Raw genomic sequence first — 71,414 nt, 5'->3', positions numbered from 1 at the left:
ACCCTATCAGGCAACGCATTCCAGGCATCCACCATTCTCTGAATAAAAAACATACCCCTCACGTCTGTTCTGAACCTATCCTCTCTCACCTTAAATGCATGCCCTCTGGTATCGGATCACTCAATAATGGGGAAAGAATATTGCTTGTCCACCCTACCTATGCCCCTCATAATTTTATACACTTCCAACAGATCACCCTTCAGCCTCCACCGCTCCAGAGAAAAGAGCCCAAGTTTGTCCAGCCTCTCCTGATAGCACTTGCCCTCTAATCCAGGCAACATCCCGGTAAAACTTGACCTGACCTAATCTGCTCAGCCTTTCCTTGTGTCACTCAGCAACAACCTAATGAACCTTGGCTGAACTGCACCACCCCAACTCTCTTTGAAGTATATCTCTCCTGAAACAAGCAGACCACACCTGCATACCTGCTCTCCAGGTGAGGCTTTACCCGCAGCATGTACAGACTCCCCGTCTTGCTGTAGAGACCAATATTGTGGACTTGAAACAAGGAAGGTGCGCGAAACTTGTGGTTGACACCTGGAATGTCCTGCCAGAGGAGGTGGTTAAAATCAGATACGATTACTATGTTGAAGAGGCATTCAGACAGTTAATTAAAGATACAGTCCTAATGCAGATGAATGGGATTGGTGTAGGTGGGCAAAAAGGTCAGCATGGACAAGATGGGCTAACAGACCTCTTTCTGTGACACTAGACCCTTGTACAACACTGGTTGGGCCACGTTCAAGTTTATTGTCACAGGTATACATGCACAGGTTATAAATGCCATGAACATTAGCTTTTTTTTCCAGCAGTAGTAAATTGGTTTATTATTGTTACATGTACAGTGAAAAACTTTGTTTTGCATGCCAGCCATACAGATCAGTTCATCACATTAGTGCATTGAGGTAGTACAAGGGCAAACCGCAACAGGCTGCAGAATAAAGTGTTACAGTTACAGAGAAAGTGCAGTGCAGGCAGACAATAAGGTGCAAGGCCATGACAAGATAGATTGAGAGGTCAAGAGTCCATCTTATCGTACTATGGGACCGTTCAATAGTCTTATAACAGCAGGATAGAAGCTGTCCTTGAGCCTGGTGGTACATGTTTTCAGGCTTTTGAATCTTCTGCCCGATGGGAGGGGGGAGAAGAGAGAATGTCCGGGGTGGGAGGCATCTTTGATTATGCTGGCTGCTTTACTGAGGCAGCGAGAAGTGTAGACAGAGTCCATGGAGGGGAGGCTGGTTTCCGTGATGTGCTGGGCAGTGTCCACAATCCAGTGCAATTTCTTGCGGTCACAAGCAGAGTAGTTGCCGTAGCAAGCCCTGATGTACTCAGATAGGATGCTTTCTATCAATAACAATTGGTGAGGGTCAAAAGGGGACGTTCTGAATTTCTTTAGCCTCTTGAGGAAATACAGTGCAGGATATGGCTGAAATACCAAGTTCGATTCTGGGCATCCTTCAAATATTGGTATTGGTATTGGTTTATTATTGTCACTTGTACTGAGGTACAGTGAAAAACTTGTCTTGCATACCGTCTGTACAGATCAATTCATTACACAGTGCACTGAGGTCATACAGAGTGCATTGAGGTAGTATAGGGTAAAAACAACAACAGAATAGAGAGTAAAGTGTCACAGCTACAGGGAAGTGCATTGCAGGCAGACAATAATTGTGAGTTCAAGAGTCCATCTCTTCGTATAAGGGAACCGTTCAATAGTCTTATCACTGTGGGATAGAAGCTGTCTTTGAGCCTGGTGGTATGTGCCATCAGGCTCCTACACCTTCTGCGTGATGGGAGAGGGGAGAAGAGGGAGTGACCTGGGTGGGTGGGGACAGAATAAACAGAAGTTTCTAAAATAAAAGATTATCTAATACAAGGATGAAATGCAGGAATAAGCATTCAGCTCAACCATTCTGTGCACTACGTGTCCCGTGTAAGAATCACTCCCAATCCTCGATATGATATCTCTTTCTCCTTGACAGCTCTTGCAACAGTGGCCTGTCCAAAAATCCTGTCAATTCCCCTAAATCTCTTCTCTAATTCTAGGTTCCAGACCTCCAGGTTTGGTGTCTTCACTCACTGTGGCCTGTCCTGACTTTGAATTTTAGTTAAATGGTGCTGCAAACTCAGCAGATATCAGTGGCCTGGAAGCTTCATCGATGGAGAGGTTAGGGAGGGGAATTCCAGAGCCCGGGACCAATGGTGCTGCAGTCAAAAATGATGGCAAGCTTGCAGTTGGGATTGTTTGTGGGGAGTGGAGGTTATGGGTCCCCCTCACCCTTGCATCAGCCTTGGTGTGACATCAATACAACAGTTAGTCATCTGCTTGGAGTGCACTCAGCAAAGTGAGTCAGCGAGGCATGTCAAAACATCCGCAACGCAATGTGTTTGGGGATCAGAGGAAGCACTTCAAATTGAAATGACTTTAATATAATGAAGGAAGCTGTCACTGACACCCCTGTGATCAGTGGCAGTAATGGGCAGATTTTGTGAGACCGTGAGTTCAGAACCCCTTTACATCAACCTTCACAGTGGAAGACACCCGGTTACATGCTAGATGTTCAGGAGAGTCAGGGGGCAGAGGTGACTGTAGTGGCCATTACTGAGCAGAAGGTGCTGGGGTAGCTGAAAAGTCTGAAGGTGTATAAATTACCTACACCAGATGGATCACACCCCCAGAGTCCTTAAAGAGGGAGCTGAAGAGATGGCAGAGGTATTGGTGGTGATCTTTCAAGAATCACTGGAGTCAGAGAGGGTCCCAGAGGACTGGAAAATGTAACATCCCTATTTAAGAAGGGAGGGAGGCAAAAGGCAGGAAATTATAGGCCGGTTAGCCTGACAGTGGTTTGTAAGATTTTAGTGTCCATTATGAAGGATGAAATTTCAGAGCAGTTGCAAGCATATGATGAAATAGATAAGATAAGATATCTTTATTAGTCACACGTACATTGAAACACACAGTGAAATGCATCTTTTGCGTAGTGTTCTGGGGGCAGCCCACAAGTGTCACCACGCTTCCGGCACCAACACAGCATGCCCACAACTTCCTAACCTGTCCATCTTTGGAATGTGGGAGGAAACCAGAGCACCCGGAGGAAATGCACGCAGACACGGGGAGTACGTACAAACTCCTTGCAGGCAGCTGCCGGAATTGAACCAGGGTCACTGCCACTGTAATAGCGTTGCGCTAACCGAGATCTTGCCTGACAAATCTGTTAGAATTCTTTGAGAAGGTAACAAGCAGGTTAGGCAAAGGAGAATCGGTGGATATTATTTACTTGGATTTTCAGAAGGCTTTTGACAAGGCGCTGCACATGAGGCTGCTAAACAAGATGGGAGCCCATGGTGTTAGAGGCAAGGTAGTTGCATGAATAGAAGATTGGCTGACTGGCAGATGTCAGAGAGTGGGGATAAAGGGGGCCTTTTCAGGACGGCTGCCAGTGACTAGTGGAGTCCCAGGTCAGTGTTGGGACCGCAACCTTTCACTTGATACATTAATGATCTGGATGAAGGAACTGATGGCTTTGTGGCCAGGTTTGCAGATGATAGAAAGATAGGCCGAGGGACAGGTAGTGTAGTGGAGGCATGGAGTGTGCAGAAGGACTTGGACAGGATGGGAGAGTGGGCAATGAAATGGCAGATGGAATACAGCGCAGGGAAGTGCGGGGCTGTGCGCTTTGGTAGGAAGAGTAAAGGTGTAGACTTTTTTGACGGCGAGATAATTCATGTCGAGGCTTTAGAGAGGGTGCAGAGGAGGTTTACTAGGATCCTGCCTGGATTAGAGGGCATATGCTATCAGGAGAGGCTGGACAAACTTGGGCTCTTTTCTCTGGAGCGGTAGAGGCTGAGGGGTGATCTGTTGGAAGTGTATAAAATTATGAGGTGCACAGACAGGGTGGACAAGCAATATCTTTTTCCCATTATTGAGTGATCCAATACCAGAGGGCATGCATTTAAGGTGAGATGGGGTAGGATCAGCAAAGACGTCAGGGGTACGTTTTTCACTGGATGCCTGGAATGCGTTGCCTGATAGGGTGGTGGAGGCAAGTTCATTGGGGGCTTGGATGGGCACATGAATGAGAGGAAAATGGAGGGATATGGGATTTCTGCAGGGAGAAGGGATTAGCTACGTCGGCACAACATTGTGGGCCGAAGGGCCTGTTCTGTGCTGTACTGTTCTATGTTCTATTTTCTTAAATCGGAGGTGCAAAGGGACTTGGGAGTCCTAGTTCAAGATTCTCTTAAGGTTAACTTGCAGGTTGAGTCAGTAAGGAAGGCAAATGCACTGTTAACGTTCATTTCAAGAGGACGAGAATCAAAAACCGTGGGTGTACTGCTGAGGCTTTATCACGTGTTGGTCAGATGGCATGTGGAATATTGTGAGCAATTTTGGGCTCTGTTTTTAAGGAAGGATGTGCTGGCCCTGGAGACGGTCCAGAGGAGGTTCACAAGAATGATCCCAGGAGCGAAAGGCTTAACATATGAGGAGTGTTTGACGTCTCTGGGCCTGTACCCGGTGGAATTCAGAAGGATGAGGGTGGGGGTGGGGATCACATTGAAACCATCCAGATCCTGAAAGGCCTGGATAGAGTGGACGTAGAGAGGATGTTTCCAGTAGTGGGAGAGTCCAGGATCCGAGGGCTCAGCCTCAGAATAGGATGTCCTTTTAGAACTGAGAGGAGGAGGACTTTCTTCAGACAGAGGGTGGTGAATCTGTGGAATTCATTGCCACAGAGTGTAGCGGAGGCCAAGTCATTGGGTGTACTTAAGGTAGAGATTCATGGGTGTTTGATTGGTAAGGGGGTTAACAGTTGTGGGGAGAAGGCAGGTGAATGGGGTTGAGAAATATGAAAAAAAGATAAGATTTCTTTATCAGCCACATGTAAATCAAAACAAACAGTTAAATGCATCTTTTGCGTACAGTGTTCTGGGGGGTGTCGCCACGCTTCCGGTGCCAACATAGCATGCCCACAACTTCCTAACCCGTACGTCTTTGGAATGTGGGAGGAAATTGGAGCACCCGGAGGAAACCCCCGCAGCTGATTGAATGGTGGAACAGATTCGATGGGCTGAATGGCCTAATTCTACTCCTCTTTCTCATGGTCTTGTATGTTGAAAGCTCTTCAGTTGCTGTCAGAATAAGAAATGAAGGAACGAAGGGCAATGGAACCAATGGAGAAAATCTCCTACCTCAACACCACTACCTGTTACTATAACCCTCTGAATTCTCTGAAAACTCCCAGAGACTTACAAATGCACATGTGTACACACAGATACAGGCACCTAAATGAGCCAATGCTGACAAGAGGACCATTTCCTAATTCTGCAGCCTCCTTACACAGGAAGAGGCGAGAGGCAGATGATGCAATAGGTGTTACTCACTGTGGGAAGGGTTGGGAAATGGTACCTAGAACCTGAAGATAAGCACAGGCTTGGTCTAGCTTGGGAGTGTGACTAGCCACTGGGTCCTCTAAGTGGAAGCTCAGTGATGTGGAAAGCTTCCTTGATTTCCACACCCATCCGGCAGCACACCTCCCTCTCAACCAGAAAGTCTAGAGTTCAAATCCCACCACAGAAACATATTCCATACTTCTCTACGATATCAGAGGCCGTTCAGCCCATCAAGTCTGTGCCAGCTCGTAGTTCTGTTCCCTGCGACTTATCCTCTCCACATTCTACCACTCACCTTAACACCGAGGGCCACCCACTGCGGCCAGGTAGACCGCCAACCTGTGGTGAGACTGGGCGCAGACGAGGCAACCACTTTGGCGGGAACCGGCGCGCCGTCCGCCGGGGCTACCTGGAGCCTCCGGTTGCCAGCCATTTTAATTCTCCTCCCCATTCCCACGCCGAGGCGATGTGTCCTCGGCCTCCTCCACCGCCGGGGTGAGGCCAGATGCAAACCAGGGGAACAGCCCCTCACATTCTCCCCGCAACCTGACAGCAGGAGCATTGAATTCTCCAACTTCAGGGAACCTGCTCCCCCTCTGTCCATTTTCTCTCTCCTCCTGATCCACCCCAGTCCCTCCTACCCCCACCCCAGCCCCCCCACCATCCTTTCCCCTCCCCCAGCCTCTCAATCTGCCCATCACCCACCCTCCCACTGGTTGCCCGCCCCTGACTGTTCCCCTCTGCCCTCCCTACCTCCCTACAGTTGATTCCATGTTCCACCTCCCCTCTCCTATCGGATACCATCACCTTTTGTCATCTGCACCTCTCGCCTCCCAGCCTCTGACACTATCCCCGCTCCCTCCTCCTCCACCTGCCCATCACCCCTCCGCAGCTGGATCCACCTATCACCTGCCAGCTCTTGCTCCGCCCCTTTCCTCCACCTCTCCACACCAGCTATCTCACTTTTTCCTCTCAATCCAGATTAAGGCATCCACCACTCTCTGACTCAAGCTCTTCTGTCTGCATATGATGCATATCCCTCCATTCTCTGCATATTCATGCCTCCTAAACACCTCTACTGCATCTGCTTCCACCCCCAACCCTGGCAGCCCGTTCCAGGCACCCACCACGCTCTGTGTAAAACAAAAACTCGCCCCCACAGATCTCCCTTAATCTTTGAGAAACAAAGGACTGCGGATGCTGGAATCCCCATGAAAAACACGATGATGCTGGAGGGACTCAGCAGGCCAGGCAGCATCCGTGGAGAAAGGCAGGCGGTCAACGTTTCGGGTCATGACCCTTCTTCAGGACTGAAGATAGGAAAAGGGGAAGCCCAGTATATAGGAGGGAAAAGCAGAGCAGTGATAGGTGGACAGAAGAGGGGAGGCGGGGTGGGCACAAGGTGGTGATAGGTAGATGCAGGTAAGAGATAGTGATAGGCAGGTGTGGGGGAGGAGGGGAGAGCAGATCCAAACAGCGGCAGAGCTGCAGCAATGACACGCATTCAGACACACATTCAGACACACGTTCAGACACACACACAGATATATACACACAGACACACACACGCATGGATATACACACACATACATACACATACACAAGTACATACACACACACACACACACACACGCACACACCCACACAAACACACATATACTCACATACACACACACACACACACACACCCACACAAACACACATATACTCACATACACACACACACACGTGTATACACACACATGCACACAGATACATGCACATAAATAGATACAGATGATAATCAATACACACTAACATACACAGAGATATGCAGACACACCATACACACACACACACACACACACACACATACACACACACACAGACACAGGCACACACACACACACAGGCACACACACAGAGAAACACATGCCCATGCAGATACATAAACCCACAGATACATACATACACTCTGACCCATCTACAAGGGGGACACATGCACAGAGTCACACGTCTCAACACACACTGACACATCATGCTGACTGATACACACAGACTTCCTCCTCATCTTCTCCAGCTGTCCCTGGGATGGAAGGTGACTTGTTTCCACTGTGGGTTCTGGGGTGGATGGTGAGTCTGATGTGGGACCTACAGACCATCCTGCAGGTGGTGGTTTGGGAAGGGGGTGGGCTATTTCCACTCCTTACCCAGGGCTCTGGATGTGTGGATTGAGCTTCTCATCATCCCAAATCTTCCTTCTCCACTTTCAGCTGACGTGGGTCAGAGATTCCCAGGAGATTCCCAGCTGCTCGTCCTCAAGGAGGCTTTGAACACATCCTTGAATTGTTATCTCCATGTTCCTGGTGAGCTCTTCCTGTCACAGGCTCAGAGTCTTTGTCAGGAGTCTGGTGTTCGTCATGGTAGGGCAGGGACTGCCCTACAGAGCTGATGGTCGGCGAGGAGGACTTTGCTGGTGTCACCTCTCCAGTGAGGTACCTGTTGTCGGTAGGACAAATCTCGGAAGGCTACAGGAGGACAGCGATCACTGCTGCCTGCTTGGCCAAGACCTTTGTGCTGGACTTGAGCTCTTCATCTTCCAAAATGCTTTTCCTCAGTTGACCAATGGCTGTGCTGGAGAACTGAAGCTCAATTTAATCATCAATGTCTGACTTCCCTGAGAACTGCTCTGGGATATGCCAAGTACATGCTCCAGTGTCTCACCTTGGACCTTATGGTCAGAGGGCAGTGTGGTGCAGTGGGGGCTGGTTAGTGGGAGACCTTACTTGGCAGGTGTTAAGTGGAGCATCCTCCTTTGTACTCTCCTCAAAGGACCGAACACTGACGGAAACATCATTTCATGCTGCAGTTCTACAAGATGTTGGTAAGGCCACATTTGAAATATTGTGTTCAGTTTTGGTTGACCTGCTATCGGGAAGATGCCATTAAGCTGGAAAAAAGTGCAGAAAAGATTTACGAGGATGTTGCTGGGACCTGAGGGACTGAACTACGGGGAGAGGTTGAGCAGGTTGGGACGTTATTTACGAGAGTGCAGGAGAATGAGGAGTAATCTTATGGAGGTGTATAAAATTATTGGTATTGGTATTGGTTTATTATTGTCACTTGTACCGAGGTACAGTGAAAAACTTGTCCTGCATACGGATTGTACAGGTCAATTCATTACACAGTGCAGTTACATTGGGTTAGTACAGAGTGCATTGATGTAGTACAGGTAAAAACAATAACAGTACAGAGGAAAGTGTCACAGCTACAGAGAAAGTGCAGTGCAATAAGGTGCAAGGTCACAACAAGGTAGATCATGAGGTCAGAGTCCACCTCATTGTATAAGGGAACCGTTCAATAGTCTTATCACAGTGGGGTAGAAGCTGTCCTTAAGTCTGGTGGTCCGTGCCCTCAGGCTCCTGTATCTTCTACCCGATGGAAGGGGAGAGAAGAGAGAATGACCCGGGTGGGTGGGGTCTTTGATTATGCTGGCTGCTTCACCAAGGCAGCGAGAGGTAGAGACAAGAGTCCAAGGGGCGGAGGCTGGTTTCCGTGAGGGGCATCGATAGGGTGAATGCGCACTGTCTTTTCTGTGGAGTTGGGGAATCAAGAACTGGAGGACAGAGTTTTAAGGTGAGAGTTAATAGGAACGTGAAGTGCCAGATTTTCACCCAGAGGGTGGTCCATATATGGAACGAGTTGCCAGAAGAAGTGGATGAAGCAGGTACATTAACAACATTCAAAAGGCACTTGGACAGGTACACAGATAGGAAAGGTTTAGAAGGATTTCAGCCAAATGTGGGCAAATTGGACTGGCTTTGATGGGTATATTGGTTGGCATGGATGAGTTGGGCCGAAAGGCCTGGTTCAGTGCTGGGTGACTCGTTGCATTTCATTGGGCTGGTGGTAAGGTGGGACTGAAACATTCCCCATGGGATGGAGTCCAAGACTCAACATCAAGGATGGAGTCACCACTGAGGAGGTTGTTGAAGGTGGTCCGTGCTGCCAATGGGGCTGGGGGCTGCTTGGACCATCCACCTCGTGCCGCTCTCCGCCCACCGTCCGTTCTGCAGGTCCCGCGGTTTCTGCTGGACCTCGGCCTCCAGGTGTCTGCAGAGCAGCTTCTCTTCCCTTCAGGAAGGTAGGAACGCCTCACGTCTGTGGTCGGTCACCTCCCCGATCTCCTAATCCTTCTCATTGTACCGGTCCTGGTGAGTTCTGCTGGAGAAGCCGTGCGTCTCTGCAGCGGCCACTTATGGTGGGCTTCAGGGCAGGCTTGGCGTGGTGGGCCATCCGTACTCCTGTTGGCTGGAAGGTGCCGGCATGTTCCCGGGGGCTGTCTGAGTACAGCGGCCTGTGTGGGTCCTTGAGAGGTTCAGCATCAATTTGTGTTCTTCTTTGCAGGGCACACACACACACACACACACACACACACACACACACACACACACACACACACACAGACGTATAGTTACACACACACACACACACACACACACACACACACACACAGACGTATAGTTACACACACACACACACACACACACACACACACACACACACACACACACACACACAGACGTATAGTTACACACACACACACACACACACACACAGACGTATAGTTACACACACACACACACACACACACACACAGACGTATAGTTACACACACACACACACACACACACACACAGACGTATAGTTACACACACACACACACACACACACACACACACACACACACAGACGTATAGTTACACACACACACACACACACACACACAGACGTATAGTTACACACACACACACACACACACACACACAGACGTATAGTTACACACACACACACACACACACACACACACACAGACGTATAGTTACACACACACACACACACACACACACACAGACGTATAGTTACACACACACACACACACACACACACAGACGTATAGTTACACACACACACACACACACACACACAGACGTATAGTTACACACACACACACACACACAGGTGTACAATTACACACACATAGATGTACAGTTACACACATACACACAGACACACGGACATACAGTTACATACACAGACACAGAGACACATACACAGATATACAGTTACACACAGACACACAGACACACACACAATGTACAGTTACACACACACACACAGACACACAAATACACAGACATAGTCATACACATACGTAGACACATACAATTACATACACATACAGACATACAGTTACACACATACGTAGACACGTCGACATACAGTTACATACACACACATAGATGCACAGACGCACACATGCAGAGACACACAGACATACACGATAACTGAAGTAGACAGAAACACAGAGACAAAAACACACACACATATCACAGATAGCAAGGCACACACAGAAACAGAAACACACACACCCAAAGGTCTAACTTTCAACTCCACATCAGCTTCCTCACACCCCGCCCCATCTCCCTCATCTCCCTCCAGTTTCCCCTCCCCTTCTCCCAGTGGGACCCCGCTCCACATTCCCCTCAGTCTCCGTGTCTGAGCTGCTCCTTTCTCGGATATATTTTACGTTTACCGCCCCAGTTTTTGTTTTACCCACCCTCTCCTCCAAATAAGGAGAAGTCCCTTCTCCCTCTCAGTCAAACCCCGGCAGCATCCTCCCGACCGGGGGAGTCCTCGTATGGTGCCTGTCAATCCCTCTGAGTGCTTTCCCCAACAAAGGGACCAGGTGCCCGACTCTCCAGGAGTGGCCCAACCGGGCGACCGAGGCGAAGCACCAGCGTCGTCAGGCCGACCTGCAAAGTGACTGTGCGTACACGGCGCAGCACCGCCACCCGGCGACCAGTGGCAGAACTGCGCCGCTGCAGTCGAGAAATTTGGCAACTTCGCTGAAATTTCAACTATTTAATGTTCGCACGCCAGAACAACGACCACATGGGCAGCACCCAGATTTCCTTTTAGCTCGCCTGGACATAGAAAGGAAGCCTTGCATTGATTCACTACTTTTCGTGATCTCAAAAGCTTGAAAAAGCTTTGTGGTTGCAATAGCAATTCTGCAACTAAGCAGTTATTTTTTTTAAACGTGGATGGGAGATAATGTGCAAATCAGATTGCCTGCAATTATGCAGGAAACGCAGCTCCGTGTGGGTGAAGATCAGAAATACTGCAGATGCTGCAAATCTGAAATTTAAAAAAAAACAGAAGATGCTGGGAAGACTCGGCTGGTCGGGCAGCGTGTGAAGGGAGAAAACATGTTAGTTTTAAGTTGCAGAAAGGTAGTAGAGGGTTGGATAGGACAGACGGAATAGCTGATAACGGCGAGACCAAACTGGTTAATGTGGCAATTGGAGGAGGGGCGTGGGGAAGGGGGTGGGGGAGGTGGAGGGGAGGGGTGGGAGAAAGGGTGGGGAGGAGTGGGGGTTGGGTGCGGGGAGGGTGTGGGGGTGAGGGTGGGGAGGGGAAGGGGTGAGGGGGAAAAGGGGGTGGGGAGGGGTGAGGGTGGGTGGGGAGGGGAAGGGGTGAGGGGGAAAAAGGGGGTGGGGAGGGGTGAGGGTGGGTGGAAGAGGGGTGGGGGGAGGTGGAGGTGGGTGGGGAGGGGGGAGGGGAAGGGCCATGCCCATGAACGATTATTTCCTTCCATTTCCCTCCGGTGAGATTCTTTTTACATTCAAGATCAGGTTGTGTCAGGCAAAGACATAATTCATTGTCCATCTCCACTGTTGTGTCCTTTCAGAGGGCGGTTCAGTGTCTGGAGTCCCCCACGGGGTTAGCAGTGCGGATTTCTTTACACGAGGGACTGTGAGCCACTATTTATTCCAGATTTATTTAACCAGTTTAGTTGAAAATCCCCAGCTGCCGCTGTGGGATTTCACATCGTCACTCTGGATTATTAGTGAACCATTATGCATTTAACATTCTGATGTTTAACATATGGATGAGGAAACAGGTGAATTCAGCTTTACAAATTAAGTCGCTCTGCCTTTCATCAGCTGGTTTCTACGCTCAACTGGTCTGATTTGGGAAACAGTTCCCCCGAGCGAATTCTTTCCAAAGCCTTGTAATAGAAAAGACCGTGCACTAATTTGTCAGTGGGCATGCTGTCTTTCTAATCCGCTGGTGTAATTAATAAAGAAATAATTAAGCAAAGGCTTTTAATGATTTATTTGAAGCTTGCCACATCTCGAGTTATTTTCAGAGGCCAGTAGTTCATTGAGCAAACGTGCCTGCTTTTAATTATCAGAATATTGAGTTTGATCACAAAGGGACAGATGAGTTTTATTAATGTAGATCTTGAGTGGCGAAATAAGGTAAAGATACATCCAAAGGCAAATACAAATATCACTCCGGTTAAATTGGTTCAGGCCGGTGGGGACTCCAGGCAATTGGAATCTCTGTCTGAGGGATCCTCAGCTGAAAGAGAAGCAGCTTCAATATATCACACATGTTGGAAACTGACCAAAAATATCGATTTATGAATTTAGCAGGATCATCACTATAATTTAGGGATTAACTATGGCCGCTCTCCCCGCCTGAATGCTCTGCACCGAAACACCCGTGATTCATTTTATCCGGCCTTTTTTTTGCTTTGAGGAATTTCACCTGACATTTTCCAGAAATACATCCCTTCCTAAATCAATGAATGACTGTAATTCTCAGTGTTAAGCTCTGCAGAATGGTGTAGCTGCCTCACAACCCTCAGTGAAAATAAAGAACCCGCAGACGCTAGAAATCTGAAATAAAAACTTAAACTGCTGAACAATAGGTGCGATGTCTGTCTTTGGATCTCTTGAGGCCAGACCGAAACTTGCGGAGCCGCATTCATTAAGTGTGCGTGACAATATCTGTATAAATTACTGTCTGCTCCTTTGTACTGTGGAGACCTCGGGTAACGACTCTCAACGAATGCTGAAGAGACCTCTCCCTAGTAGTATACTGCTAATAAACGCGTTTTATTGAATCAGCCTGTGTTACTTTGCAGCGGACAGGAGTGGGAACTTAAAATCGGGACGACAGGTCTACCTTCTGAGCTACACCTTCGCTGTAACTCTGTTAACCCTTGATCATAAGATGTATTTTACATGCAAGTTCAAGGATTCTTCCAACTCCAGATCTTCAAAAGCTGCTGTGTCAATTAGCTCAGGGACCCGAGGTTCAAGCAATGCTCTCGCCGAACGGGTGTACCCGAGGGAAGGGGGGGGGGGGGTATAGCATTAGAGAATGAGAGAATGTGGGTGGCAGGATACCAAGAACAAAGAAAGAACAATCTGCGTTTATATAGTGCAGTGCGTAACTTCAGGGCGTTTAAAAATGCAAGAGGACCATTTCGGAAGCGCCACCACAGGAGATGCGGCGACCTGTGTGTGTGTGTGTGCAGCAAGAGCGTCACAAGCCACAGTGATAAAACACGCGGATTTAGTGATGTTGACTGAGGGGGGAAAGGAAATCCCCTCAGCACCGAGCGATGCTTTGTATCCTTCCCCCTCCCTCCAAGGAGGCAGCGGGCTTCAGTTTAACATCTTATCCGAAAGGTGGCGCCTTTGATGGCGTGGTACACCCTCACTACCACGCTGGGAGCCTCAGCCTGGAGTTTTATGCCCAAGTTCGTGGGGTGGGTCTTGAACTCAGAACCTCCTGACTGACTGCTTTTAACTGGCCTCAGTGGATATTTTCTTTTTAAGCGGAAGGGAAAAGAGCAGAGTGTCAGGAGCCAACTCCACCAGCCTTCTTCAGAGGAGAACATTACTTTTTTTTGGTTTAGATCAGTCATGGTGGTGAGGACTTGGAAGTGGCAGAAGTTGTTCCCAGTTCAGCCAGACACCCACCTGACTATACTGTAGCTCCATCAGAGGGGAGGTTGAGACTGAGAGAGTGGGATGGTGGTTGAGGGTGGCTGTGATTGAGTTGAATGGATTCTCCAGCGAGGGGGCGTTGTCTCAGGATAAGGGTCAGGTCATTTGAGACTGAGGTACATCGAAAGGTTTCCTCGCAGCGGTGGTGAATCTTTGCAATCCTCTACCCCAGAGAGCTGGGGTGGGGGTGGGGAGGAGGCTAGTTCATTAGAATCATTTAAGTTGGGGGTAGATAAACTTTGGAAAGATCCGGGTGGAAAGGGGTTGAGGGACAGGGGAAGGGAGCACAGAGGAAGAGATGAGGCCCGGGAAGATCAGCCATGATCATATTGAATGGGGCAGATCTGTGAGGCTGAGTGGCCTATTTACGTCTGTTCTTGTGATGCAAGGGTGAATGTTGGAGGAGGGGGAAACCAAGATCTTCCGATATCTTTTCTTGCCAAGATCCAGGTACCACAGGTTGTAACACACATGGGTATAAAACGAGCCCTTCCACATCTGATAGGTACTGTACCCCGAGAACGATTCTTCCACTGGCCCCCGACCCTCCTGTCCTGAAGGAGTAACGTTTACCAACCTACCTTTGCTTCTACAGACCAGTCCTCGGTTTCCGCCATCCTTCTGTCGGCAGGCAATCCGGGCCCCGTACAAACATTACAATCAGATTAAAGGCGGCGCTGAAGCCTTCATCAGCCCCCGCCTTTTGTGCTTAAATGCCCCCGATTACGTCTCCTCTCCAGCACCTCACCCCATTCTCCCTCCCACATGGGCTCTCCGAATCCTTTGACGCGATGGATGGCAATCAAAGAACTCACGGCTTCTAGGAACACAACGGGCTCCACTTTCACAGATACAACCTCAACAAGTTGTCATTGGAAGGCTTGTCAGGTGGAGTCCCACCAGGTATCTGGACCATTGCATGCTCATGGCACGGAAACCGACACACCAGTCCACTACACTAATCCTACACCAATCCCATTTCCCCCACATTCTCGTCAACTCCTCCCAGATGCTACCGCTCACCAACATACGGGGCAATTGGCGGTGGCCAAACCCGCGTGTCTTTGAGGCGTTGGAGAAAACCGGAGCAAACCTATGCGGTCAGCGGGAGAGCGTGGATCGAACCCGGGTCTCTGAGGTCGTGAGGCAGCGGATCTACTGGCTGCACCACTGTGGACATTTTCGGGTTGCATTCCTGGGAAGACTTTCGTCTTCCATAACTGACCGAAGGCCGGGATCAATTTTAGCGTCTGCCACCAGTTTCAATGGGGAGAGTTCACATACCTTATCTGGAACCACTCCTCAATGGGAAAGGAGAGGGACTTGTGTCCCACCACGCACACGTAGGTGAGCGAGCGGTCCACATCCGACAAGGGGATGGTCATCTGACTGGCCGTGCTGTAAGTCCCGCTGGAGTCCGACACCACGGGGAAGTTGGTGACCCAGCCCATCTCCTGCACGCCCCTCTCCGTCCTCCAGGTCACGTAGATGTCGGCCGGGGAGAAGCCGGACACGTAGCAGACGAGTGTCACCGTCTGGTCTCGCACGGAGCGGTCCGCCTGCACTCTGAGCGTGGTGATTGTTGGCTGCCGCAGGTATTCTTCTGTTGGAGACGGAGATAAAACACTTAATCCATTGGGATCGGAGGTTCGATTCCACCAATTGGATGTCCCGACTAAAAGTAAATTGCGTCAGTTAAAGGTCGGCATGGACGTCTACCTCGTGAGAAGGGGTCTACCCCTTGCTGCCACGCACACTATTCTATCAAATTCACTAGAAGGCGGACTTGCGTTTTTTGTCCTGAACACCCGGGGAGAGTGCGCTGCCCTGGCAGCACCCGGGGAGAGAAACAGTTCTCATGGAAGGTCATCACCTGAACTCTGTTTCTGTCTCCGCATCCGCTGCCTGGCCTGCTGAGCGTTTTCAGCAGTTTCTGTTCCTATTGCAGATTTCCAGCACCTGCAACCGACGGCACGAACTGGCGCACAACAAGCTCCCACAAACGCAGCGTGAGAATCAGCAGATAACCATCAGGATGATATAATTTATCCTCACTACCGGATTGTCGCCTGCAGCGGGAGGACATCAGGCGTCCTTTCCCTGTCTGCTCTCTGTGTGACTCCAGACCAGCAACAGTGTGGCTGGTTCTGAGATGTTCTCTGAAACGGCTCAGCGAGCCAATTTGATTAGGTTTGGACAGTGAATGCCAGCCTTGTGAGCGATGCCCACATCCTGGAAAAGTGAATAAATGAAAAAAAAGCGAGGGGTCAAATCGGCGCTCAATTGAACATCTCATTCAAATGACAACACTTCTGGCAATGGAACTCTCCCTCTGCACTGCTCAAGTTGTGGACTAAACGTCTGTGTCCAGGTTTCTGGAGCAGGTCGGCACCACACTAACCCTGGCCACAAGTATCGTCCACCCCGTCACCTCATCAATACATGATCGGAGCAGGAATAGGCCACTCGGCCCCTCGAACTTGTTCCGCCGTCCAATCAGGTCATAGCCGAATCTGTGTCTGGAACCCATGTTCCTGACGCATCCCCAACGCCTCTGGTTGCGTTTCTGTCTGAACATCTATGGATCTTTCCCAACTCAAGAGTTTAAAATAGAATAAGAATCTAAACATCTGAGAAACAAGTTTCATGTTGTAAATTTGAATTTTACTCCGTAAATCTGAATTCAAAACCAAAAAAGCGGGAAACACTCAGCAGGCCAGGCAGCGTCTGTGGAGAATGGGGAAGGGTTGACGTTTCAGGTCGTGACCTCATCATTAACTTGTGTCGCCTCTCCCCACTGATCGACCCAAACCAGTGGCTCAAAGTTAAACTTCAAAATCTTGTCGTTTGGACAATGCATTCAAAATGATTAAATGTTGAGCCAATCTAGGATGTTTAGCTATGACAAAGAATGGTCAAGTTGGTTGCTTGATTTAGGTTGGTTATTCTTTCACGTTAGGAATAGGAGGACGGGAACCAGGAGAAACGCTGTCTTCCTACCTTCTGCCTCTGTCTTATTAATGCTTCGGACCAGCCCATCTGGCAGTGAGATGTGTTGAACCTCGCACGAGTAGACGGAGACTTGTTTCCACTTATGGGTAGATGTCACCAATTCGCTTCGGGAACTATAGGTACCGTTGTCGTTCAGGATCGGCACGGAGCTTTTGATGCCCGCGAGCACCGGATTGCCGTCGGCAAACCAGCTGAAGGAGATTTCAGCGGGGTAATAGCCAGCCGCCTGGCAGGTCACGGTGGCCTGCTCTTTCATGTCCATCTCCTCGAAGCTCGGTGGCAAAACATAAACCATGGGCGCCATCGGGTATTGTCCTGTAACAACCACACACACATGGACTTAAAGAATGCTACAACATATCTAAGCTGTCTTGTGCACGGTTGACAAGATCGCACTTTAGGTCAAACCAATTCGCGAGCTCTCTCATTCTATAGACCTTGTGGGTTTTTACTATGGGGAGCGGAGGAGTTTCGCCGGGATATGACCTGGATTGGAACATTTCAGTTGTAAGGGGAGACTGTATGCGCTTGGTTTGTTTTCCCTGAAGCGGAGGAGGTCGACGGACCTGATAGAGACACACAAAATGATGATGGGGAGAGAAAGGGGAGATGGAAAAATATTTTCTCCGCAGTGCAGACGTCTAAGACAAGCAGGCGTGAGTTTAAGGTGAGAGGTAGGCGGTTTAGAGCGGATCTGAGGGTGGCTGGAACGCGCTCCTTGAAGAGGTGGTGGAGGCAGATACTCCCGGGGCATCTAAGGAGCGTCTAGACAAGCGCTTGAATCGCTAAACTACAGAAGACAACGGATCTAATGCGGGTGATAGGTATAACGGAGGGCATGGTCATGATGGGCAGAAGGGTTGGGGATTCCATAACTAGAGGGCACAGATACAAGTTAAGAGGCGGGAGATTTAAAAAAGACCTGAGAGGGAACTTCTTTACACAGAGGGCGGGGAGTACCTGGAATGAGCTGCCAGAGGAAGTGGTCGAGGTGGGTACAATTGCAACATTTAGGAGGCATTTGGATAGTTACATGGAGGGGAGGGGATTGGAGGGCTATGGGCCGAACGCGGGCAACTGGGACTAGCAGAGAGGATGCTGTGGTCGGCATGGACCAGTTGGGCCGAAGAGCCAGTCTCCCTGCTGTATTACTCGATGACTCGATGACTCTTGAGGGAGACACAAGAAACTGCAGATACTGGAATCTGGAGCAACACACAAAATGCTGGAAGAACTCAAGAGGGTCGGGCAGCAACTATGAGGGAAATGGACAGTCGACGTTTGGAGTCGAGACCCTTCACTTGGATTGAAAGATGGGGGAGGTGGCCAGTTTCAAAAGGTGGAGGGAAGGGGTGGAGCAAGAGCTGGCGGGTGATAGGTGGATCCAAGTGAATGTGGTGATAGGCAGGCGGAGGAGGGAGAGTGGGAACAGAGTCGGCAGCTGGGAGGTGACAGGTGAATGTGACAAAGGGCTGAAGACGATGGAAACTGACGGGAGAGAAAGGAGTAAAGGGAGGGAGGTAGGGAGAGCCGTGGGGGAGGGGAACGTGGGAGGAGTGTGTGGGTGACGGGCACATGGAGACGGTGTGGGAGGGGTGGGAGAACGGGTGAAGGGGACCAGGTTTCTGTGCGATGTCTCCATGTATCTCTTTTCTTTACCACGTTTTCAGCAGTGAATTCCTAACCCCGACCACTTGTGGTGCCCCCCCCCCCGCCTTCTCAAGTCCTTCAGATAGTTCCACCAACCCACGCCATTGCTCAATGACCTCTCTGCTGTTCACTCTACCCAGGCCTCCCATACTTAACACACTTAATTCCACGAAAGGCAATCCCAGAGAGAATGGAAGGACGTGGACCATGTGCAGGCAGAAAGGACTAGGTATCATTAGCTTAATTAGTTCGGCACAATGTTGTGGGCCGAAGGGCCTGTTCCCGTGCTGTTCTGTTCTATGTTCTACGTTCAACCGGAACAGACTCTCCTCGTGACTATAACTCTCCATGTCTGGCTCCATCCCAATAGATCAAAATGGGACATTTTCCGGGTTAAATTTGTGCTTGTGGTGCAGTGCCCGGAATAAAAGACAGCACCAAGGGCGCCAGTTCCCAAACACACCTGTTCTGCATCCCACTGAAGACCATGTCCGGCCCCAGAAGGAAGCCGAGAGCTGCACTCACCGGCATTACTGACGTGTTTGGAGACGGGCGAAGGGAGAGTTTCATGAGTCACGTGGCATGTGTAAACGGAGCCCTTGATCCACTGGGAAGCGGTGGTCATCAGCTTGCTAATCTTGGTGTAGGTGGCGTTGGGTCCCAACAGGGAAGCTGAATGCGAGACCCCCGCGTCCACCTCCTCTCCGTCCACTGACCAGGAAATGGAGATCGCCTCGGGGTAAAAGTCCTCGGCTACGCAGAGCAAAGCAATGTCCTGCTGCTGGAGAACGTCCTCTGGGCTCGGATGGTGGAAGTGCACCTGAGGCGGGGACTGGGGAGGGGCTGGAACGAAAGAGCTATGTTAACCGGTCCGGTGGTCCTCAGCCCGCGGTGGCCGCACATCTGAAATTAAGCAGATCATGTCGTGTCCTTGGAGGGATACACAGGGTCAATGTTTCTAGCCGATGACCTTCCATCAGAAGGTTTGAATTGCAACTTGTTTTAAGATGCAGAGGAAGAGAGGAGGGAGGTTAACACACCGGAAGGACGGAGACGCCAGAGACTGCAGATGCTGGAACGTGGGGCAACGGACAACCTGCTGGAGGAACTCAGCGGGTCGAGCAGCATCTGTGGGGGGTGGGAGGTGGGGGAAAGGAACTGTCGATGAAAGGAATTGTCCGAGACACTCAGGAACGTCGACAACTCATTTCCTCTCACAGATGCTGCTCGACCCGCTAAGTTCCTGCAGCAGATTGGTATAGGTATTGGTTTATCATTGTCACTGGTACCGAGGCACAGTGAAAACCTTGTCTTGCATACTGATCGTACAGGTCAATTCATTACACAGTGCAGTTACATTGAGTCAGTACAGAGTGCATTGAGGTAGTACAGGTAAAAACAATAACAGTACAGAGTAAAGTGTCACAGATACAGAGAAAATGCAGTGCAATAAGGTGCTGTAGGAGGTAAAGCCCGTCAGAGCATCGACCTGGAACGCTAACTCTGTTTCTCTCTCCATAGACGCCGCCTGACCAGCTGAGTATTCTCTGTTATCGTCTAAGGTCTGCAAAACCTTTAGATTGGATCATAATGTGCTTTTATAAACACAATTTATTTTCCTTCAGGTAACTTCACCTTTCCCTGTGTTATCCTATTACCAAACTTTCCACCCCCAGTCTCCGCTGTTCTCTTTTTCCCATCTTACAAAGGTGTATAACATTTGTTTCGGGAAGATATTTTGCTAAATAGTGAAAGTGAATTAAAAATTCATTGATACCCAGTGAATTCAAGCATAACATTATCAGGCTCTTTTACAGTGAAACCGGTTTCTAAGAACCGGAAATAACCCCCAGTATATTGGTTCTGGCAGAGTCATAGAGTAATACAGCACGGAAATAGGCCCTTCGGCCCAACTCGTCCATGCCAACCAAGGTGTCCACCTAAGTTAGTTCCATTTGCCCAGGTTTGGCCCATATCATCCTAAACCTTTCCTATCCATATAATTATCCAAACATCTTTTAACTGTTATTGTACCTGCCACAACCACTTCCTCTGGCAGGTCGTTCCATGTACACACCACCCTATGTGTGAAGAAGTTGCCCCTCAGGTCGCTTTTAAATCTTTCTCCTCTCACCTTAAACCTATGACCTCTAGTTTTTTGTTCCCTTTTCCTGAGTGCATTCATCCTATCTATGCCCCTCATGGTTTTATACACCTCCATAAAGTCACCAGCCCGCCCAACCTCTCCCTATAACTCAAGTCCTGGCAGCATCCTCGTAAATCTTCTTTGCGCTCTTTCCAGCTTACTGGCCTTTCCAATAGGGGGACCAAAACTGGATACAAGGTTGGAAAAGAGGCAGAGGATCAAATCAGTAGCAGGATCTCCATTTCGGTTGCTTTCTGAAAAAATGATTGTCATTTCGTTTCATTGCTACCTCAACATCAGTATAACGTTAGGTCCTAAGCAATGCCCAATAGGATGAAGGATCCTCCCTATCCAAAACCCACCAAGCGTCTTCAAGGCATGGATGGACAGAGTCATAGATATTAAAGGATGCAAAAGACATGTCATCAGTGCAAAAAAGTGGTGCTGAGGTGATGGATGATATTGAATGTCAACGCAGACATGAGGCGCCGAATGGCCTGATCCTGCTTCTGGTTCGTCTGTTCTACGTTCATATTCAGTCTATAAGCGTCAGGTGTGAGATTGCAGGTGTCTATTGAAGGTTAATCAAGAGAACTCCCCCCTCGTCTCCCAACACGGTTTTCGCTCCCACCCAACGGACGCCACGTCTGATAGTGCAGCACTCCCTCGACACGGCACCGTGGCCCCATCCGAGGGTAAGTGTCGACAAACAGAAACAGCGAGGGCACCTACCGGCGTCTACAGTGAGCGTAACTCCGCATCCGCTCCAGTCGGTGCTGTAGGGAAAGTAGGTGTTGGAGCTGCCACAGTAATACCTGGCGGAATCCACCCGCTGTAGGTCCTTTATGGTGAGGGAGAACTTCTTGCTGGTCCAGTCCTTGGAACCAATGAACCTGTCGGTCCCGGGCACCAAGTAGAGCGCCGCAGTGGATCCCGGAGTCCAGTACAAGATCCATGAGATCATCTGGTCGGTGGGCTTTGCGGATCCCCAGATGAAAAAATGGTCATCCAGATTCCTGGAAGTGAAGCAGTCCAGCGTCACGGTTTCATTTTCGCGACGGCTCATGGATATTGGGGATATGTAGAGAGTGTCGTCAGCCAGAACGAGGCCTGCAGTTAAATGCAGAGGCACAAACATTTAGGGAGAAGCAGAGCGGGCTCAGGATTGTTGGCAGAAAGAGGAAAAGAATGTTATTTATTTTCCTTTTACGCATCTGGTTGTGATCTGGATGGCCGATTGAGCGGTAATTATCAAAGGGAAATGGATAATTATTGAAGTGAGATGGAATCTATAGTTAACGGGAAGAGAGTAATGGGGTTGATTTCAAAGAGCCAACAAGAGCAGGAGGGGCCGAGTGGCCTCCTTCTGCGCTGAAAGACAACTGCTAGGGGGTGAATGCACCGCCCTTGGTGTCAGTCCCGCGTATTCGGGTTGTGATAACTTCCTCTAGAATATACTGGCTGCCCACCGCCCCTAATCCAGATTCATTCCCACGGGGGTAAATTATATTAGAGGGCTCCCGAAATGCGGAACCATCCACGCGGTCGGATATTCAGTAACAGAGTCGGGTGGAGACGGCAGACATTAGGCCCCGAAGCTCTGACTACCACGACGGACATACCTGGGCGAATAACGGTCAATATCAAGAGCCACCACATCTTCTGAGCGCCGCCACTGGCTGGAGGAGGTGAGGGCGTCCGGGATCCCGGGGTGAGCACGGACAGTGCACTGAACCGGATCGGTTTCAATTCTCAGAGCCAAGGTTTAGATCCAAGAGGAAGGCGGATGATTGAATCCCGACCTTCTCACAGTGGAAATGTGGCTTTCCTGGCTAAGGTCCAATGTACGAACTAATGGTTCACTTATAAAGTATAACATGACCCCGATGTTGCTTTGCGCTGCATATCTCTCAAAGCTGGCCCATTCATTAACTCACGGAAGACATTGTCCCGTGTCCATGTTAATCTTGTAAAGGAATGCCACCCTTTATTCACTTGTCACGATGATGCACTTACACCTGACCCGGGGTCGTGGTCTCAGAGCAGGGGTGGGAGGTGGTATTAACTCTGAGCCAGAAATTTGTTGGTTCAGGCGGCAAGCGAGAGCACAGGGTGCACTGGTAGCATGGCGGAGCAGCAGCTGCTACCTCACAGCTCCAGAGACCCGGGACCGATCCTGACCATGGGCGCTGTCGGCCTGGTTTGCACATTCCCCCCACTTCTCCTGTTTCCTCCCACGTCCCAACGATGTGCGTGTAGGTTGTCTGGCAACTGTAAATTAAATTACCCCTTAATGTAAATCAGTGCAAAAGAATGTAAGGGAATTTCAGGGGTGCGCACAAGCTCCTGTATGTCTAAGGGAGAGAGTTAGTGAGTGAGAGAGAGAGAGAGAAGGGGGTGAGGGAGGGAGCGAGAGGGAGTGTGTCTGTGAGAGAGAGAGGGAGAGGAAGAAGAGACAGTGTGGAGGTGTGTGAAAGAGGGAGGGGATGTGTGTGTACGAGAGAGAGAAAGAGAGAGAGGTAGAGAGCGAGCGTGTGTATGTCTGTGTGTGTGTGTGTGTTTGCGTGGATGAGAGAGAGAGGAGGGGAAGAATGTGTGTGTGAGAGAGGGACAGGGAGAGAGAGAGTGTGTGTGTGGATAAAAGAGAGAGAGGGAAGACAGAGAGAGAGAGAGTGTGTGTGTGTGTGTGTTGAGAGAGAGAGAGTATAAATTGTAGGGCTGCGGGGAATCAAGACGGGGAATGGGATTTCTTTGTTCGGAGCGAGCATGTACCTAATGGCCCGAGCGGCCTCTTTATGTATCGTAATGGTTAAGTAAAATTCTAGGCTGATACTCCAACAGGTCTCTGCTGAGATTCAATTTATCCGTCCACAAAACGTGGGACATCACTGGGAATGTCACCATATGTCCCTCATCCCTAATTGTCCCCCGAAACTTACCGGGCCGTTTCAGGGGGCGGTTACCACACTGGCGGGGGTCACACGCTGGCCAGACCGGGAGAGGATGGCGGATTTCCTCTCTGGAGGGCATGAGTGAATCAGATGGATGTTACGTCAACGTCAGTCGAAATCTACTTAATGACTAGAATTTAAATTCCCCGCCTCTGAAACTCACACCTCTGGATAAATATTTCACCAGCTACGTTGAATGAAACATTCAGTTGAGGTCCTGTCTGTTAAATCGAGGACGTTGTACAAGATCCCAGTCTCTCCGATGTTCTGGCCAGTATTTATCCTTCAACCAACAGGTTAATTGGGAATTATCACATATCCTGGCTGAGTAACATTGTGCAAGGGGCAATAACCTTGGCCCCATCACTGGTTGTGGAATCTTGCTGCGCGCCTGTTGATCGCCGCGTTCCCAACATTCCAAGACCGGCTGGTCTTCAAAATACGCAAGGGCCAGAGATGAGTTGAAGATGCAGTGTAGGAAACCAAAGCATCCTCTTGCAGTGTGATATCTTGCGTTCAGGACGGAGACGGAACAGAATTCCTCTGCACAGAGGAATGCCGACATTTGGAATGTTCTTCCTTCATGGAAGCTCAATAATATTCAAGAGTGAGTACCTGTGCCTTCATCCAAATTCACGGCCACGGCGACTTTGAGTGGCCTTGCCCATTAAGCTTATTATTAAACTTGATCTCCGACAGAATCACTGCCCTGGTTTGCAAACTACATTCTAGGTAAGCCCTGGGCTCGGTGAGCTGGGAACCTCCAGCTAACAGGGCGGAAGTGAGGTTTACATTGTTCAAAGACTCAAAGAAATTGACTTGAATTCATGTACTCAGGGTAAGGTGTGTTGCCAGTCAAGTAGATGGTCACTCCAACTTTCGCAAGCGAAGGTGTGAAAAAAAATGTATCTACTTCTTCGGGGGAAAAAACCCAAAAAATATACCGAAGCAAACAGATCAATACCAATTCTGGCTGAAGGTTGAACATCCAATGAACGATTAGCAAAGTTTGTTCGCTTCTGAACTTGGAGAGATAGCGCCTGCCCTTCAGGTGCGCGGAAGGTGACACGTCGTGCAAGCTCAGAGTTCCTTTTGTTTCGCTGAGCTCTATTTCCCTGACTAAGCCCCTTTGGATGTGAACTCGGGTTTATCGCAGTCATTGTGAAATGGCAATGACTGTAACGCTGACACCGACATGCACTGCCCGTGCGCTCTGTCCAAAGTCATGCCTCATATTTACTCATGACAGAGCATGAGTCCTTTCGGCCCATTGAGTCTGTGCCAGCTATCAGAGCAATTCCATCAGTCCCGTCGCCCCCACTTATTTCCTAGTAACCTATTCTCACACACATGCCCAGCAAATGCACTACGCACCCTGACTGTCCTAACAGCCACCCAGACTAGGGGTAATTTACAGTTACCAGGCAGTGTTTCCAGGGAAACACGCATAGCCACAGGGAGAACGTGCAAACTCCAGACAGACAAAAGCCAAGGTCAGGGCCGAACCCAGGTGATTGGAGCAGTGAGGTAGCAGCGGCAAATGCTACGCCACTGTACTGCCCTATGTCTGTTAACGTGCCGTTGATAGTGATGCACTGTTCAAATCAGCGACAAGGGTATCTGAGATTACAACGGGATCTAAATGAACTGGGAAATTGGGCCAAGGAGTGGCAGATGCAATTAACTTGGAGGAGTGTGAGGTGCTGTATTTTGGTCAGTTGAACCAGAGCAGGATTTACAGAGTAAATGGTAGGGCCCTGGGGAGTATTATAGAAACCTAGCGTGCAGGTACATACTTCTCTGAAAGTGGCGACAGAGAGAGAGAGAGGCTGGAGGAGAAGGTGTTTCCACGCTTGCCTTCATCAGTTAGGGCAATGAGTACTGGGAGTTGGAAGGTCACGTTACAGCTGTACAGGACGTTGGTGAGACTGCCCTTGCAGTATTGTGTGCTGTACTGGTCGGCCAGCGATAGGAAGCACGTCATTCAGCTGGAAAGAATATAGAAGAGATTCAGGAGGATATTACCGGGACTGGAAGGCTTGACTTATAAGGAGAGGTTTGATAGGCTGGGGCTTTTCTTCCCTGGAGCGTAGGAGGGCGAGGGGTGTATAAAATCATTAGGAGAGTAGATAAGGTAACAGTCTTTTTCCCAGGGTAGGAGAGTCTACAAGTAGAGGGTATAGGTTTGAGAGAGGGAGAAACATTTAAAAGGGAGGGGCAAAATTTTCACATAGAAGGTGGTGGGAACGAGTTACAAGAAGAAGCTGTTGAGGCGGGTACAATTACAATGTTTGAAAGACAGTTAGACAGGTACATGGCTAAGAATGGTTTAGAGAGCGAAACGCAGGACTTCGACCCGAGAAGTCGACATTTCCATTTCCCCCACAGATGCTGCTCGACCCGCTGAGTTCCTCCAGCAGACTGACTGTTGCTCCAGATTCCAGCGTCTGCAGTCTCTCGTGTCTTTAGATCAGACTGTGTTTTTATTAATAAAAATAACACAAATGAAGCGTGAAGTGGTGCAAGTTGGCAAGAAGAAGAAAGAGAGATGGTATGGTCAAACGAACGCAGTTCTAATGGGTGTGCGGAAAGGGAGGTAGCCCGTGTGTGGAAATACCGAGAGCGCATTGAGAGAGTGGTTAGCAGATTATGAGCGACCCGGAGTACAAAAGCTGGGTGGTATTGTTGAAGAAAAACACGACGATGCTGGAGGAACACAGCAGGCCATGTTTCTCTAGGTTATGTTGAACTTGTACAAAGCACAGGTTAGGCCACAACCTGAGACATACCAAAACATTTGGTTGCATGGCGCCACTGCGAATCAGGACATTGTCTTTGCATGGGGAGTAAATTGGAGTATTTATAAATGTCAATAATAGTTTGCTCACTATGCCAATTGAGCGGGATGATCATCTAACCGCCCTGCTTGTGTTGCTCTCTCAAGCAATATCCAACCAGAATTGAAAACCTGCCCCAGCCTCCCCCTGTATTTCGTCCCGCTGAAGGGTTTGGAGGAGATTGGGAGGTTTTGGATATGACTGTCGGCCTACCTTGGGCCCTTCCCGTGTGCACCGTCTGTTAAAACAAGTCAGTTGTCGGCGGTCATAGGGGCACTTATAAATGGATAATAAACGCTGGCCTTGCCAGCGACGGGTGAAAACATATTTATAAACACACACACACACACACACACACACACACACACACACACACACACAAACACACATATACTCACATACACACACACACACACACACACACGACACGCTGCACGGTAACTGAGGATCACAGTGAAACGTAGCGTTAACTGGGCCCTGGTGAAACACTGAATCAAGGCCACACGAACCCCCACCTGGTTTTGACCCGCTCTGGGTCATGGTTCAATCCAGATGGAAAACTCACGATCGATAAGCAGAGAATCCTGCAATCCGTTGGTTTAAAGTAAATCCAAGTCCAAAGGCCGTTGGTGTTTGCAAGGCTGTAATTACAACAGGCTCACCGCGAAAATACTCACAGAGACTATTGATAAATCATTAGCTCTTTGGTGTGTCGCAGAATGAAAGGTTTGATAGGATAACATCCATTTACTTTCAGAGTTATAAAGAGATAAGCGACTCCATTCCGGACATGCGATACCCATTCTTACACCAATCCCACCTCAGTCCCCTTCCCCGTTCCCATCAACTTCCCCTTCCAGAGTCTGCCACTTCCCTTCACACTTGGGGCAATTTACAGTGTTTTGTTTTGGAAACTAGAGCATCTGGGTGACAGGGAGAACGTGTAAACCCCAGAGGGGAGGTCAGGATTGAACCCGGGTCGCTGGAGCTATGAGGCAGCAGCTTTACTCTCTGCGCCACTGTGCCGCCCTTCTAACGGAGGCCCTCACAGCCTTGGTGTCAGCCACTTCATGGATATACACTCACACCGCAATGGACTCTGCCAGCAGACCCTCTACCCCTTCCCCCTCCGCTTTTAGGTGAAGTAATCTTCTCCCTGTCACCCAGATGCTCTAGTTTCCAAAACAAAACACTGTAAATTGCCCCAAGTGTGAAGGGAAGTGGCAGACTCTGGAAGGGGAAGTTGATGGGAACGGGGAAGGGGACTGAGGTGGGATTGGTGTAAGAATGGGTATCGCATGTCCGGAATGGAATCTGCTTCTGAAAAGTGAAGCAAACCTACTATTCAGCGAGTTTTAGGTTCACGGACCAGAGGGGGTGTTAGTGACTGCCCTTAACATCAAGGCAGCATTTCACTGACTGTAGCAAGAAGGCACCCTGGTAAAGCTGACGTCAACAAGCATCAAAGAGAAAACACTCTCGTGATTTGAGTCATACCTTACACACAGGGCGATGGTTGTGGTTGTTGTGGGAGGGAGCGGTTGTCGGGCTGGAGGTGGGGGAAGATAATCATCTCTGCTCCCGGATGTCACTGCAGAAGTCCCCAGGGCGGTGTGGTAGGCCCAACCCTCTTCAGCTGCTTCACCAATGACCTTCCTGCCGTCAGGAGATCAGAAATGGAATGTTCACTGATAATTGCGCAACGTTCAGCTTTACAATGTTCAATTTCATTCGCAACTCCTCGGCAAACGAAACAGCCCAGACCTGCGTGCAATAAAACCAAGGCAGCATCCAACCGAATGGCAAGTGGCAATAACACGTCGCAGAAGAGGCGGCCAATGGACGCCACCACTTAACTGGACCAGCCACAGGAACACAATGACTACAGGTGACTCAGAGGCTGGGTACTCTGCAGTGACTGACTCGCCTTCAACACCAAGACATTTAAACCAACAGCAAGGCACAAATCAGGAGCGTGTCAGAACACCCCCTTTTTTTGCAACGCTAATTATGCTTGAAAACTCAGATCATCCGGTTACAAAGCGGCGCACCTGACTAACACCCATCGACTGTCTTATGGACTCCCTTCATGACCAGCGCACCGTGGCTGCAGTGTGTACGATCTACAAAATGTTCTGAAGCTTCCCCGCCAGCACCACCCAGTCCCGGTGCCCTCCAGGTCGCAAACCGTCCAAATTTGGAAATATTCATCGCTTCCTTCACTGTTGCTGCGTCTAAATCCCAGAATTCCCCCTCTGCCCCAACCAGCACCGACGGCTGCTCACCACTGGTCTCTCAAGGGGCGACGCGGAAAGTGTGTGTGCCTTGTTGATGATGCCTACATGCAAGAATTTAAATGTCACCAGATGCGAAGAGGCCCGTTAAACTCAGTTAAACCATGCCGGTACACACACCTACATTTAACGTATGTATAGAAATGAACAGCGCTCCACTCACTACTCAGAGACACCGACCCCACCCCCTCTCTCGCTGGTGCTCCAGACTCTCCATGTTCCCTGTACTGACTCCTGTTTCAATATTCACCCCATCTTCTCCTGTTCCCCAATGTTGTCTGTTGCCCCTTCCCTCAACCCCGGATTCCTCTCCCCCTCTGGAATTGACAGACCCAGTTCACATTGTCCGCCGCATGCCATTGCAAGCAAATCATCCATCTCCAAGGACACCGTCTCCTCAGTTTGCCTTAATCTAGCACGCCCCCCAACCGCCCCTGAACCGAAGAGGGTGTCCACCGCGTTGACCAGACGTTACGCCCTTCAGTATTGTAACCCTCACTGGGTACTGAAGTATCGGGGACTCATGCAATCCCTCCCCCACAGTTACAAGTTTAAAATCATAAAACTATTAGATGATAAGATATCTTTATTAGTCACGTGTACATCGAAACACGCATCTTTTGTGTAGAGTGTTCTGGGGACAGCCCGCAAGTGTCGCCACTCTTCCGGCGCCAACATAGCATGCCCACAGCTTCCTAACCCGTACGTCTTTGGAAAGTGGGAGGAAACCGGAGCACGCGGAGGAAACCCACGCAGATACGGGGAGAACGTACACACTCCTTACAGACAGCGGTGGGAATTGAACCCGGGTCTCTGGCACTGTAAAGCGTTACGCTAACCGCTACACTATGGGGAGATATTTACCTCTGGGCACCGTGGTGTCGGGGTTCCATGCATTCCTTCCGAAGTCAATATGCACAGTTAAAATTAGAAATGTATTGCAGGATAGATATTCATCTCGCCCATTTTTTTTTGCGGGATGGATATTGCGGAAAACTCGTAACTGAAAGAATATTTAGAGAATGGTATGTCCTGTAGCCTGTGAAATTGTGGATTCAGAAACCCAAAGACCCCGATATAAAATGTATCAAAAAGAGCAGCGTTCCGATTGGACTCGTACTTCTAACCAACCAACTGTGAGCGCGTTGGGTGGAGAAACTGGAGGGAAGGACCTTCCTGAAACATGTCCTGTCCAGTTAGCTTCTCCCCTTCCAATGGATCGGGGATAGAGTTCGATTAACGATTCTCGGGCACGGATGGGATTAGAGGTCAAGGATGGATATAGCGCAGGGTGGGCAGGAGGTCGAGGACGAGGGTGCAAGACCACGCCAGGCGCTGTTGGGCATGGCATCCAAGGAACAGGCGGAGAGTTTGGCCGAATATTTGAACTGTCCCATCTGCATCGAGCTCTTCGACCAGCCGGTCATTCTAGACTGCGGCCACAACTTCTGCCAAGCCTGCATTCAGCTGTACTGGGAGGGCGGCGAGAGGAACTCCTGCCCCCAGTGCGGGAAGGTCTTCAGTGAGAGCAGCCTGCGGGCCAACCGGGCGCTCGGACATCTGGCGGACACTGCGCGTAATCTCAACCTGTCTCGGACAAGGAAGGAGCGCTCGCCGGCTCCATCGCTGTGTGGGCAGCCAAGGGAAGTGGGGCCCAAGCTGTACTGCAGGGAGCACCAGGAGGAGCTAAAACTCTTCTGCGAGACGGACAGGGAGCTAATCTGTGTGATGTGTTTGGACGGCAGAGCAGGCGGCAGTCACAAGCAACACGACTTCATGCTGATCCACGAAGCGGTCGAGAAATACAAGGTAAAAGCGGGGCCGCTTCTCTCTGCAGGCCGGATGGTTATTGGGCGACGGTGCCAAACGCACGATATGAAACTGTGCACTTGTTATTCAACAACACATCTTTAAATCAGGCGTGGTGCGTAATCAAATATCTAATCTAGTATCATCAATTCCCACAGTTAAAATTGCGAATAGATGAATGGGTAAGCGTTCATCTTCGGGTACCGCAGTGGCGGGGACCCAGGCAATCCCTCTCAACACTTACAAGGTTAAAATCACAAACTTATTATGGGGTCTAAGTTTACTTCTGGGCACCGCCGTGTCGGGATCCCATGAATTACCTTCCCAAGTCAACATGTACAGTTACAATTGGAAAAGTATTACAAGGTAGATATTCATCACGGGGTACTGTAGCACTGGGGACGCATTCACTCCCTCTCCACCCAATATACACAATTAGAATTGTGAATATATTAACCAGTAGTTATTCATCCGTGCGCACGGTAGTATTGGAGCCCCACGCTTTCCCTTTCCGTGCCCTCTTAGACAGTTAAAATCACAAATATATTACAGGGTAGGTATACAGGTCCGGGAACTAATGAATCGGGTACCCGTGCGTTCCCTTCCCAACATGAGTTACATTCTCATAAGTGCATTATTGGACTGAAAATTCTCTCTAGAATCTTGTTCTAGCGGGTACCCTTTGGATTTCCCTTTCCAACCCAATATGTACAGTTAAAATTACAAACTCATCTTAGATTCAACTTTGGTTGCTGTGTGTTATAATATTGGGCATAGATGTATAAAATCAAAACTCGTCCTGACCATGACCAATCCTAATCCGATTGGACTTTTTTTCCAGGCACGACCCGAGCCGATCAATGCTGTAAACATAACAATCTCACTCATGCCATTAACATGGATGCCACTAAAGCAAATCTCCCTGCCCTGGATATGCACAGCCTGTCGGTGTGGCCGAACACTAATCATAAAGGCGGCTCCCATCAAACAGAGGTCAGGCAGCTGGGCACCTGTTGTTGTGCTCTTTGGTTAGTTGACTTCTGTGAGACTAAAGGTAGTGGCTGCAAGAAGGGCTCACACTATGGTTCCCTCAAGCAAGTTCATCTCTTCTCCCTTCCCCATATGCAGGAGGGGGACGCAATGGTTGAGAGATGCTCCAGCTCATGTTTAGCGGTCACGACCAAAGCGGCTGACCTGCCCTTTATTTATGCCTGTAAGTATTTCTGCGAAACTTTTTATCTTCACCCCAGGATAAACTGAAGTCTTCCTTGGACATGTTGAGGCAGAAGATGACGGTCCTGGAAACCAAACTGAAGGAGAAGGAGAGTTTTACCGAAATCGGGGTAAGATGCCTGGCACGCTGCCTGCCGTTTCCTTGCCCCTCACACCCCGGTCTTTCTCCGTTGGTTTGATCCCAGATTCCCCACTTCCTCTTTTGGTTTCCCCCAGGAAAAGGCCACCAGTCTGCAGTGCCTCATTTCCTCCGAGTTCGCCAAAATGCACCAGTTCCTGGACAGAAAGGAGCAGGGTTTAATTCGGGAGCTGAAGGACCACGAGGAGAACATTTCCGAGACGATAGAGAAGAACTTTGAGGAGATTCAGGAGAGCCTGGATTCTGTTCAACAAAAGCTGTCAAGGCTACATTCGAAAATGGACCAGAGGGAGATACTCATCTTCCTGGAGGTGCGTGGCTTTTTGCAAGGGGTGGGATGGGATGTTCAGTGATCATAACTGGTAACCTTGGCCTGCATAATAATCTTGGCCTGCACAACTTTCACCTATAACACCAAACAAAATCACAGAAAGCATTGCCGAGGCCATTCAGCCTTCTGTATCCGTGCCTGTTCTATATGAGAACAATGACACAATTCCCGTCCTCTATCTCTAACCCTAGAACCCTCTAACTCTAACCAAGATACAGTGAAAAACCTGTCCTGCATACCGTCCATTTCACTTCATTTCATTACAACGGTGCATTGAGGTAGTACAAGGGAAAACAATAACAGAATGCGGAATAAAGTAATACAGTTACAGAAAAAGTGCAGTGCAGGCAGACAACAAGGTGCAAGACCATAGACTGTGAGGTCAGGTGTCCATCTTATTGTACTTGGGAACCATTCAATAGTCTTATAACAGTACGTGTTTTCAGGCTTTTGTATCTCCTGCCCGATGGGAGAGGGGAGAAGAGAGAATAGCCGGGGTGGGTGGGGTCTTTGATTAGGTTGGCTGCTTCACCGAGGCAGCGAGAGGTACATGGAGGAGAGGCTGATTTCTGTGATGTGCTGAGCTGCGTCCACTCTGCAGTTTCTTGCGGTCTCGGGAGAGCAGTCGCCATACCAAACCGTGATGCATCCGCATAGGATGCTTGCTATGGTGTATCGATAAAAATTTCTGAGGATCAATGGGACATGCAACATTTCTTTAGCTCCCTGGGGAAGTAGAGACGCTGGTCCGCTTTCTTGGTGATGTTCACCCCTGGGAACTGGAAGCTGTGTTATCTTTCAGGAATATATCCAGTTTTTTTTTCATGCACCACAGAAGGAGGCCGATCAGCCCATTGTGTCTATGTCAGGTGTCAGAACGATCCTATCAGTCATACTTATCTCTCTCACACCCCCATCAACCCCTGCCGCTTGGTTCAGCAGCCATTTACTGCGACCAGGAGTAATTTACATTGGCTAATTAACCTACCAATCAGAATGTGGGCGGACACCAGAGCACCCCGCGGTCACTGGGACCAAACACCCCAAAGATAGCACTTGATGAAACCCTGGTCAGTGTAGCTCTGCTGCAGCAACTCTACCTACTCGTCATTGTGTCGCCCTTTTGAATGTCATGGTTTAATCTGGCCCCCGTGTCACGGCAGTCCAGAGTTTAACCACTCTTTCAGCAAGAAAGATCTTCCATATGTCTGTCTCGCTTTGTTCAAACGTTCGCTTGCCTTCCATGTCCTCTGTCCTTGCCCGCTCCTCTGGTGGAAACAGTTTCAATCCGCCCAAAGTTAAGAGATCCTCCACATCTGGCTCTGCTGTGCCGTCCTTGTCCGTCAGCTCTGACTGAGTGGGCAGCGCTCATCTCTGAAGCAGAAGGTTGTGGTTTCATGTCTGGCCCCGGGCTCTCCAATGTACCGAACCTTAACACTTGCCGGACAGAGAGAGAGCATTTGTCCCCTACTGCGTCCGCGCCAATCAAAAACAAAGCTTTTAAGGTTAACCTCCTTCCTAGTTCTCACTCTGTTGCCCAGCACTAAATTGGCATTAATTCCGGAGTTGCGCTGAGAAATTCTGCCCACATTACCTTTTCAGGAAGTGAGGTCCACACTCCCACTGCTCCTAGAGTGAGAGCACTTTCCCCAAGCTCCCCTCCACCCCTTAAAGAGCCTCAGCACAGGAACAGGCCCTGCGACCCATGCTGTCTGTATCGACAGTGATGCCAACTTAAACTACACATCTGCCTACACATGACCTACAGTATATTCGCCCATTCCCTGGCTGTTCATCAACCTGACTAAACGCTGCTTAAACGTTGCCATGGTATCTGTCTCCACCGCTTTCTTTGGCAGCCCGTTCCAGGCACCTAACAATCTCTATGCAAAACAAAACTTGCCATTTACATCTCCTTTAAATCCACCCCACCTCACCTTAAACCTGTGCCCTCAATTATTTGGTATTTCCATCCTGGGGAAAGGACTCTGACTATCTGCCCTATCTGTGCCTCATAATTTGGACCAAGTCGCCCCTAAGCCTCCTACGCTCCAGCGAACACAATCCAAGTTTGTCCAACTTCTTATGGCTAATACCCTCTGATCCATGCAACATCCTGGAAAACCTCTTCAACACCCTCTACAAAGCTTTCACATCCTTCCTGTAACAGGGCGACCAGAATTGCAGACAATACTCCAAATGTGGCCTGACCAAAGTTTTATACAGCTGCAGCATGACTTCCTAACTTCTGTATTCAGTGCCCCGACTGATGAAGGCAAGCATGCTGTACCCTGCTTTACCGCCCTGGCTTGTGTTGCCAGTTTCAGCGAGCTATGGACCTGCATCCCCAAAATCACTCTGTACATCAATAATCCTAAGGGCTCTTCTATTTACTGCATATTTTCCATTTAAAGTTGCTTCCCCCCTCCCAAGATGCCAACAGCTCACACATGTCCGGATTAAACTCCACCTGTCATTTTTTGTGCCCGCATTTCCAACGGTCTAAATCCTGCCGAATTCTTTGACAAACCTTTGACAACACAATATATGTGTCGTCTACTAACTTCCTAATCAGCCCACCTGCACTTTTCATCCAAATCATTTGTATGCATCACAAACAAGAGGACCCAATGGGACGAATGGCATCCTGCGTCTTAACGAGGAAGTAACACTCTATCCACTGGTTTATTGGCCCCTCTGAGACCGCTGCACCATCAGATAAGGCAACCTTCCAAGCAACATTAGACCAAGGTCTAGTTTCCCCTCGAGGTCTCACGACCACTCATTCTGAGAAAGAGCAGGAGAATTCTCCCCTGTGCCCCTGATCAATTCTGAACCCATCAGGAATCGATCATCACTACCCATCGAACACCGATACCCAGAATGGCAGGTAGCTGCGGGATCATGAAGCGCACAACTTAGATCTCCGGCTTCTGGTGGTACAACATTCAAAGGTACCTCATTGAGCGTAAAGCATCTTCAGACACGCTAAAAGGTCCCGTATGAGTGCGTCTGTATCACCTTTTCATCATATGAAGCAGAAACATAACGTCACCTGTAATTCTACCCACTGGTTACTATTCTTTGGCTGTGGCAAGTACCTAAGTTCCAGGATATTTTGGCTGGAACATCCTGGAATACTACGTTTACTTATTGGGGCCACCAATAACAAGAGTGCTTGTCACTTTACAGACCTGCACCTCGGAGTGACGGGGGTGAGGGGCGGGGGTTTCGAGGTAGGAGGTTAGCCACCATTGCAGTCTTAACCTGGTTGTTTAGGGATGATTTGCACAGGAACACGCGGAGCCCTGACTTTTGCTGCCCCCTGTTCCTCTCCGTTGATCTATCGAGAGACACGGTTGATGCAGCTGCCGCACAGCTTCAGGGATCCGGGTTCGATCCTGACCTCCGGTGCTGCGTGGAGTTTGCGCGTTCTCCCTGGAACCTTGTAACTTTCCCCTGGGGTTCTCCGGTGCCCTAGACCCTGCTGGTAGGTTCATTGGCTACTGTAAGTTCCCAGCAACAAAGGTGGGTAGTAGGAAAATCAGGAGAGGAAAGAGTCGGTGTAGACGTGTGAGGAAATATATTACAACGACATAAATGGAGGAATGGGTCTGACAAGCGTGTTCTGAGAGCTATGAGTGGAATGACTGCCTTCCATCTGTATTGCCAGGAAATGCATAAAATAAATGCTGCATGCTGTGTGGTGAAAACAGCTCCCATTGGATCCCTTGCCTTGAAATGGCACCATGCAACTTTGGCTGAGCAATTGCCCTGAACTCCCATCCATCTGTTCGCCTCCACCAACATAGAATATTAAGGAGTGCAAGGGAGGACCTTGAAACTAAGATGAAATCCCACGATTATTCCAGGTCGGGAAGTCCTCCCTTTCCTCAACGTGACGCTGAGCCTCATTTCTTTCGTCCAATGATATAAAACAGACAGTAATAAATGAAGTTAAATGGAAATTCCAAGAAATCCAGGGCTAAACGCACCGACAGGAATTTCCAGACTTGTTTGCATGTCACTGAGCTCAACTTCTGCAGACCCTCCGAAGGGACAGAAGGAAGCTATTCTGCCCACCGAGCCTGGTGGACCATTTTCGTGTGGCGTTTCCCATTACACCAGTCTCACTCTTGGCAGTTCCAATTGTCCCAAAAACGCAACTCTTCCTCCAGCTTTGGGAAGGGGTTCGCTATTTCTGTGAGGATTTTACCAGGAACGGTTTTGTGCAGATATTTGAATCTGGTCCGCCTCTGTTCAGGCAATATAATTAACATTTAATTATTGCTTGATGGTGGCACCTTTTATACCACTTACCCCATAATCTTCTCAGACACCTCTTCTGTTTCACTTTCAGGAAGAAGCTTGTCAAAAAAAGAGGTAGGAGATGTTCTTCACAGAGACTCCATGCACAGCAAAACAATAACACTGTTTAATGTCACTGTTGTAATGTCAACTGTTTCATGTTTGCATCACCAGTGAAGACAATTATCAGATAATAACCGGTGAAAATCTGCCTCTGGGAGTATTCAAGGGACCTTTACAGTACACCGTTTGGAAGCAAATGATAGACGCCATTAGGCCCGGTAAGGAGATATTCTGGACGTGCATATCTACAGAGAGAAAATAATTAAACGCGGCATGCTGCATGATACAAAATTTGGCATCCGATGATTGGATGTATCTGATGTGCCAGCGGTTGAGACAATTCCCCCAGCACTTTGGGATCTGGCATTGCGGTTAATCCACCCGTTATAGTAACCATGGATTCTCTTCTGTCACTTCAACTGAAAATTGATTGAATTCCACAAGGGGCTTTCCACAGATATTATCGCCAGAGAGCAAGTAGGAAATGTGCTGGGTTGTAATCATGAGGAAGTGAAGCCAACACTGTGTTACACTTGCCTTTTAATCGTTCCTTTCAAGGTTACTTTAGCTCATTGAGTATTAAAATATGTAATGGTTCGCCTTTACAATGGAAACACTTTGAATGCAAATATTGTAGTTGGTGAGGGACCGGATGTCCTTCCAAATCATGTAGCCGAAAAAGCTTGCTGATTAAAAGTAAACATTGTATGTGGAAGGAACACAATGTGCTTGTGGTATGTTGTAACACAGGAAGGTGCTCATTAAGCAATGACAATTCTGAACACAAACAGCCGCCTGAGTTTAACTCTGTGGAGAGGGACTGATCCCTGAACGAGGCAGTCTCACAGCTTTGTTCGGTTCTGAGGTACAGTTGACATGGCCTTTAGTTCCAACAGTGCTCCCGCTGTGTTGTGCCAAGAGGTCTAGTTAGGAGAAAAGTAGATGAACCTGGTTGTCCCCACCCGTGTCTAAAGTCTCTCGGGGATGAAAATGTTTTATTTTATGCCCTGCTCCATTACCTTCCATTGAGGAAGGAAATTGTATTTGGACTGGCAGGGGTAGGGAACATAAAGCCAACAGAATCACGTTCGATACGTCCCGTACCCAACATTTATCTCCATCCGTCAGTGGGAGATTAGTAGTTAAACTGCTTGACTCGTAGCCAGCGGCTTGGGTTGTTGAAAAAAATGAGTTTAAGTCCCATCAGAAAACGAGGGAATTTGAGTTAACATTCTTCAGTATTCTTGTGGAGTGAGGGTGGGGACTGGGGCGGATGTGCGCACGCAGGCAGTTACAGTTTGTGAAACGATCGGATTATTACACAAAGCCGTCGAATTAACTAACATCCTTCACGGGAGGAATTCTGCCGTCCTTTCCTGGTTTGGTTGCAGACGGGGCTCCTTACCCTCCTTACGCTCCTCTGAAATGACCTGGCAAGCTGACACTCTGGCAGGTCAATGGACACTGGCCTTGCCGGTCAAGTTCATATTCCGTGGACAAATCAGAGTGAATAGGAAAAGCTGCCGACCACTAATTGGGAGGGGTGCATCCGTCATAGTGTGGGACTGTGAGCTAGTGACACTGAGCTGCTACAGCAGGATGGCTCGCTGGCGTACAGTGTGGCACAGTAGGTGCATAGGGAGGCATGGTGGTGCATAGGGTAATGCGCTACATCGAGTGGTATGGTGGCACTTAGGGATGGCCTGTGGCACATGGGGTGATACTTTATCACATAAGATGGCTTGGTGGTACATAGGTGACACAGTGGATGGTGATGTTGCCTCAGATTTCCAAGGATGTAGGTTCAGCCCTGACCTCCAGTGTCATCTACTATGACTTTGTAAGACTTGAGCTGTGGCTGCAAAAGGTCTTCATTCTGCACGACACACAGGCATTCTGGAAGGACATCTCTCGCTTGGAGAAACTCTAAAGTCACAAGTTACATTGAGTTTTTATACCCTATAAGCACAAAGATAACAGCAAGTGATCAAATACAATGTCCACAACCACAATTTCAGTTTCCTTCAACACTCTGTGTTTAGACATGTGGCACCGTAGAATTACAATGGGAGCACATCTCAACTGACATGAACACCTCTGCATGTTCAAACACATTTGTTCGCAATCCAAACATCCAAATCAGCCTTCTTTTACCCCCTACATTGAGAGATGGCTCTCTGCAGACAATATGTATTCATGCAGCTGTCCTTGTCTAACATTGAAGACTGTTTCTCATTCGTATTAACTGGCTTCCATCCCCACCAAATGAAGATGTTCGGTGCCTAACAATCCCTTATGCCATCTGTGTGAAGTTTCAACGTTCTCCCTCTGACAGCGTAGGTTTCGCCCGAGTGCCCCTGTTTCCTTCCACATCCCAAAGAAGTGATGGCTGTTGGGTTAATTGGCTCCTGTAAATGGTCTGCTGGTGGGAGAATCAGAGCGGTGTTGATGTGCTTGTCCGAGAGGAAAGGTTATACAGGGAAAAAAGAGGGGGAAGGAGGCCAATGGGATTACTCCGAGAACCCAAATAGGCTCTTGTGCTAAAGGGACTCCTAGCGTAAGGAAATATGTAAAATATTGACCAGCTTAAGTCCCAGTTGTTGTGTGTTCTTGTCCACCGGGTTTCCACCTGTATGGAAAACCAAACTGGATCAGACGTTGCATTTACCATATCAATTGTTTGACATCAGCTGCGTTCGTTTTCTTCGCCAGTTTAACCATTGAACACCGTCTCCTGGTGTTCGTCGAGACTGGTGTGGCACTGAGCCAGGTGTAGTTGTGGACTTAGCACAAACATTCAGGCTAATGGTCCTGCATGGGCGTGCTACACGGTCGAAGGCGCAGTGTTTGAATGACATTGAACTGAGACTCAGTTTACCCTCACATGTGGAGGGTAAACGGCGTTTCGGGTCGAGACTCTTCATCAGTCCTGATGAAGGGTCTCGACCCAAAACGTCGGCCCTTCATTTCCCTCCATAGATGCTGCCTGACCTGCTGAGTTCCTCCAGCATTTTGTGCGGACTATCCTGAAATCGGGTTCAACATCCCCACAGAACAGAGAAGTTTGGAAACGATCCTTTTTCTGCAGTTAATTCATGTTTGCACGCAACTCCTTAACACTTTATATTCGGGAAAGGGCACTTCGGTACTATTTTAATAAAATAATCTCTTTCTTTCCTCAACACCCTCTTGTAGCTCCATCCTGTCTGACCCTGGATCCTCAGACTGCACATTCCTGGCTCATCCTGTCCGATGATCTGACCAGCGTTCGATACGGAGACAAGGCTCAGCTGCTTCCAGAAACCACAGAGAGGTTTTACCCGTGCGTCTGCGTCCTCGCGTCCGAGGGCTTCACCTCGGGGAAGCACTACTGGGAGGTCGAGGTGGGAGACAGTACCGAGTGGGATCTCGGAGTGGTGGCGGAGTCCATCAACAGGAAAGGAGACATCACGGCCATGCCAGAGGCCGGATACTGGATCATGTGGCTGAGAGGGAGCGAATATAAGGCTGGCACCCTGCCCCGCACTCGCCTGGATGTCAGCGTGATGCCCAGGAGGATCGGGGTGTACCTGGACTACGAGGAAGGTCAGGTGTCCTTTTACAATGCCGACAACATGTCCCATCTCCACACGTTCATCGACATCTTCACCGAGAAACTCTACCCTTTCTTCAGCCCCTGCCTGAATGGAGGCGGGAAAGCCACGGAACCCCTCAGGATCTGTTCTGCTAAAGGTCAGTAACATGGTCACGTTGGCAGGGGTAGACAATTCTGGCCACGAGGTGGAAATGTCTGGTCTGGGGTTGTCTTCTGCGGAACAGCGGTGAGATTTAACTTTGGTGTGTAAAGTTGCAATAGGCCAACTGGCGGTGAAAGGAAGGGATTTGTGATGGAGGAGAATCAGGGTCGTCGACTTATGGTAATAGCGAAGGAAGAAAGTGGATTGGAAGAGAGGCCGGCCTGGAACGGGTTACCATGGTGGGAGAAGCATCGACCCATTGACAAAATTGGTAAGCACTTGATTTGCAGTAAGGACACAACCTCCATGCTGAGATATCAGAAATGAGGTTAGTCTGATATTAGTATGGATAAGTATGAATGGCCTGGCCCTGAGGAAAAGGTTCGCATGACAGATCAGTTCTCCTTTGTTCACTGCCAGGCCATCCGAACGCTCTCACATTACTCGTGGCAGCTTGTTGTGCACCAGTCTGCTGTCAAATGCCCAATAGAAAATACAGCGTCATTCAGATAAATTACATTCCAATCCCAGATACGTCCTGGGGATATAGATAAGGGAATTTGAAAAGAGACCTCCGTTTCTTGCATCTGGAGATCTGTCAGTATCTCGGCAGTGCAGAGTGCAACCAATAGACAGACGGCAGGGATTAATAGGGAAACAGGGCCCATGCAATGTGGTTTGAACGTGTGAGCTGTTGCGGATGTAAATGACTTGGGCTTTCTGGAAAGTCGTGATAAAACCCATGTCTGAAAGATATCAGGAATAGCAAACACAAAAAAAAAACACGAGTCCATGTGTGTCCCCGAGATCCTGTTCAAACACTCGAAGAGGTCGCGGTGCTGGGTCTAATTTAGTTCCGAGCCATTCATTTTGACGCATGGGGAGAATGAAAAGGAAGCAGGGGTAATTTCTGAATGATGAAACCTTACAAACTTACAACAGCAACATTCAAAAGACGTTTGCATAAGTACATGGATAGGAGGGGCTTACAGGGATATGGGCCAAACGGGGGCAAATAGGACTAACTTGGTGGGCACCATAGTCGGCATGGATGAGTTGGGCCAAAGGGTCTGTTTCCCTGCTGTATTACTCTATGACTCTAAACTGTGCACACCCATCAAGAGAGGCGGATCCTTAGTATAAAACATGTCTCTGATCGCCGAGGAAATTTAAACCATGACGTCCTTATCCATCTAGAGCGGACTCAATACTGGACCAGCATTTCTCCTTTATCGACTGCCATTTCATCTGGACGCTCTCCAATTACAATTTTTGGGGGTTTACTGAGTACCAATCCGCTGTCAAATTCCCAATAGAGCAAGAGTGAAAATACTTCTGAAGTATTTTTTAATCATTGTCTGTGTGACTCTTAGGGCAATCTTGATGTTGTGGAAGTTGCTTTGGCGATAAAGCTTTGTTTTTGCACTCTGTGTCAGGGCCATTTGTGAAAATAGTTATGGATTAGTAAAACCTGGTCTGTCGGTGCAATAAAGGAATCCTTTGTATCTAATTGTCAATGGTTAATGAAGTTAACTAGTGGGAAGCTATATAAAAATAGGCCATTTTATGGATACGAGGGCGTGACCAGTGGTCGACAAAGGTATCGATCCTGGATCCCCGCGTTTAAAATCTGTTCCATTGGTTTGCAATAGGGGTTTCTGTTCATGCAGTGTCAATTGTAGGGAGGATGCAGAGAGGCTTCGGGGGAATTTAGACGGGTAAGCCAATGAGCAAGAGAATAACTAATGAAACAAGATACAGCAAAAATGCGAGGTCTTCCATTTTGATAGATAAAAATAATAAAAGATACTTTTTAAGTGGTGAGAGACTGAAGTTACTGGAAGTTAATGTGCAGGTACAACAAGCAACTGAGAAGACAACATGTAGTGGCCTTTATTGCAAGACGATTTTAGTATAGTGTAAAGAACTCCTACTGAAATCATACCGGGCTCCCGTGAAATCCCATCGGGGATACTGTGTGGAGATTAATCCTTCCCCTCTCCACACGCCTTCTCAGGAAGGATATCATTGTGGTGGAAAATGCAACAAAAATTGACCAGCTTGACTCCTGACATGGGGAATTGTCCTATGAGGAGGAATTAAATTGACTGGACCTGAAGCTTCCAGAGTTTAGGTGATCTGATTGAAACATACGCCAATTTTTCCTGCTCTTGGAAGGGAAGATGTACAGTTGACGTTTCCCTGGCTGGATGTCTAAGAACAGCTGGTTATGGTCTCAAAATAATGGATGGCTATCCCTACACAAGAGTCGCTGGGCGGAATCAAGGCAGAGATCCGTACAATTGCCCATGTTGAGTAATTAAGGCTTGATACAGGAAAGAAGCGGCGAAAAAAGATGAGCCTCCAGTCTTACTAAATGGCAGACTAGCGGCTCAAAGGCCAACTCCCGATCTTTGTGTTCTTCAGAGATTCGCTCAAACTGTTAATAAATGGATTCATTGAGAAAGAGTTGGATCTGAAATTGTTAGTTCTGTCTGGAAATTCACCCATACACAGTTGGGACCCAGCAGGCCTTTTCGCCTCCTTCTGTTTTCTAAATGTCCGCGATTCAGCGACTCCCCCCAAAGTGTTGTCTGATATTCTAATGAGTTCTCTGTCTGGGGTAAGACTTTTGCCAACTTTATCGTTTCATTTCAGCTGTAGGAGATATCGATTACGCTTTGCATTGAATTGTGTTTAATTCATGTCCGAAGTCCCGTGAACATTTGTTTTATTCCTTTGTCGTTCGCAGACTTTTACAGCCCGGCGTTCAACAAGCAGGGGGTGTCGTGGAAGAAGAGAGTGGCCTAGGTTTACAATCCTGCGAGATCGGCCAATCAGTTCTTCTTTATCTCGTCTCAAACATTGCTTCCAGTTTGACAGGTTTAAAGCTTTCTACGTCGACTATTTAACACGCGGAGTTAAGCCTTGTCTTCCCATCAAGAAACACTCCGCTCGGTGGACAGACTGCTGACAGGAACCTGAAGTCCAACACGTTAATTCATTGCATTGTCACTTTCAGACCCAATTAAAATCCCTGAGTCAGGACAGTATTGGACGGTCCTTCCGGGGAAGTGAAACTGACGAAGTGATTGGATCTGATGGTCAGCTCGAAGTTGTGGAATTAGTGGCCTTAGGTGTCACTATAATCTTTCCTTGTGTGCTCCAACTAGTAACCTTTCGGTTTTTGCAAAGGGAGCTTGAAATACATTGTTGCAACAGCATACACAATTCTTTCTCCCGAGATGTGCCTAGGGTTTTGTAACATTACTGAAAATTAGACAAAAAATTGATGCACAATGGCTGACCAATTAGTCAGGTCTAGTGCGTCATGTGATTCAATTCAGAAATGATGATAAATATGGTTAAATAAAGTGCTACTCTCAAGAGTTCTTGTCGTGATCCCGTGATATTGAAATGAATTTCAATCGAGAAGTTTCAAAGTATTTCTTTTCCATTGATAGATGCAGTCAACGCGTTAAGATCAATGGATCCACAGCTCCAATACCTCAGTTTTTATTTCACACTTCGCACTTTTATATTTACACCGGGTTTATATCCCGGCTCATTGGGGTTTTACAATGCGGAATTTGGGGATTAACTGGGACCCGTTCAGCACCAACCTGTTGTCAACTGGGTTTCTGCCCCACAGCCCCTGAACCCCGCTCCTGACTTTGATCACAGGACTCGGCCGGTTTACAGATTGGGATCGGAGCCCGAGCAGATTATCAGCCAGTTTACATGCACAGTCCAGAAGAAAGGATAAAGTTTCTCCGTGAATTTATTCCCAGTGAAGGTGTGGAGATGGGACTTGGTGTCCGCGCTGTAAAACGAAACTGTCCCGGTCTCGTAATTGAGATAAACTCCCACCCTCCCGGGGACAGGACCGGCAGGGAGACGGGATTTTGGGGAGGTGTTCACATAAATCGCATCACCAGCCCGCTCGATGGTCCAGAATCCAGATTCCGGTACCAGTGCGAACCTTTTCTTCTTCCTCTCCACGGACTCTTCGGCGACTCCCAGCCTCCAGCCCCGATTCCCCGCCACCTCCACCTCCCAGTAATGTCTCCCCGATGTGAATCCCTCCGATCCCAGCACACAATCCCGGACTGTAAACCTCTTCCCGGTGTCGGGGAGATCCCTCTGGGTCGCGGTCCCTCTCACACTCTTCCGATCCTCAGACACTTCGAGCCGCGGATGCGCCGTTTCCACATCCAGGGTCACAGAGACTGGGGGGAGGAGCAGAGAATTAGACAGTCCCCAGGGATCGGGGGGGGGGGGGGAGGCGGGGGGAGACACGGGCAGCGCGGCCCAGGGACAGGGGGAGGCCGCTCAACCTCAAGCACAGTCGGGCGACCGACAGTGACCTTCCCTGGAGCTCTGCCCAATTACATCAGATGGAGATCAAACTGTTCCCGATGCTTTTATTTTCCTAGCGCGGGAGAGGAGGAAGGGAACAGAGTGCTGGGAATAGCGGACGGGAGGAAGGAAGTCGGGAGAGCGAGATGTGGAGACCCACTGAGGGCAGTTGGGTTCGGTGGAAGAGCGAGAAGGAGTGTTGGTGAGGAAAGCAGAGTGAAGATTCAGAGAGGGAAGTGGAACAGGGGTGGAAGGAGGGGTCGAGTGGCCGCGTTGGAGCTAGAACATGGGAGGGAGCTGAGTTTAGGGATGAGAGGGTGAGTGAAGTAGAGGACCGAGTGCTTTCCTACATCAAATCGGCGTCAGGAGTGTCAAGGAGACACATTGTACGGAAACAGCCCCTTCGGCCCACCGAGGCTGTGCTAACCATCGTGCATCGATTTGCGCTAATTCTGCACCAATGTCATTTCTATCTTCCCCACGCTGCCAACAATCTCTCAGATTGTGCCAACTCCGAACAGACAGCACCGAAGGTCGGCGTCGAACCTGGGGCGGTGAATGTCTGAGGCAGTAGCTCTACCAGCGGCACCACCGCGCCGCGAATAATTTTTGGCTCGCGGGAATGAAACCCGATAGATCGTAGCGAAGTAGCCGAACATGATGTGTGCTAACAGGTGAGAGGCGGCAGCAGACACTCTGCTGGGGGAACTCAGCCGGCCGAGCAGCATCTGTGGGAGGAAGGGAACCGTCGACGTTTCAGGTCGAAAGCCTACAACAGGACTGTTCTTACGTTGGAGAACGGGATTGTGTGTGATTTTGTGCTTGTGTGTATGTGTGGCCGTGTGTGTGATCATTCACAGGGTGTGGATGTCACAGGCAAGGCCACAATTCATTGCCATCCCCAATATCTTTGAAGTGATGATGTGAAAAGTTGGTTCAGAGGACAATTAGGTATCGTATATGAGAGAGACTAAGTAGGATGACAGATTTTATTTCTATAAGGAAATGTGTAGCAGTGAATGAGACAGCATGTCTCCCTCTGAATGTGTTTGCGTTTCTTTGTGCCTATATATCCACATGTTTGTGCGTTGTTGTGTCTGTATACGTATATGTGTATGCGTGCGTGTCATTTCGTGCGTGTATAATTATCAGTTGGTTGATGTATGCATTGTAATTGATCGTATATGTAGATGTGTACATAGGCTGTTATGTGTCTGTACATGTGGCCATTGCGTTAATGAGGGTGTGCGGCATGTCCAGGGATTCCTCAAAGAATAATATGTATTTCAACACACGTCTGCGGGTGTTTATGCAATGTGGACGGGTTCATCAAACGGTCCGTTGTTGTATTGTGTCCCTGGGCTGTTTCTGTTCCGGGATCTGACATCTCCAGCAGACTGTTTGAAAATGACGTTTTCTATCAGGCGGCTTTGCTGCTGGAATAAAACTCCCTTTCACGACTCGTCCTTTACTAACATTGTTATCATCCATTTCGTACTTCATTCTGTCTCATAAATCAGACCACCACACTCCGCCCCAAAAAACATGAGTCAGCCTTACATGGTTTGATGAAATCCAAAGCTTCTTTCACTGCTGCGTTCAACAGAAATGGGTGATCGAATTTTTCAACAGCCAGGGTACCATCCAAAATTATCAATTTATGGTGTTCCCCACTGACCCTGCAAATGTTAAATAGCTGATTATAAGGTGAACGTCAACAATTTTTGGAGTTATTTTACAACTTGCTGAAAATATTAATTAAACAGCAGTTCCTACCTCTTGTCCCGACAAGCTTCTTCCTGAAATAAATATAACATGAAACTAAAATTAATTGACATTAACTTTCCGCATCCCAACAGGAGAAATTTCATCTAAATTGTTACAAGCTGCTGAAAATTCCAAATATTCCCTATTGCTGTCACACAGGTGGAAAGAGGATACTGCAGAAAGGAATACTTATGGAAGATACAAGCAACGAGCGACTAGAAAAGACTGAACAGGCACATTACAACACAGCTGGGCACAATTACTCTGGATAAAATGACAAGAATTGGATTTTGATGTGTATTTCTGGGGAATATTGAACAGAGAAGCAATCACAAGTTCAGTGTCAAGATCACAACATCTCATCCCGTGCAGGTGGCAGACATCCCTGGGATTCCACTGATATTGTGGGAAGCTAGATACTTCAGGGGGAAAAAAAAGCTGTTCACCGATACAGACGAAACAATTGTCCTGTTTCAGGGTGTCGATCCGAAATGTCGGTAATCCCTTTCCCTCCACGGATACTGCTCGATCTACTTCCTTCAGAAACTTCAGACCCTTCTTCAGGACCAAAGAAGCCTTGACTGCCTGCTTTTCTCCATGGATGCTGCCTGGCCTGCTGAGTTCCTCCAGCATCATAGTGTTTTTCATCTAGATTCCAGCATCTGAAGTCCCTTGCCTGTCCTTTAGAAGCTTGGTTTTTGAAATATTTTTCTGGTTTGAACCAGTTCTGAATTATTGGTAAATGCTGCATTTTTTAAATAGATCCCCACCATTTTCTGACTGTGCATTTTAACTGAACCAATGTGAAATCTAATTTCTCACCTTCAGAAATACCACGTTGTCTCTTTGATCCATCCGTTCCTGTAACTTTGAGAGTTCGTCTTGAATAGAGTTTAAATTCCCTTGAATCGCTCGAAGATTTTTATCCATTGGACTTAGAATCATCTCCTCTTCTTCCCTGAGATCTCTGAGTAAGCGCTGCTCTTTCTGCATGATAATCTGTTGCAGTTCAGCAAATTGGGATGTGATCTGGTACTGAAGGCTGCGTGACTGTTCCTGTAAGGGAAAGGTTATTATTATTGAGTCTTAAAGAGATGAAAACTATATAGGATCAGAAAACAGGAAGGTGTGACCTTACCAGAACTCTGAAGATCTTCTCTTCCTGTTCTTGTTCCATGTTCTGTATCGTTGATTTCTTTTCAGTAAGAGATTCCAAGGAAGATCTCACCTGATCCTGGGGTAGTGTTTGCGAATCAGAGGAATACATGTTAGAAATGTAAACAAAAAGGGTCATCAGCTGATCAGAATCTGTTTGCTTTTACCTTGTAGATTTCAGCAGCTACTTTAACCAGCATGAAGTCGTGAGACTTGTGTTCCCGCGCAACTGCACAAACCACACAGATCAGTTTCTTGTCGGTTTCACAAAACAGCTTCAGTTCTTCCTGATGTTCCTCGCAGCGGCGTTTACTTTCCTTCTCCTTAAGATGCAGGCTTAGTACTTGAGCTTTCTTAGCCAGACTAGCCAAGACCCGATTTATCCTCAGAGTGTTGCCTCGAAATTCCACTCGACATTCCGGGCAGGAGTTTCTCCCGGCACTTTCCCAAAACTGTATGACACAGGAGCGGCAGAAATTGTGCCCGCACTCCAATATAACTGGATTGGTGAAGAAATCCAAGCAAATGGAACAAATTGTCTCCGCGGTTAAATTCTCAACCTGCTGTTTTGAAGCCATTACAGCTGCTGACACTTCCTGATTTAACATTGCTTCACTTTCGGGGAGTAGCGGAACTCCTGAGCACCGCGATTGTACACTGAAAGCGCTGCAGTACACAGGGAATGAATACTGTCCTAAATTAGGGGATTTTTCTGCAAGAGTTCAGGACGAAAGAGGAGTGTCCCGCTCCCTAAGGAAGGACTGTACATGACAGTGAATACACGAAGTTATCAGGGATTGGATATTGAAACGACCGCCATGTATAAATTTAGAGTAACTGATGTTATATACAGGCTCCACTGCGCAGGATCGATAGACGCTGCAGTGGGTTGTAGACTCAGCCAGCTCCATCACGGGCACAACCCTCCCCACCATCGAGGACATCTTCAAGAGGCGGTGCCTCAAGAAGGCGGCATCCATCACTAAGGACCCTCACCACCCGGGACATGCCCTCTTCTCACTACCACTGGGGAGGAGGTACAGGAGCCTGAAGACCCACACTCAACGATTCAGGAACAGCTTCTTCCCCTCCATCATCAGATTTCTGAACGGTCCATTAACCCAGGAACACTCCCTCATTATTTTTGCACTATTTATTTATTTTGTAATTGATAGTAATTCTTATGTCTTACACTATACTGCTGCTGCAAAACAACACATTTCACGACATATGTCAGTGATAATAATCCTGATACTGATTCTTATTCTGATTCTGCAATGAAATAGGAGCACCGCAGAGGACATTGTGTGATGAGTTACATGCACCGAGAAGGTTACTGAGATGTGGCTGCAGAACAACCAAGACTGGAAATTTCCAAAACTGGAAATTTCACGTAACAGGGTGGAATATGTCTAGCTTTTCCGTGAAAACAGTTCTAATTTACAGTTATTTATGTGAAGAAGTTCCCTGTCCATTCTTGACAGGGCATTGCTTTAACGTAAGGTCCCACTCTCCCTTGTTCTGCAATGGAAGTGGGATTGGTCGGACATTAGTATGGATAAGATGGGCTGAATGGTCTGCTTCTGAGAAGAAAAGTTCATACGACAGATCAGTGCGTCGTAAATTCAACCATCTAACGTTCCACGTACAAGTACATTTAAAGGACCCAGGGAAAGGAATTTGAGAAGAACCCTTCACTTTTTATATCCGGGTATGTCCCAGTTGCTCAGCAGGACACAGCCCAGCCGAGAGACAGGCATCAAGAATGATGAAGGGACGAGGGGGGTGAGCAATGCGGGCCGAGAGTATGAGCTGTTGAGGATGTGAACGCCTTGTGGCTTCTTGGAGAAATGCTACAAAGTGTTGAAGTCTCAAAAAGAATGAGAAAGAACAAACACAGTAACAGGAATCCACGTGGGCCTTCGAGAGCCAATTGAGTCGTTCAAAGAGATCATGGTGCTGCTTCTGAATCGGCCACGAGACAATCATTTTAATAGACGGCAGGATGAAAAGGAAGGAAGAGATTTTCTAAATCGTGAATAATTATAAAACGTCGAGATCCGACAGGACAGAGAGATCCATAGGATAAAGATCATTAAGGTCAATATTAGTGACCACCATGGAAAGTTAAACCATAATGATCTCTACCGGCAAGGCTGGGTATACAGGACACTTGGCACCAACATAAAGAGGTGCAGTGCTGATTCAGCACCAGGTCAACATGTTTTCCTTGTCCTCGAGCAGCTAATCTGGACGTCATCACTTTGCTCTTCGTGGGAGTTTTCTACATACTAATTTGCTGTCGATTGGCCAACAGAAAAACTATGAAAACATTTCAGAAGTTTTCTGTTATTGCCTGCATAGGTCTTTGGACAATTACGATATTTTGGGAGTTTCTTTAAAGGTAACGTCTTGTAAATGCATTGCTTGTCTGGCCTATTTATGAAAATAGTTAGAGATTAATATTAACTAACGTGCCAATGTAGTGAAGGAATCTCTTGTATCTAATTCTTAGTGGTTAATGAGGTTTACCAGTGGGAACCAAATACTGAAAACCCATCGAAGGCAACTGAGTATTGGTTAACAGACAGAAGTCAGGGAGTTAGAAAAAATGAGTCGTACTGGGGTTAAGGAGATACGAGCAGTGGGTGTCTCAGGGACCGATACTGTTTAAAATGTCTATGAATGGATAGGCCATGATAGCTTCGTGATCATAGAAAGCTTCAGGGCGATGTAGACGGCCTAAGTGAATGAGGAAATATATGGCAGTTAGAATTTAATCAGAAAAAGTGAGTCCATGCACTTTGACAAAAACAAAAATACAAGGTATTTTGCAAATGGTGAGGGATTGAAAGCGTTCAGTGGGGCCTGTGTGATGTTGTACACAGTTCATTGGAAGTTAACGTGCAGGACCATCCAACAGTTAGGAAGACAAGTTGTGCGTTGGCCTTCATTGCAAGAGGTCTAAGTGTAGTATTAAGATCTCTTTCTGAAATTATACAGGTTTCTGGTGAGATAATATCGATACCTTGTCGAGATTCATTCCTTCACCTAAAGAAGGATATGATTGTGATGGAGAGACTGTAGGAAGAGTTCATCAGATTGATCCCTAAAATGGGGGAATTATCCACTGTTGATAATTTGGATATAAAGTCTCCAGAACTTGGGTGATCTCACTGAGATCTACAACAGTTTTCCTTTGCCTAGCAGGGTAGACGTGGAGTAGACGTTTCTCTGGCCGGGGGTCTAGGACTAGGGCGTCGCAGCACCAGAGGGAGGGATCACACATTAAGGTCTCAGAAGGTATGAAACTTTGGAAAGCTCTATACAGAAGGGCTGTGCAGGCTCAGTCGCTGAGCATAATCAAAACATAATCATAATATACTAGTTTGTATCATGAGGAATTAAATGCTGAAACAGGAAGCGGTGAGGTAAAGATGAGGCGCAATTTTATTAAATAGTAGAGTAGGCGCGAGTGGCTGAACGGCCAACTGGTTATGTGTTGTTCTGAGATTGGCATAATCTGTCAGTGAAAGATTAACTTGAGAAAGCGTTGATCTGAAATTGTGAGATCTGTATGAAAATGCACACGTACACAGCGAGCACACTTCTTCTTGAGTTTTAAGTTTCTGTGATTCAGCCGCCCCACCCCACCCCCAAAGTTTTGTATGATGTTTCCGAGAGTTGTCTCTCCGGGAAGTGGTCTTTAGCGGGTTTATTTCTTCAGTTTAAGCTGTAGATACCAATTAAACTTTGCATTGAGTTGTGTTTCATTCGTATTCGGAGTCCCGTGTTTTGTCATTTTACTTTTATACAGCCCGGATTTCAACAAGCAGTGTGTATCGTGGAAAACGACGGTGGCCTGTGTCCAGAAGCCTGCGACATAGGCCAATCCGTTCTTCTTCATCTCGTCTCAAACCTTGCCTCCAGGTTGACTATCAGAATCAAAGAAATATTCCGTTCGGTGGAAAGACTGGTGACTAGATCCGAAAACACAACACGTTAATTCATTACATCTTCACTTTCAGAGCCAACTGAAATCCTAGAGTCAGGACAGCATTGCAAGGTCCTTCCCAGGAAGTGAAATTAATGAAGAGGTTGGATCTAATGGTTATTGGTATTGGTTTTGGTTTATTATTGTCACTTGTACCGAGGTAAATTGAAAAACTTGTCTTTCATACCGTTTATACAAGTCAAGTCTTCACACAGGATAGTAGGGGTAATGAGTAGGTCTGCAGAGAGCAGCTTGCAACGAGTCGCCACGCTCCGGTGCCATCTTGCATTGGTTACCTCAGAGTTGTGGAGTTAGTTGTCACCCGTGTCACTATTATCTTACATTGTTTCCTTCAGTTATTAACTTTTCTGTGTTTGCAACGAGAGCTTGAAACGCACTGTTTTAACACTGCACACAATTCCTTCCTCTTGAAACGTCTTGAACTATTGTTAAGAAATTGTATCAAAGCGGCCGCTGAAGAATGAGTCAGATGGCTAGCGCGTGATGTGGATGTGGATAAAGAAAGTGCTGTTGTAAGGAGATTTTCTCCTGGCTCCGTGTCCGGTGATCCAGAGTTTTCAACGCAATAGTACACCGCACCCATCCTTGTTATTTGACATGGGGGCAGCGCAGTGACTGAGCTGACTGCTGCTGCTGTTTAATGTTTCTTTGTTTACGAAGGAAAATAGGGACAATCCTGGAAGTTATAGAGGGATTAATCTCACTTCAGCGGCAGGGAAGCTATTGGATAGGATCCTTTGGGAAAGGCTTCATGACCATTTGAAAAAAACATGGCCAAGTTAGGGACAGTCAGCATGGCTTTGTGCGGGGCAGGTCACATCTTGCTAACTTTTTCGACGAGATGACGCGGGTGATTGATGAAGGTAGAGCTGTGGATGTTGTCTACATCGATTTTAGTGAGGGTTTTGACAAGGACCATCATGGGAGGCTCATCCAGAAGATTAAGATGCATGGGATTCATGTTGACTTGTCCGTTTAGATTCAGAATTGGCTTTCCCATAGAAGACCAGAGGGTAGTGTTCGATGGGACTTATTCTGGCTGGAGGTCCATGACTAGTGGTGTCTGGCAGGGATCCGAACTGGGACCTCTGCTGTTTGTGATATTTATAAATGATTTGGTTGGAAATGTAGATGGGTGGATTAGTAAGTTTGCAGACGATACAAAGATTTCTGGCGTTGTGGATAGTGTGGAAGATTGCCAAAAGATACAACGGGATATAGATTAGTTGCATGGTCGTAAAAAAGGGAGATGGAGGTGAAATAGGCCAAACGTGAGGTGATGAACTTTAGGAGATCAAATGTAAAGGGACAGAACACTGATAATGCAAGACCCTTAACAGTGTTGATGTACAGAGGGCTATTGGGGTCCAAGTCCATAGGTCTCTAAAAGTGGCTGCACAGGTTGATACGCTGTTAAAGAAGGCGTACTGCATGCTTGGCTTTATTAGTCGAGACACTGAGTTCAAGATGCTGGAAGTTATGTTGCAGCTTTATAAGACACTAGTCTGGCTGCATCTGGAGTATTACATTCAGTTCTATTAGCCCATTACAGGAAGGATGTGGAGGATTTGAAGACAGTGTAGAGGAGGTTTACCAGGATGCTTCCTGGATTAAAGGGCATGTGCTGTAAGGAGAGGTTGGTCAAACCAGGGTTGTTTTCTCTGGAGCGGCGCAAGCGGGATGTGGGGGGGGGGGTTTGCTGATAGAAGTTGACAACACTATGAGAGGCATAGATAGAGTAGACAGCCGGTATCTATTTCCCAGGATTGAAATGGCTAGTACTACAGGACATGCATTTAAGGCGAGAGGGGTTAAATTCAAAGGAGATGTGCAGGGCAAGTTTATTTTTACATTGAGAGTGGTGGGTGCCTGGAATGTGCTGCCGGGGTGGCATTGGAGTCAAATACATAGAGGTCATAGAGGGCATGTACATAGAGCCTCTTCAAGAGGCTCATGAATGTGCAGAGAATTGAGGTATACGGACATTGTGTAATCAGAAGGGATTAATCCAGTTAGGCATTTAACTTGTTTAATTAGTTCGGCACAACATCTCAGGCCGAAGGGCTTGTTCCTGTGAGGTACTGTTCTATGTTGTATGTTCAATCAGTAAGTTCATCGAAAACAGATATCAAGCAGTTTCTGAATATTGAAGGAATCAAGCGATATGGGGTAGTGCAAGAAAGTGCAATTGAGGCAGAAAGTCATCTTTGATTTGATAAATGGTGGTACAGACCTGAAGGCGAAATGGTCTGCTCCCAATTCTTACATTTGGAAGGCAATTTAGGGAACTTTTGTCTGGGGTTCTGGATAGGTTTTTCCCACTGAGACGGGGAAAGAATGGTAGGGTAAAGGAGCCATGGTTGACAAGAGAGGTGAAACATTTCCTTCTTTTACGATGTTTTCATTGATTCAACATAGAAAATACGGAGTGCATGGATCAGAAAAAAAGATAAAATACTACCAAATACATTGTGTTAAGTTGTACTTGAAATCACAATACCCCATATTGATAAACAAAAATGATAATAACAATTATATTTGAATAATTTTACTATAAAAATCTAAACCCAGTACCAAGACTGAAGCTGTTTTGTAAAAAAAAGGACAAAGAAATAACCCTTAACACATAATAATCTCAGCCAATATCTGTCCTTTAACCACCATATCAAAGGTTTTGAAAATAGTTCAGAGAAGGTCCCCACAATGTTTGAAAGTCTGAGTTAGATTCAGAAATTGAACAGCGGATCTTCTCTAAATTTAGGTATGACATAACATATCGTAACCATTCAACATGAGTAGGCAGAGTAACTTCCTTCCATATAAACAACACAGCCCTCCTGGCTATAAGAGAAATAAAAGCTAGTACGTGTAAATCAGAAATCTCCAAAGTTATATCTTTTCCTCTAATAATCCCAACTAATGCAGTCAAAGGATTAGGTTTATAATTTATTTTAAAAAGCACAGAAAAAGCTTGAAATACCTCGATCCGGTATTTTTTAAGACTCGAACATGTCCAAAACATGTGGATTAAAGAAGCCTCTCCATTATTGCATTTATCACAGTAAGGAGATTTATCCGAATAAAAGTGAGATAGTTTATCTTTGGACAAGAGAGTTCTATGGACCACTTTAAACTGAAGGAGAGAGTGACGGGCGCATAATGATGACGTATTGACCAATTAAAAAATTTCTTTCCAGGTTTCCTCAGAAATTGAAATCTAAAAATCTTGTTCCCAAGCATTTTTAATTTTGTCTAAGGCAACCTTACTCATTCCTAATGACCTACCATAAATATTAGATAATGAGCCACCATAAAAAGGCTTCAAATTAAAAATTGCATCTAATAAGTTCATATCAGGACTCATAGGGAATGTATGTAATTGAGATCGGAGAAAGTCTGTAGTTTGTAAATATCAAAAAAAGTGAGTTTTTGGTAAGCTATATTTAGTTCACAAATGTTCAAATGAAGAGAGATTTTCTCCAACAAACAGATCTTGAAAACAAGTAATACCCAATCTATCCCACTCTTTAAAAACTGCATCAGTCATAAAAGGTTTAAAAAAGCAATTAGCAAAAATGGGACTAGACAAAGAAAATCTCGATAAACCATAATATTTTCTAAATTGTAGCCAAATCCTCAAAACATGTTTAACTACCAGATTATCAGTTAGTTCGTTTAATGATAAAGGAGGTGAAGAGCCAAGCAAAGAAACAATCGATTTTTTTTTAAAATATAGAATTAGCTTCCAAAGAAACCCATACTGGACAAGCCTCATGATTAATGTATTGTAATCAAAACGTAAGATTTCATATATTGACTGCCCAGTAATAAAACCTAAAGTTGGGTAAGGCAAAACCTCCATTCTTTTTAGCTTTCTGAAAGTGAACTTTATTTAATCTAGGATGCTTGTTTTTCCATATGTAAGAAGATATAATTGAATCAAGAGAATCAAAAAATGACTTAGGAATAAAAACAGGTAGGGCCTGAAATAAGTATATAAATTTAGGCAAAATATTCATTTTAATACAATTAATTCAGCCAATCAACGATATAGAGAGGGGTGACTAATTCGATAAGACCCTTTTCACATAATTCAATAAAGTAAGAACGTTTTCTTTAAATAAGTGTTTATAATTTTTAGTAATTGTTACACCCAAATATGTAAAATGATTTCTTACAATTTTAAACGGAAGGTTAGTTTCAAATGACATCAGATTATTCAAAGAGAAAAGTTCACTCTTGTATAAATTCAGTTTATATACTGAAAACTGGCTAGAACAGGAAAGTTGAGAAAGCATAGGAGGTAACGTGAACATTAGAGATAAAAAGCAGTAAATCGTCAGCATAAGTCAAAACTTTGTGTGTAATACCTCTTCTAAAATTACCAGCGATATTTCTAGATTCTCGAAAAGTAATAGCTAAGAGTTCTAAAGCCAGATCGAATAGCAAAGGGCTCAAAGGGCATCCCTGTCTGGTTCCACGTTGAAGTTTAAAAGCTTTAGAATTTTGAAAGTTCTTAAGAACACGAGCAGAGTGGGATAAATATAATAATTTAATCCATTGAATGAAATTGGGCCCAAAGTTAAATTTCTCTAAAGTTTTAAATAAATAACTCCATTCAACCCGATCAAAGGCCTTCTCGGCATCTAGAGATATCACACATTCCGATATTTCCTTAGAAGGAGAGTAAATAATATTCAGTAAACGACGAATATTAAAACAGGAATAGCGATTTTTAATAAAACCTGTCTGAACATCGGATATAATTAATGGTAAAATATTTTCCAATTTACAGCCAAAACTTTAGATAAAATTTTAACCTCAACATGCAATAGAGTTTTTTAATTGGTTAGCCAGTAATTTACCAGTTTTGTCTCCATGAATATAAAATTGACTTTTATCTTTTAAAAGTTGACTCTCAATTGGATATGTTAAAAGGAGATCATATTTAGTTTTAATTTCAACTCGCCTTTTGTATAAAGCAGGATCTGGATTCAAGACATTTTTGTCTAATATTTTCAATTGATTAGCCAAATTAATTCTCTCTCTGTTAGCTTTTTTCTTAACGCTTGCCGTATAAGAGATAATTTGTCCTCTAATAAAAGCTTTAAAAGCATCCCATATAATAAGACTGGAAGTCTCTCCCGACGTATTCTCTTTAAAGAAAAGAATAATTTGTTTCTCCAAAAATTTTTAAAAAGTCTTTATCAGATAACAAAGTTAAATTAAAACGCCAAAATCTATTTGCCTGAGGGAGTCCGGGCAGGTTTGAAGATAAAAACACAGAAGCATGATCTGGAAGAGCAATCTCTTTTATTTATAGATTCGAACTGATGGAATCATTTGAGTATCAATAAAAAAATAGTCAATCCTGGAATATATATTTTGAACATGAGAGAAAAATGAATATTCCCTATCTTCTGGATGTAAACAACGCCAAACATCAGTCAAACCGCTTATTTTCCACTACTTTTTATTTCAGCCTTCCGACTAGTTATATTTCCAAGATCATTTCCGGTTTTACAATGCGGAATTTGGGAATCGAATGGGACCCGTTCAGCGCCAACCTGTTACAAAATGTGGTTTCTACTGCACAGACCCCGAGCCCCACTACTGACGCCGGTCCCGGGACCCAACCCTCTTACAGAAGCGGAAAAGAACCGGAAGAGATTCTCAGCCAGTTTCCATCCACAGCCCGGAAGAATGGGTAAAGTTTCCCCGTGAATTTGGTCACCGGAAAGGTGTAAAGATGGGACTTGGTGTCCACGCTGTAAAATGAGACCGTCCCGGACTCGTAACTGAGATAAACTCGCACCCTTTCTGGAATGGTACCGGCAGGGAGAGGGGATGAAAGGGAACTGTTTGCAAAAAACTTGTCATTGTTCCGCGCGATGCTCCAGACTCCAGTCGCTGGTCTGAGTCTGACCAATCCTTTCCTCGCCACAGACTCTGCGGCGACTCCCAGACTCCAGCGCCGACTCCCTGCCACCTCCACCTCCCAGTAATGTCTCCCCGATGTGAATCCCTCCGATCCCAGCGCACAAGGCTGGTCTTCAAATCTCTTCCCGGTGTCAGGGAGATCCTTTGAGGTCCGGGTCCATCTCACATTCTTCCGATCCTCAGACACTTCGAGCCGCGAAGCTGCTGTTTCCACATCTAGGGTGACGGAGACTGGGGGGGAGGGGGAAGCAGAGAATTAGAGAGTCCCCAGGGATCAGGGGGGAGACTCGGGCAGCGCAGGCCTGGCACCGGGAAGAAGAAAGTCCGCCTCAGGTACAATCCGGTGATCAACTGAAACTTTACCTAAATTTTAGACAAATGTATTTGAGGAAAGCAAACTTCTTCAGACATTTGTATTCACTGCAGAGAGAAGCAGAGTTGTGATAAGCGAGGGCAGGGAAGGAGGTGAAGAGAGCGAGATCTGCCGACGCACTGAAGGAATGGGTCTCGGTGACAGAGAGAGAAGAAGCCGTGGTGAGGAAAGGGGAGTGAACATTTAGAGGGAGAACTGGAGTAGGGAAGAAGGAGGGTTTGAATGATTACGCTGGAGAGAGAACGTGGGAGGGAGATACGTTTAGGGACAGCAGGGTATCTGAAAACGGGGAGCGTCTGGAGTGAGTACCGAGTGCGTGTGTAATAAAATCAGCATCAATAATGTCAGGGATACAGGACCTTCGGCCCACCGAGTCCGTGCCAACCATTGAACATCCATTTACCCCCAATTTTCGCAAATCGCATTATTATTTCCCCACATATCCATCAATTTCTCTCAGATTGTGCAAACTCCCCGCAGACAGCACCGAATGTCAGGATCGAACTCAGAATTGCGGAGCTGCATTGAAGTAGACAGTGTAGTAAGTGATGAAAAATTGTCAGGGGATATTGACCAGCTGGGTATGTGAGCTGAGGATTGGCAAATGGCTTTCAATCCAGATAATTGAGAGGTCTTGTATTTTGGGAGACCAAACCAGGATAGGACTTATACAGTGAATGGAAGGGCCCTGTAGAGTGTCACATAACATGGGGACCTAGAAGTGCAAGCGCATAGTTGGTTGAAAGCGGCGTTACTGTGGATAAGGTGGTGAAGAAGGTGTTTGGGCGCTGATCTACATCAGTCGGGGCATTGAGTAGGGAAGTTATGTTGCAGTTATTTTAGACTTTGTGATGCCACAATTGGAGGATTGTGTATAGTTTTGGTCATCCTGTTGTGGGAAAGATGTTATTAAACTAGAAAGAGTGCAGAAAAGATTTACCCAGATGTTGCCTGGATTTGGGGGCCTGAGTTGCAAGGAGAGGTTGCGTAGACTAGGACTTTATTCCCTGGAATGTAGGAGACTGAGGGGTGACCTGATAGACGTGGATAAGATCATGAGGGGCACAGACAGGGTGAATGCACAGTCTTTTTTTCTCAGGGAGGGGTGTGCTAAAAACAAGAGGGCGCAGGTTTAATATCAGAGGCGAGAGATTTAAAATGGACATCATGGGCAGCTTCTTCACACAAAGGGTGGTGAGCCTTAGGAATGAGCTGACAGAAATAGCGGTTGAGGCGGGCACGTTAGCACATTTAACAGCAATCCACATAGGTAAATGGATAGGAGAAGTTTAGAGGGCTATGGGCGAAACGCGGGCAGATGGGACTATCTGGCTGGGAAACAGTCGACATGGACGATTTGGGCCAAAGGGCCTGTTTCCATGCTGTATGACTGTATGAAACTGTGCCGCTGCTAATGTTTGGCTCGAACGAGGACTTGAAAAGATCGCAGCGAGATAGTTGCTCTGCGACCTAGTGAATCATGTGCCAGAATTAGGCCATCTACGTAAATCTTAGCACCAAGTTACATGATGTGCGGTAACAGGTGAGAGGCGGCGCCCGTCTGTCTACATCCCAGCCCAGGGGCGAGCAGCACTGCAGACCGACCAGCTTCCTTTATCCCATGCCACCCAGCGATCAGCGGCGCTAGAGTAACGGTACATATCTGCGGGATTCTGACAGAGGAATTTAGTCATGAAACCACAGCCGTTCAGTCATAATCGTGCGCCAAGTAAACACCATATCTCCAAACCTGTGGTGTCCTACTGTCGAGCAGCATTACTATTGCAACAGCACATCACCAGTCAGGTCAAGAGAACCTGTCTTACGAGAATCTGTCATAACGGATGGATTTAACTTAACCGACACTAAACCAACATGGACTAAACTTTGAACGTAATTTCTGTCCCAGTATACCACCAGCGAACCTGTCTTGTTATTTTTTGGAATAGTACTTTAAAACAGATTCTAGGTGTATTGTGTTCTTGTGTTGGTTATGTTCAGGGATCTGACATTTCCAGCTCACCATGTAAAAATCATATTTTGCAGCAGCTGGGATTAGCGCTGAAATAAAACTACAAATGCCATTTTTCTCCATAATTAGGATGTAAAGGTTGCTTATAAATCGGGGGAAGGAAATGCGTGCAAGCACATGTGCTTCCTGATGTGAGAGGAAATTCCATTATTTCCTGTTTCATTTCGTGTGCCGTGGAGGCAGGAAGTCTGCAGAGTGACTCGGACAGATTGGGAGAGTGGCCATAGAAGTGACGGATGGAATACAGCGTAGGGCACTGTGGGTTATGCACATTGGTAGGAAGAATAAAGAAATGTGTGCAAGCGCTGGTACTTCCTGATTTGCGGACACATTCCAACATTTCCTGCTTCATTTCAGGTAGGAAGAATGAAGGTACAGACTATTTTCCAAATGGGGAGAAAATTCAGAAATCAGAGGTGCAAAGGAGCTTGCGAGCCCTAGTTCATGAGTCCTTCAACATTATTTTGCTGGTTGAGTCGTTAGTAAAGGAGACTAATACAATGTTAACATTCATTTCGAGAGGACTCGGATATGAACGCAAGGATGCACTGCTGAGACTTTAGAAGGCGTTTGTCAGATGGCATTAGGAATATTGTGAGCAATTTTGGGCCCCGTATCTAAGGAAGAATGTGCTGGACCTGGAGACGGTCTAGAGCAGGTTCACAAGAATGATCCCAGTAATGAAAGTCATACCGTATGAGGGGCGTTTGATATCTCTGGGGCCTATACTCAGAGGATGGAGGAGGGGGGAATCTCAATGAAACCTATCGGATACTGAAAGGCTTAGATGGAGTGGACGCGGGGAGAATGTTTCCATTAGTTGGAGAGTCGAAGATCCGAGGGCACAGTTTGAGAATAATGGGACTTGGCTTTAAAAACTGAGAAGAGGAGGAATTTCTTCAGCCATAGAGTAGCGAATCTGTGGAATTCCTTGCCACTGGGGGCTGTGGAGGCCAAGTGATTGGGTGTATTTAAGGAGGCGATTTATAGGTTCTTGATTGGTAAGGGTGTTAGGGGTTACGGCGAGAAGGCAGGACAATGGGGTTGACAAAATCAGTCACGATTGTACAGCGGAGCAGCCTCAGTGCGCCTAATGTCCGAATTCTGCTCCTATACCATCTGGTCTTATTTCAGATTTCTGTTTTTTTTAAAAAAAAGTTCACATGTGCAAGGTGAAACTGGGTCTGCACTGTTCAGTTCTGGATTTTTCAGGTAATACAAGCAATTGTGCAGGATAACTACAAATAGGAGCAGATTCAACTCCTGTTATGAATTTATGCCCGCATAATTTCGAAGTCTTATGTTGGGTGTACTGATATAATCTCTTGAGGATCCCAGAGACACTATGCTGGAATTTCAGAGCGATTCGTTCGAGACCAGGTGGAGACTCAATGGGGATCTGAGAGTGATGGGGAAAAGACCCGACAACTGAAGGAACACGAGGGTTTTAATGGGGAAGGTACAGTAAATGACTAACCACTCCAAACAGCCGCCCCAGCAAGGTGAAATGGCTTCTTAACGTACAACTGCTTACTACTCCCAGTTCACTGGCGATAATTTGGTGCTGAAGCACCTCGGGGTGAAATACCAACCAAACACCTTACAGGTTATCTATTGCGAATTCTCACTCCGTAGTCTGTTTATATCTGGGTGAACCATATTGAACTGTAATATCCCTGAAAGGTTTGGCGTGATGCATGATAATGATACCCCGGTTCAGGAGTCTAGAACCAGGAGTCACGGTCTCTTAGAGGATACTGAGGAGTGCACTGAGGAAAAATTACTTCACTCACAGGATGTTGAATCTTAGGCGTTCTCTATTCCGGAGGGTTATCGATTCTCGTTTGAGCTGTAAATTCCATTGGCTGAGTACAAGTGCTTGGGCTTTTGTTCAGGTAGTATCTATGCGAGGAGGCTGAGCGGGTAAGTGCAGGTAATGTTTTCCTTAGAAATATTCTCTCTATTAGAGTAGGTGGGATGGCAGTTTGGGCAATGGCGTGTTCCTCCTGCATGATGTGGGAGATCAGGGAGACTGCCAGTATCCCTGATGATTTTATCTTTCGGAAGTACTCCCAGCTGCAGCTCCTGACTGACGGCGTGAAGGACTGGAGGTGGAATGGAGCATACTTAGGATCGCCCGGGATCAGCAAGGTGGACACACCTAAGGTGCTGGCGGCAGATAGTTGGGTGACCACCAGGAAAGGTAGAGCGAGCAGGCAGGTCGTGCATGATTCCTGGCCAGTTGACTGACCTCTCAGTGGGAGTACAGGTAGGGAACAGTGACCAAAACTGCTTAACTGTTAATACAGCTAACGATAAGGATAAGTATGGACATTGCAGGAGCAGGGCAAATTAAACAGTATCCAGCAGGAACCAGGGAGAGTTAATTGAAAACAGCTGTTCTTGGGGAAGTCCACCTCTCACACGTGGAATGTGTTTAAAGACCAGCTGCACAGCTTAGAGGACAGGTGTGCTCCGGTAAGAAGGAAGGACCAGTCAATGAATTTAGTCAAGAAGAAAACAAAAGCGTTTGTAAGGTTTAGGAAGCTAAGATCAAACAGCGAGGATTATAAGGACACTAGAAATGAACTCAGGAAGGGAATTAGGAGAGGCGGGGAGGGGGGCATGAAAGGTTCTTGGCAAGTAGGATTAAAGTGAATCCTCGGGCACTATACATATATCAAGATCAAGAGGATAAGTAGTGAGAAGGTAGTATCACTCAAAGATAAAGGAGGAAACGTGCTTGGAGGCGGGGTATGTGAACGAGGTACTAAGTGAGTACTTTGCGTTAGTATTTAGGAAGGAAAATTATGTGATGGGCAGTGAGATCAGCGTTGAGCGTCCTCATACGATAGGGAATTTTGAGATAAAGAAGGAAATAGTGTTCGGTCTCTTAAAGTTAATTCAGATGGAGAAGTCCCCAGGCCTGATGGGATATACCCCAGGTTATCGAGAGAGGCATGAGATGAGACTACTGGGGCCTTGACTAAGATCTTCATATCCTCTCTAGCCACAGGCGAGGTCCCGGAGGACTGGCAAGTGGCTAATGTTGTTCCGTTGTTCAAGAAGAGAAATAGGGATAATCCAGGAAACTATACACTGGCGAATCTCACGTCAGTGGTAAGAAACCTTTGAGAGAGGATTCTTAAGGATATGATTTATGAGCATTTGGAAAATCATGGCCTAATTAGGGACAGTCAGCATGGCTTTGTGCAGGGCAAGCTGTGCCTTAATAAGTTGATTGAATTTTTCGACGAGATGACGAGGCTGATTCATGAATGTAGAGCTGTGGATATGGTCTGCTTGGATTTTAGTAAGGCGCTTGACAAGGTCCCTCTCAGGAGGCTCAACCAGAAGATTAAGATGCATGGCATCCACGGTGACTTGGCAGTTTTGATTCAGAATTGGCTTTCCCATTGAGGACAGAAGATAGTGGCCGATGGGACTTACTCTGGCTAGAGATACATGACTAGTGGTGTTCCGCAGGGATCCATACTGGGACATCTGCTGCCTGTGATGTAACACACTCACAAACAAACACACATTGACTTGCATGAAAATGTAGATGGGCGGGTTAGTAAGTTCGCAGACGAGACGAAGATTGGTCGTGTTGTGGATGGCAAAGAAGATTGTCAAAATATATATATAGATCAGTTGCCGGTGTGTGCAGAGAAAGGCAGCTGGAGGTCAATCTGTCGAAATATGAGGTGATGCGCTTTGGGAGATGAAATGTAAGGGGACAGAGCACTGTTAATGGTAAGACCTTCAACAGTGTTGATGTACAGAGGGATATTGAGGTCCAAGTCCATAGCTCTCTGAATGTGTCTGCACAGGTTGACAGGGTGGTAAAGAAGGTGTACGGCATTGTTGCCTTTATTAGCCGAGACATTAAGTCCAAAAGCTATATTGCAGGTTTATAAAACTCCAGTTAGGCTGCATCTGGAGTATTTCATTCAATTTTAGGTGTCCCATTATAGGAAGGATGTGGAGGCTTTGGAAAGGGTGCAGAAGAGGTTTACAGAATTTGCCTAGATTAATGTGCATGTTCTATAGGGAGAAGTTGGACAAACTTGTCTTGTTTTCTCTAATGCGGAGTAGTCTGAGGGAAGACCTGATTGAAGTTTATAAGGTTATGAGATTCATAGATCGAGTAGACAGTGGGTATATTTTTTCCCAGCTTTGAAATGTCTAATACTAGAGGGCATGCAGCTAAGCTGAGAGGGGATAAGTTCAAATGAGATGTGCAGGGCAAGATTTTTTTTAACAGAATAGTGGGTGCCTGTAATGCGCTGCCAGGAATGGTGGTGGAGGCAGATACGAGAGAGGATAGACCCATGAATGTGCAGAAAATGGTGTAATATGGACCATTTGCAGGCAGAAGGAATTGGTTTAGTTCGGCATTTAATTACTAGTTTAATTAGTTCGGCACAACATCGTGGGCCGAAGGGCTTGCTCCTGTGCTGTACTGTTCTATGTTCTATGTTCAATCAGTGACTTCATCCAAAACAGATATCGAGCAGTGTTTGAATATTGAAGGAATCAAGGGATAAGGGGATCGTGCAGGAAAGTGCAATTGAGGCAGAAGGTCATCCGTGGTTTGAGAAATGATGGTACAGACTCGAAGCGAAAATGGCCTGCTCCCAGTTCTTACGATTGGGATGGGATTCTGTATGATTCGGTGCATACGCGAGCTGTATCTATGCGGCTGTATGTGATCATTCATAGGATGTGGGTGTAACCAACAACGCCAAAATTCATTGTCCATCCCGAATGTCTCTTGCACTGATGGTGTAATAAGTTCAAAAGGGAAGGGTGCCACATGTCAAGCAGACTGGGTGCAAATGGCAGATTTAATTCCAAACAGGCAATGCTTGTCTGTGGCTGAGTCAGTGGGTTTCCCTCTCTCTGTATGCCTGTGCTTCTGTTCTGGTGTGTCTATTTTGTCCATATGTTTGTGCAATACTGTGCCTATATATGTATATATTTGTGTGAGTGTCATTCCGTGAGTGGATAACTGTCAGTAGGGTTGTGTGTGTCTGTATATGTGGATGTGTGTGTACATTGTAATATGGCTGTACATATGGTAGTGTTAATGGGGGCATCCGGAATGTCCACGGGTTCCTCAAAGAATAAAATGGATTATAAGAAATGTCAGCAGATGTTTGTGTAAAATGTACAGGGAAGATATCTAGTACAGAGTGGAGAACTGGGTGTGAGACAGGGCGTGGTAGATGATAGGTGGAACCAGGTGAGTTGGGGATGAAGGACGGTGGGAGACAGGTTGGGCAGGGGTAAGTTAGAGGCAGAGACTTGAAGGTAAATGGAACCAGATCATGAAGGGACAGTGGCCAGATTCAACCAGATGGTGGAAGATGATTAATTTCGGTTTGGGGAGCAGGGCTGCAAAGGTTAAGGCGAACAAATGGGTAGGACTGGGAACACGGGTAAGACGCGTAGGATTGGGAACAGAAAAATGGGGTTGTATGGTACCTCAACTGGAAAATTCAATGTTGATACCATAGGCTCGTAGTCTACGTAAGTGGAATATGAGCTGACAGTTTTCCAGCAGGCGGGTTTGCAGATAGAATAAAACACCCATTCCCGTTAAGTGCTTTATGGAAATCATTCTTTTCATCCAATTAATTCTCAAAAGCATTTAAGTTAGATAAAAACCGAGGCAGTTTACCTTGTTTGATGAAATTAAACTCTTCACTCAATACTGCTTTCAACAAAGTTGCGTGGCTGAATGTTTTAACCGGCAGGGCACCATCCAAAATTGAAAATACATGTTCTTCCGTACTGAAACTGCCAGTATTCAAAAAGTTGGTTGTTGGTGAAAAACTGAACATAACTAAATTTTTTCGGAGATATTTTATAACATGTTGCAGATATTCATTACATAGCATGCCCTACCTTCTCTTCTGACAAGACTCCTCCTGAAATAAATAAAATGTTTTGTTGTTAAAAAGAATCGTCGAATGACCGTCCGCATCCCAACCTCAGGCATTTCATCTAAGTTCAAAAGAACAAATTTCTGGAGGAACTCAAGGGGTTAAGCAACATCTGTGGCGGCAGGGAGCTGGTCTACGCTTTAGGTCGATACCTTCTTCAGGAGCTGATCACGGTCTCAACCCGAAACGTAGACCACTTCTCTGCCTCCATCGTTGGTCTTAACTCACTGAGTTCCACCAACAGTTTGTTTCGTTGCCCCATGGTACAGCATCTGCGGAGTTTTATGTCTCCATTTCATCTCAGTTGTCACAAAGAGTTGCAAATTCCCCAAACCCCTTGTTGCTTTCACACAAATGGAAATTGAATATTGTACTAATAATATAGAACAAAAGGAGAATGTGCAAGGGATATTTCTGACAGTTGTTCTGTTTGTGAGTTTCTACAACCGCAGAGAGAACGGGAAGACTGAACAAACAAGACACTTTCATCTGGATAAAACGACAACAATAGTCACAGGGAAAATATAAAAACATTAAAATATTAAAATTATGAATAGATTCGAAAGGCTGAATATGTGGAATATTTCGACTTCCTGGAGACTACAACAAAAAATTTAATTGTGGAATTTGCACCTGACCAGATTATAGAAAAAAACATAAAGTAAATCAATAGAGAAACATTTAAGTAGGAGATGGATGAGAACAAGAGGGACCATGGAATTCAGAATATGGTTAATGGGTGTATAATCAGGGTCGTCTGGCGAACCTGGTAGAGGGGATCACACGGGTCGAGCGGAGTACTGATCATGTCTGAAGAGCAGACAGGGGATGTAGCACAAAACTGCTGTCAAAGGCTGACGTAATCCGGATAAATCTGATGTGTTATTTACCTTCTAACATGAGTTCCTGTTCACTGATTTATATATTTATTTCAAAACTGCTATCCGCCATTTTGTGATAGTGCATTTTCACTGAATCAAGCTGAAAGCTAACCGCTCACCTTCAGAAATGTCGCACTATCTTGTTGATCAATCTGCTCCTGTAACTTCGAGAGTTTCTGCTGAATAGATGATAAATTCTCTTGAATATCTCGGAGATTTTTCTCCATTGGATTTAGAGTTTTCTCCTCTTCCGCCCTGAGCTCTCTCAGTAAGCGCTCCTCTCTCTCGGCGAGAATTTGGCGCAAGTCATCAAACAGCGATTTAACGTGAGCCTGCAGACTCTGTGACTGTTCCTGTGAAATGGAAGGTGAAAGTTGTGAACACCGACTGCTGAAAGAAACAGAACTGCACACGGCTAGAAAATCTGAATCCGGGAAACTCACCCGAACTCCAGAAATCTTCTGCTTCTGTTGTTCAGCCATTTCATGGACCTCTGATTTCTTTTTTGCGAGAGATTCCAATGAAGATTTTACATGATTCTGGGAGGATTTTGAGAAGCAGAGATTAAAAGATTTATACATGGATAAAAAAAAGTAAATAATCTGGTGATCAGCGAGCGCTGCCTTTACCTTGTAGATTTCAACAGCTTCTTTAATCGGCATGAAGTTGTGAGACTTGTGCTCCCGCGAAGTTGCACAAATCACACAGATCAGTTTCTTGTCAGTTTCACAAAACATCTTCAGTTCTTCCTGATGTTCCTCGCATTGAAGCTTCCTTTCTTTCTCTTTCAGCATCAGGTTTAATCCCTGAGTTTTTAGAGCCAGACTTCCTAATGCCGGATTTACCTTGAGGGCGCGGCCTGCAAACTCCGCATTACATTCCGGGCAGGAGTTTTTCACCTCTCTTTCCCAACGCCGTGTGATGCAGCGGCGACAGAAGTTGTGCCCACATTCAAGTATAACCGGATCGGTGAAGAAATCCCGGCAGATCTGACAAGTTACTTCCTCGTTTAAACTCGCAACTTGCTCTTTCGCAGCCATTTTAGCACCGGGCACTTCCTGACTCAATATCACCCAGTGTGCGTGGGGTGGGGCGGGGGGTGGGTGGTGTTCTGGAGATGGGGACGGTTGAAGCGCTGTAGTACCGCGAATATCCACTAAACGTGCTGTAATGAAAGCTGCCCGAAAGAATGTTATGTTGCTGCAAATGTGCAAGCTGGAGAATCCCTGGTAGGTTCTAATTAATTTTGCATGCAGCAGCGTTTGGTTAAACAATCATGAAAAGAAGCGGAAAGAACGTCCGACAATGTGAAGAAGCAGAGAAGCGGAGCTGGAATGTGAAACAAATTTCTGGAGGAACTCAAGGGGTTAAGCAACATCTGTGGCGGCAGATGTTGCTTAACCCTGGGGAGGGATTGTGAAAATAAGTACCGTGGGAATAAGATTTACAGCAATTATTTCACGAGATCTAATATAATACAGCACGTATTTTATTACCGGTTAAACAAATGCTGTAAGAAAGCAGAGATTCTGGAGACAGTATTGTGCTGGGAGGTTACGGATGCAACTGAGATGTGGCTGCAGGAAAGCAGGACTGGAAATTATCCATCACAGGGTGAACCTCATTTAGCTTTTTAGGCAATGGCAGACCTGATTTCCGCTGCCCTTTGTGTGAAGCGGCTTCTTGATTTCACGTCTGTACCTACCGGTTCTATGTAAACTTCTGCTCTCCCTTGTTCTGGACAGGGCCCAGAAGTGGAAATGGTTTGCCTCTGCCAGCCCTGCAACAGCTGAGAACAGGCACACACTGGGCTGGATTCCTCACTTACCACCCAGCCTGACACTGACCACCAGGCAACTTCTGCGACAGCGGCTCGATCCACAAAGGCCGGTTTAGCCGATTGGCGGGAGGCCATTGCGTCATTGTGCGGGATAGATGGAGATACTGCGGCCGAACTAACGTTTAGCACCGAAGGTTTCCTTGGAGCTGAATTGAAAACCCTTGGCTTCTCTCGGATTTTCACCGGTTGGTGCCTTTCTCGCGTGTCTCTGGTCACTGGGGAACCACAGTGCGTTGGTCAAGGAAGGGCCAATAAATCCCAGGATGGGGAGTACACCTGGCGGTCGTTTCCATTAATGTCACCACATTCTCCTGTTTGGACGCTGACAGTTCTCTGATGGATCCACCTAAAGCAGCAGCTCCATTGTCCAAAACCACCGTACAGAAGGAAGCTGGGCCGAGAAATCCTGTGCAGCCTAAAGGATGCTGTCTGGGTGCAGGATCCGGGCGACGATGGGGCTTTGGACAAAACTGACGATACGTTGAACCGCTTCGACACAGGAAATATGTCACAAGCAGTTTTTTGTTTGTGTTTCACTGCAAGACTCAGCATACCTTCGAGAAGCAGCTTCATATTAGGATTGGGCATAATGCAGGCCTCAGGATCCAACAGTGATTTAAACTATTTCAGAGCACCAGATGTTTTTTGCAACTTGAAATTCAGTGTTGTTTTGCTCTCTTCGGGTACTTTCTGAATTGATGCTTCACTCCTTTTAACACCTCATCCAGACGCTTTTTAGCTTCCTCTTCGAGACAGCTGCACGACCACTTGTGCCAAACACAGTCTGTTGGACTCCAGCCAATCGCAGACGGTCGCATTGGTTCTCTACGCCTCTCCCCACATTCACCTGCAACAAAAAACTCTCATTTCTAACTCTCTGATGAAAAGTCATGTTCCTGAAATGCTGACCTTATTTCTCCGACGAAAAACTCTCTGTGATCTACTGAACATTTTCAGCCTCTTCTAATCGTTATAAAAACGACATTAACGATTTTAAAGTGGACAGGGAACGGCAGATGGGATTTAATTCGGACAGATGGGAAATGTTGCTTTTTGGGAAGATGAACCAGGGCAGGATTGACATGGCCCTGGAGAGTGTTGCACAACAGAGACACCTAGTGGCGAAAGTGCATATTTCCTTGAAAGTGGCGACGCGGGTGGACAGGGTTGTGAAAACGGCGTTCTGGGACACATGCCTTCCTCGGGCATGGCACTGAGTACAAGTGTTGATACGTCGTGTTAAAGATGTACAAGATTCTGGTGAGACCGCACTTAAGAGTATTGTGTCCATTACGGTCGGCACGCTAGAGGAAGGATGTGACTGTACGAGGAAAGTTGCAGCAACATTCACAGGGATGTTGCCGGGGTTGGACATTGTGAGTTATAAGGAGGCACTGGATAGACTGGCACTGTTTTCGCTGGAGCGCAGGAGGCAGAGGGGTGGCCTTTTAGAGGTATGTAAAATCACGAGGAGTATAGATAAGGTGAATCCGAGTCCGGAAGAAAGGATTTTTTTTTCCGTGAACGTGTTCCCAGTGAAGGCGCAGAGATGGGAGCTGGTGTCCGCGCTCTAAAATGAAACTGTCCCGGACTAGTAACTGAGATAGACTCCAGCTATCCTGGGGATAGGATCGGCAGAGAGGTCGCATCGAATGGAGGTGTTTACAGAACACCTGCTCTCTCTCTGCCCGATGCCCCGGACTCCAATCTCTGGTTCCAGTGTGACACGTCCCTTCCTCTCCACAGACACTGCGGCGACTCCCAGACCCCAGCACCGATTTCTCACCACCTCCACCTCCCATTAAAGTCTCCCCGATGTGAATCCCTCCCCTCCCAGCTCACAAGACTGGCTGATGAACCTCTTGTCGGTGTGAGGGAGACTCCTCCGTGTCTGGGTCCGTCTCACATTCTTCAGATCCTCAAAGGTCTCCAACCCCGGACCCGCTGCTTCCACTTCCAGAGTCACAGAGATTGTGGTGGGGAAGAATCAGAGATTCACACTGTCCCCGGGGGTTGGGGGGAGACACGAGCAGCGTGGCCCCAGGACCGGGAAAGCGGCCGCTCAGCCTCAGGCGCAGTCGGGCGGCCAACAGAACCTTTCCCGGAATTTCGTTCGACTGCACCGGATGAACAAAAAATGTTTCCTAACAGACGCAAAGCAAGCTGCAGGAGCAACTGACCTGGTCGAGCAGCATCTGTGGAGGCAAGGCACGGAACTTGCTGGCGTTTCGGGTCGAGACCCTACATCAGGACTGAGAGTGTGGAAAGATGGTAGACATTTATAGAAGTGAGAGTGAGGGGTCAGATAGGGGCTGAAAAGTAGAACCAGATGAGGTGGGGATAATGGA

At 47.0% G+C, this 71,414-nt stretch overlaps 3 protein-coding genes and 1 gene segment (V, D, J or C); 1 reads left to right on the top strand and 3 right to left on the bottom strand.

The window, feature by feature from the left end:
• Positions 1-12,540: 12,540 nt before the first annotated feature.
• Positions 12,541-22,895, bottom strand: LOC127586049 (immunoglobulin heavy constant gamma 2-like). The segment is given in 6 exon segments: positions 12,541-12,804; positions 15,528-15,846; positions 17,244-17,570; positions 19,431-19,748; positions 21,784-22,067; positions 22,674-22,895. Coding segments are annotated over 5 exon segments (1,200 nt in total).
• Positions 22,896-30,408: 7,513 nt separating this feature from the next.
• On the top strand, positions 30,409-44,128 carry LOC127585811 (nuclear factor 7, brain-like). The gene is made up of 7 exons (XM_052043507.1): positions 30,409-30,942; positions 32,193-32,285; positions 32,392-32,625; positions 37,006-37,028; positions 37,128-37,234; positions 40,212-40,748; positions 43,506-44,128. The coding sequence occupies exons 1-7, from the start codon at positions 30,409-30,411 to the stop codon at positions 43,562-43,564; spliced, it is 1,587 nt and encodes a 528-aa protein (XP_051899467.1). The 3' UTR covers positions 43,565-44,128.
• A 132-nt stretch (positions 44,129-44,260) lies between these two features.
• LOC127586048 (zinc-binding protein A33-like) lies at positions 44,261-48,834 on the bottom strand. Its single transcript, XM_052043833.1, has 6 exons — positions 48,202-48,834; positions 48,018-48,113; positions 47,702-47,935; positions 46,889-46,911; positions 46,673-46,791; positions 44,261-44,982 (listed from the first exon to the last, which is right to left on the bottom strand). The coding sequence occupies exons 1-6, from the start codon at positions 48,640-48,642 to the stop codon at positions 44,450-44,452; spliced, it is 1,446 nt and encodes a 481-aa protein (XP_051899793.1). The 5' UTR covers positions 48,643-48,834; the 3' UTR covers positions 44,261-44,449.
• Positions 48,835-57,345: 8,511 nt separating this feature from the next.
• LOC127586066 (zinc-binding protein A33-like) lies at positions 57,346-68,313 on the bottom strand. The gene is made up of 6 exons (XM_052043864.1): positions 67,856-68,313; positions 67,670-67,765; positions 67,346-67,579; positions 66,308-66,330; positions 66,081-66,199; positions 57,346-58,220 (listed from the first exon to the last, which is right to left on the bottom strand). The coding sequence occupies exons 1-6, from the start codon at positions 68,264-68,266 to the stop codon at positions 57,691-57,693; spliced, it is 1,413 nt and encodes a 470-aa protein (XP_051899824.1). The 5' UTR covers positions 68,267-68,313; the 3' UTR covers positions 57,346-57,690.
• Positions 68,314-71,414: the final 3,101 nt, after the last annotated feature.

This window comes from Pristis pectinata, chromosome 34, assembly GCF_009764475.1.
Source record: "Pristis pectinata isolate sPriPec2 chromosome 34, sPriPec2.1.pri, whole genome shotgun sequence".
Lineage (NCBI taxonomy): Eukaryota > Metazoa > Chordata > Chondrichthyes > Rhinopristiformes > Pristidae > Pristis > Pristis pectinata.
This window is presented reverse-complemented; position numbering and strand designations above follow the sequence as displayed.

Coding starts and splice junctions, on each gene's coding strand:
- LOC127585811 (XM_052043507.1), top strand. CDS start 30,409: ATGGATATAGCGCAGGGTGGGCAGGAGGTCGAGGACGAGGGTGCAAGA. Junction 30,943..32,192: donor AAGCGGTCGAGAAATACAAG/GTAAAAGCGGGG, acceptor TCTTCACCCCAG/GATAAACTGAAGTCTTCCTT. Junction 32,286..32,391: donor AGAGTTTTACCGAAATCGGG/GTAAGATGCCTG, acceptor GGTTTCCCCCAG/GAAAAGGCCACCAGTCTGCA.
- LOC127586048 (XM_052043833.1), bottom strand. CDS start 48,642: ATGTTAAATCAGGAAGTGTCAGCAGCTGTAATGGCTTCAAAACAGCAG. Junction 48,114..48,201: donor TAGCTGCTGAAATCTACAAG/GTAAAAGCAAAC, acceptor ACACTACCCCAG/GATCAGGTGAGATCTTCCTT. Junction 46,792..46,888: donor GAAGCTTGTCGGGACAAGAG/GTAGGAACTGCT, acceptor TAACATTTGCAG/GGTCAGTGGGGAACACCATA.
- LOC127586066 (XM_052043864.1), bottom strand. CDS start 68,266: ATGGCTGCGAAAGAGCAAGTTGCGAGTTTAAACGAGGAAGTAACTTGT. Junction 66,331..67,345: donor ATAGTGCGACATTTCTGAAG/GTGAGCGGTTAG, acceptor TATTTATTTCAG/GAGGAGTCTTGTCAGAAGAG. Junction 66,200..66,307: donor GAGTCTTGTCAGAAGAGAAG/GTAGGGCATGCT, acceptor GAATACTGGCAG/TTTCAGTACGGAAGAACATG.